General features: G+C 34.0%; 2 protein-coding genes and 1 pseudogene across 2 annotated transcripts; 2 read left to right on the top strand and 1 right to left on the bottom strand.

The window, feature by feature from the left end:
- Positions 1-23,098: 23,098 nt before the first annotated feature.
- On the bottom strand, positions 23,099-32,959 carry LOC124927522 (probable protein arginine N-methyltransferase 6). The gene is made up of 13 exons (XM_047467952.1): positions 32,543-32,959; positions 32,200-32,265; positions 31,972-32,040; positions 30,427-30,462; positions 29,521-29,586; positions 26,280-26,348; positions 26,092-26,169; positions 25,295-25,373; positions 24,989-25,083; positions 24,580-24,664; positions 24,122-24,333; positions 23,487-23,605; positions 23,099-23,377 (listed from the first exon to the last, which is right to left on the bottom strand). The coding sequence occupies exons 1-13, from the start codon at positions 32,780-32,782 to the stop codon at positions 23,335-23,337; spliced, it is 1,257 nt and encodes a 418-aa protein (XP_047323908.1). The 5' UTR covers positions 32,783-32,959; the 3' UTR covers positions 23,099-23,334.
- LOC124927523 lies at positions 27,630-28,382 on the top strand (annotated as a pseudogene).
- Positions 32,960-49,041: 16,082 nt separating the features above from the next.
- Positions 49,042-49,951, top strand: LOC124924497 (protein ALP1-like). The gene is made up of 3 exons (XM_047464528.1): positions 49,042-49,119; positions 49,209-49,440; positions 49,497-49,951. The coding sequence occupies exons 1-3, from the start codon at positions 49,042-49,044 to the stop codon at positions 49,949-49,951; spliced, it is 765 nt and encodes a 254-aa protein (XP_047320484.1).
- Positions 49,952-72,089: the final 22,138 nt, after the last annotated feature.

Raw genomic sequence — 72,089 nt, 5'->3', positions numbered from 1 at the left:
AGACTATACATGTCCTCAAAAACGGCTCCAATGATGAGATGACATAAAGAAGGAAGAGTTGATAGTGATACGTTGAGACATCCGTTGATTCCTTAACTTGGAAGACGTTTGATGAAAATTATACAAATTTTTCTTCAGAATCTCGAAACGTAAGACTGGGTTTATCAAGCGATGGGTTTCAACCATTTGCAAATGGGAAAAAATCATACAGTGTTTGGCCGGTTATTCTCGTTCCTTATAATGTGTCACCCACGACTTGCATGGATTCTAGAAATTTCATTTTATCTATGTTAATTCCGGGTCCAAAGAGTCCGGGAGATGCAATTGACATATTTCTCCAGCCATTGATCGAAGAGTTGCATAAACTGTGGCAAACAGGTGTGAAAACGTTTGATGCACACACCTCGTAATACTTTAACATGCGAGCGACGTTGTTGTGGACCATTAACGACTTTCCCGCCTATGCGAATTTATCAGGCTGGAGTACGAAAGGTAAATTCGCTTACCCTTGTTGTAACAACGACACAGTATCTTTTCGATTGGTTCATGGTTCCAAACAATGTTACTTGGGTCATAGACGCTTCCTTCCACCGAAGCACAAATACAGAAGGGATAAAGAGTCGTTTGATGGTCGAACTGATTATAGAGATCCCCTTAGATTGTTAATGGGGCAAGAAAGTTACGAGCAAGCACGAGACCTAGAAGACATAATTCTTAGTGCGGATCTGAGCAAGAGAACTAAGATATATCATGAAACGCGGGGAGACAATTGGAACAAACTTAGCATTTTCTTCCGTCTGCCTTATTGGAAATCACTATTATTGAGACATAATTTGGATGTGATGCATATTGAGAAAAATATCTGTGATAGCGTGTTGGGAACAATAATGAATGTGAAAGAGAAGACTAAGGATGGTCCTAAAGCCCGTAAAGACTTACAACTCTTAGGCATAAAATCATGGTTACATCCTATAAATGATGAAGGAGTTGTTCATTATCCAAAAGCGCCTTTCACTTTGACATCCGAAAATAAAAAAATGTCTTTGTAACTTCTTGAAAGATCTCAAGTTGCCTGATGGCTTTTGCTCAAATATCGGCGGTTGTGTAAATTTGGAAGAGAAAAAGATTTCGGATTAAAGAGTCATGATTGTCACATTTTATTGGAATATCTTATTCCATTAGCAACTCGTGGATTACTTCCAGATAATGTGTATGATGCGTTAGTAAATTTGTCTCGTTTCTTTTGGTTGTTGTGCTTCAAAGAGTTGATTCAAGAGGACCTCGAACAATTTTACATGGATATTACATTGACACTTTGCAAATTTGAAATGATTTTTCCGCCGTCAATCTTCGACATCATGATGCATCTCCCGGTTCACTTGTCATTTGAGGCTTTGCTTGGAGGACCTATTCAGTATCGATGGATGTATCCGTTTGAACATTATATGGGTACAATGAAAAGATATTTGCGGAATAATAACCACCCCGAAGCCTCTATAAGCGATAGCTATCTTGTTAATGAGAGTATTAGTTTATGTGCCAGGTATATGGAGGAACAAGAGCAAGAAAATGCACAACCTGAAATCTCGGGCATTTCAATATTTGCATCGTTGAAAGACCTATCTAACAGAAAAGTATACAACTTGGATTATATCGATCGAGTGACAGCTCATTCTTACATTTTGAAAAATTGTCCCGAAGCAGAACCTTTTTACATGTAAGATTCGATGTTGCTGTTACTAATTAGCATTAAAGAGTGTGTTATTTAATATTCGATCTATTTGCAGAGATTATAACAACGAGTCCAGTGGAGAAACGTTTACCGCATATTTCAAGCATCGAGTGAGTAAATTATAAACCATATATCCTAACTCTTTTTATTCATTTTAACAACTTCATTTCGGATACATATATAGGTCGCCCATTTAGCAGAAATTAACGACATATCAAGAGACCTCAAGATCTTAGGAGAAGGTCCAAGTATGTACTCGTCTATGTATGTTTGGTGTAAAGTAAACGGATACAAATTCTGTATAGAAAAACACGACAAAGGTTTGACCACTCAAAATAGTGGGGTGGTTGTTGAGGGGTACAACGGGTCTGAAACTATGTCATACTACAGAGTTTTAACGGATATAATCGAAGTACAATACTATTCTCACAAACGAGTTGTTTTATTCAAGTGTAAGTGGTTTGATACACACTCGGGGGAACTAGGAGTGAAAGTGGATAAATATGGCTTCGTAAGTGTAAATGTAAACCGAATTTTGAAAACCCAAAGTCAAGACCCGTATATATTGGCGAGTCAAGCAAAACAAGTATTTTACGCCCCTAATATGTCAGCCCGACCCGGTTGGAAGATTGTGACAAAAATAAAACCGCGGTTTACAAACATATAGTTCAGATTAATTAATTAGATAGATTTATGTTTTTATCTTTATATTCATTCTTATTACTACTTTATTTCAATTATTCACTCATTTTCATTAATGGTGTGAATTAAGAATGTCTGAAGGTCCTAAAACAACTTGGAAGAGTATGAGGAAGACACCCAATAAATTGGATAAAAGCTACCAAAACCTACTTGCCCAATCCGAGTCCTTAAAGCTCCGAGGATCGTCTTCTAGAGACCAACCACCTATTGTTGTGGTCCCGATAGCTACTGCGCCTCCCCCAACAGACGAGGATGTTGAGGCTAGTGAGCTCCAAGAGTTTATAAAGAGCACATTTGCTGATATGGTGGATAGCGATGAGGCTGAAGACGAGGGTCTCGAGGAGCATATCGAGGAGGAGGATGGCGAGGAGGAGCACGGTTCCACTCCCGACCCATCATCGACAGGTAACTCGTTTACAAATTATTTAGTGTTTCAATTGATTGACATATCTAATTATGATTTTGATAATTTTGAAGAATCTTCTGCCCGCAAGAGATGGGGGAAGAACAAGAATATTGCGCTGTCTAAGAGGGTAGTAGGGACAAGGATTCTTCTTACGTTTAGAGAGAAGGATGGGAGGCCAGACGGTACAGACGTGGGAAGAACACTGTGGTCTAGACATGTGGGGTCGATTATCTGGGACCCCACAGCCGTCTCACACCGTCTTCTAAAGTGGAAGGCTTTAAGTGCAGACCAATTGGATTCACTGTGGACTGCTATCAAGGTAATACTTATTACTTGATTATACATTACGTCATTAAATAATTATTTTTAACATTTGGATGTTATTTTTTTCAGGATCCGTTCGAAGCCACTAATGGTGATATTGAGTCTTTTCGAAAGACCGGATTGGGACACGCCAATAAGATATGGGATAGATGGCGGTCGAATTTGAACAAGACATATATCCGCGTCCACAAAGGAGACGAGGCGGCGGTATTGGCTAATCCTCCACCAGACTACGATCGAGATGATTGGGAGTTTGTGTGTCGCAACCATTTCTTCACAGAAACATTTAAGGTACGGTTTCATAATTCAAATAAAAGTTGATATTAATTAATCTAACTTCATTTTTTATTTCAAATACAGAGAAACAGTAGTACAAATATGAAAAACAGGAAGAAGCTGAAATTCCCGCATCGAACGGGAAGTAGACCGTTTGCACAAATTGAAGACGAGTTGGTAAGTACATTATTTGTAATAACTTAATCTAAAGATTGTTATTAATTATATAAATCATTTATTTCAACAGGCGATTGAAATGGGACGGGCACCGTCTGTAATTGAAGTATTCAAGAGGACCCGTACCCCAAAACCGACAAAAGAAAACCCAACACCCGTCCCGGACGAACACGTGCAAGAGAAAATTGTAAGTGAATTGAATATGCCTAGTTTTTTATTATAGAAATGATATTTTATTTAAATTGTGCAGGTTGAGATGGAGGAGGTTGTTAGTAACGAACCGGGAATATCGGATTTTGAATTGACGGAGAGGGTGTTCGGACAACAAAAACACAGGGTAGTGTTCGGAATGGGATCAGGCGTCCAGCCCACACACTTTCGTGAGGATCGTCGAAGTGGAAACAGTTCACAGCGAAACAATGAGCGATTGTTAGAAGATAATCAAATAATGAAGCTCAAGCTGGAGGAACTGGAGAAGAGGGATGAAGAAAGAATGCGCATAATGGAAGAAATGCAAGCGGAAAAGGAAGAAATTGTGACAAGAATGGAGAGGGAGAAGTTAGAGATGAACGCGAGAATGGAGAGAATCGAATTGTATATGAGGCAACAACCACCTCCTCCCCCCACAAGCTAAGGTTGATTCGATTCAAAACATGTTTTCATTAGTAGTTGTGTCAATTTGAATTTATAACAGATTGTTCGGATTATTAGTTTGGTTGCGAATTTTGTAATGATAATGATCATTTAATGTGATCGTTTAATGTATGTGGCATTTCTTTTATCATTGATATATTGGTTTGGCTGAACAGGTTTTGGTTGCGAGCAAAATAATCCACACATTTTTAAAAATTTACGGGAAAAAACCGATAGTAATATTGAAATCTCTCGGTTTTTCTTCTCGGTTTTTCTTCCAATGGAAAAACCGAGAGATATTAGAAAACTCTCGGTTTTCTCCATTTGAAGATAACCGAGAGTTATTAGAAAACTCTCGGTTTTTACACAAAGAGGAAAACCGAGAGTTATATGAAAACTTTCGGTTTTCCTCTTCGTGGAAAAACTGAGAGTTTTCAATATTACTTTCGGTTTTCTCCATTACAAGAAAACTGAGAGTTTTTATTTAACTCTCTGTTTTCTTCAAATGTAGAAACTGAGAGTTATATGAAAGCTTTCGGTTTTTCCACGAAGAGGAAAACCGAAAGTTAAATGAAAACTCTCGGTTTTTCTACAAAGATGAAAACCGAAAGTTTTTCAATTACCTTTCGGTTTTACTCTAGGGTATCTAAACCGAAAACTCTACGATATCTCTCGGTAAATGCCCAATTGTTTTTAACGAAAGAGTCAATACCGAGGGATGACGAGAGTTACCAAAACCTTCGGTAATGTGTCTATACCGAATGTTATAGGGTCAAAATCGAGAGTTTTTACTCTCGGTTTTGACCCCTTTTTCACCAGTGTAGCCGGTTTGACCTACACACTAGAAGACTAGACCGCCAGGTTTGAAAAGTTGACCGCCAAGTCTGAATCACTGAACCTCTGCTCAACCAATCAGATTCAAGGAAATGGAATGTGATCGTTGACACATTTCACCTATAAAAGAAGGAGCTGAAGAGGAGTAAATGCGGTCACAAGTTCTGAGAATTTTCTACAACCTAAGTCAAAAAACTGTGTTTCATCTCTCTAAGATTAAGAGATCAAGTGTGTATTTACAATTTCGGTTAAAATTGTACGGGTGTTATCGAGCAGGAAATAAGTCTCGATCGGATTGTGTTTGTGTATTCTTTAGTGAATATCCTTCTCGCGGTTTCGAGAGGAAGGGGTGACGTAGGAGTTTTATCTCCAAACATCCATAAAAACCTGTCTTGTTATTTACTTTCTGCCGATTCTACATTCTAACCGATCTGTACTAACCTATTCATACCGCTCTAACCGATTCAAAACCATCTAAACCGACTTACTGAGTTGCAAAACCGACCCAGCAAACTCCAAACCTATCTTATTCAAATCCGGTTCTATCCTTCCAGCGTGTGTGCTGCTTCAACCTGAAACAAACCACTTCCGCACTTGAACTCGGTTCAAGGGTTTGTGACAGTTTGTGTAGTATTGAAACCCCGGTGTTAATCTCTAACCGGATTAATCACCACCCTTTTAGGTGAAACGCGCTAACCGGCCAACCCCGGTCCGCCAGTCGCAACCTAGATCCTAACACAAATTGCAATCAAATAGTTCACAGAATCTTTATTAGATAATGTACTAGTGTCAATTTCATCAAAATTGTTCATTCTTCAAATTTTGTAAAAGAGCATAAAAATAATAATAATTAACAAAGAGACCCAAAATATTCAAAAGAGAGACATATGTTATTATTTATGAAAAACATATTCAAGAAACAAACCAATAAACAAGAAAAGGATGTGTTATGATTTGTGTCAAAACTATTCTATTTATAGAAAGAACAATATGGCTATAAAATACAGATTATCAATTGTTATTTGTCCATAGGTAGGTTAAAGTGATTTATGTACTAACTATTTAAATTAGAGTAAATTATTTGGGCCCTCGAACTATCTCGATCGCTCACTTTTGGCCCTCAAATTAATTTTTGAAACAAATCGCCCCTTCAACTTTTATAAAGGTCACCAGTGGCCCTTCCGTCAACTTTTTGGTTAAATCTAACTGTTTAAGTTTAAAATATTATTTTTTTTATATATTATCTTTAATCTTATATTTTATATTTATATATATAATTATTAAATCGCTTATATATAATATTATATATATTATTATTAAATTTTATATAATTATTAAATATTTTATATAATAAATAAATAATATATATTATTTATTTTTATCTATATATATAATTTATATATATTATCTTTACCTAATTTATATATAATATTTTTATAATATATATTTTAAAATATAATTTAAGTGTTAAAAGTATTTGAGTAGTTAGAAGGTTACAATTATTTTTAATAAATTATTTTTAATATATATAAAACAAAGTTTAAAAATAAATTATATGGATTATCCCTAATCATTAATTATATATATATATATATATATATAAATTTATATAATTTATAGAATATATATTTTACAAAATAATTTGAAAGATTAAAAGTAATTGTAACCTTCTAACTACTCAAATACTTTTAACACTTAAATTATTTTTTAAAATATATATTATATAAATATTATATATAAATTAGTTAAAGATAAATATATAAATTATATATATGTATAGATAAAAATAAATTATATATATATATTAGTTATTTATTATATAAAATATTTAATAATTATATAAAATTTAATAATAATATATATATATATATAATATTATATATAAGCGGTTTAATAATTATATATATAAATATAAAATATAAGATTAAAGATAATATATAAAAAATAATAATATTTTAAACTTAAACCGTTATAAAAAGTTGACGGAAGGGCACTGGTGACCTTTATAAAAGTTGAAGGGGCGATTTGTTTCAAAAATTAATTTGAGGGCCAAAAGTGAGCGATCGAGATAGTTCGAGGGCCCAAATAAATTATATGGATTATCCCTAATCATTAATTATATATATATATATATATATATATATATATATAAATTTATATAATTTATTGAATATATATTTTACAAAATAATTTGAAAGATTAAAAGTAATTGTAACCTTCTAACTACTCAAATACTTTTAACACTTAAATTATTTTTTAAAATATATATTATATAAATATTATATATAAATTAGTTAAAGATAAATATATAAATTATATATATGTATAGATAAAAATAAATTGTATATATATTAGTTATTTATTATATAAAAGATTTAATAATTATATAAAATTTAATAATAATATATATATATATAATATTATATATAAGCGATTTAATAATTATATATATAAATATAAAATATAAGATTAAAGATAATATATAAAAAATAATAATATTTTAAACTTAAACCGTTATAAAAAGTTGACGGAAGGGCCACTGGTGACCTTTATAAAAGTTGAAGGGGCGATTTGTTTCAAAAATTAATTTGAGGGCCAAAAGTGAGCGAGATAGTTTGAGGGTCGCCCAGGTAATTTGCCCTTTAAATTATTATGCAATATCAATTATTGTCCAAATTGTAAATTAATATATCTCAAATATAATCATATTATACATAGAGTAAAATGATGTATCTTAAATAAAATTTGGTTATATCACGGATAAAATGATTTATCTATTATTTCAAATATAATTTTGATTATACAAAGGATAACATGATTTATCTCAAATATAACCATTTTATATAAAGGATAAAATGATGTATTTATTATCTAAATATAATCATTGTATAAAGAGGATAAAATGATGTATCTCAAATATAATTTGGTTATATAAAGGATAAAATGATGTTTCTATTATCTCAAATATAATTTTGGTTATACGAAAGATAAAATGATATATCTTAAATATAATTATTTTATACAAATAATAAAATAATGTATCTATTATTTTAAATACAATTTTTGTTATACATAGTATAAAATGATGTATCTCAAATATAATCATTTTATACAAATGATATATCTGAAAGGACCGGTGATACCAATAGAGACAGGGGTCTAACTATTGATGACAACTTCTGAAAAACATTTTTGATAGAAATCATTTTAAGGATTTATATCGCTTACTATTCTTCACAAACCTTTGGAAACTCTTAAAACGATTCAAGTGCGGAAACATTTGTTTGAGTTTGAAGCTAAAAATGAATGAAAGAATGAAGAATAAAATGTAAGAGACACAGAGAGTTGTTTATGGATGTTCGGAGCAAAACACTCTTACGTCACCCCTTCTTCCAACCATCGGAAGGATTCACTATACTTTTCTTTGAATCAAATACAGTTTTAGTGCTAGTTAACTGTTGAACAGAACAGACTCTGTTCAACTTACAGAAGGTTTTAGAATATTACTCAGCTAGACAGGGTTTTGATTCTATTTCTCTTGATATACAAACCCAGTAAGCAAACAAGTGAGCAATTCATAAGATGGATTGTAAGTCCGGCCGCTCATCTGTTGTCCTTGAAAATCTTTAAATAGAGAACAGATACCAACGATCGAATCTTCTGCAATGAAACGTGGCAAACACTCATTGGAAAAACCTCCATAGTACACTGTACAATAGACACTGTGCACAAAGATCGTGGCCATACCAATATGATAGTGCACCGAATATTCTTCTAAGATTATCCTGCAAGGAACAATTAGTGGAAAGAATATTTACTTACGTGGCATTCAATCATTGAATGCAACTGACTGTCGTACTGATCTACATGTATTAGTGGAGCAGGAGTAGCGTACAACCAGTTGATCGTGGGTAGACGGATGCTGACTTCAAGCAACTGCTGAAGCGAGGCATTAAATGTGCTCCATTAGACTACCAAGTCTAATGAAGTTAGACGTCCCCGTCTAATAGACGAATTCATTAGACCACCAAGTCTAATGGAGTTAGACTGCACGTCTAACTACGTTTTACTTCAGACTAGTCTAAAGGAGTTAGACTCCTTGCGTATAACTTTCATCTATTAGACTGCACATCTAACCACGCATCTGTTAGACTGCACGTCTAACTACGTATTTGTTAGACTACACGTCTAACTACGTATCTGTTAGACTACACGTCTAACTACGTATTTGTTAGACTACACGTCTAACCACGTATTTGTTAGACTACACGTCTAACCACGTATCTGTTAGACTACATGTCTAACCACATATTTATTAGACTGCACGTCTAATCACATGTCTGTTAGACTGCACGTCTAACTACGTGTCTGTTAGACTGCACGTCTAACCACGTATCTGTTAGACTGCACGTCTAACTACATGTCTGTTAGACTACACGTCTAACCACGTATCTTTTAGACTACACGTCTAACTACATACTTGTTAGACTGCACGTCTAACCACGTATCTGTTAGACTACACGTCTAACTACGTGTCTGTTAGATTGCACGTCTAATCACGTATCTGTTAGACTACACGTCTAACTACGTGTCTGTTAGACTGCAAGTCTAACCACGTATCTGTTAGATTGCACGTTTAACTACGTGTCTGTTAGACTACATGTCTAACCACGTATATGTTAGGCTACACGTCTAACTACGTGTCTGTTAGACTGCACGTCTAACCACGTATCTGTTAGACTGCACGTCTAACTACATATTTGTTAGACTACACGTCTAACCACGTGTCTGTTAGACTGCACGTCTAACCACGTATCTGTTAAACTACACGTCTAACTACGTGTCTGTTAAACTACACGTCTAACCACGCATTTGTTAGACTACACGTCTCACTACGTATCTGTTAGACTACACGTTTAACCACGTATCTGTAGACTGCACGTCTAACTATGTGTCTGTTAGGCTACACGTCTAACCACGTATCTGTTAGACTGCACGTCTAACTACGTGTCTGTTAGACTGCACGTCTAACCACGTATTTGTTAGAATGCACATCTAACTACATGACTGTTAGACTGCGGATCTAACTAGTCGTACGTCTAATAACCAACATGTCTAATGAACCTAATTAAAGCTAAAGCTAACTTAGTACGTTTTGAAGCACCTGCACAAAAGAATTAGACGGCTTAGTTTCATTCTTATTTATGTTTTACACAAGTTCATCAAAATACCGTTCGTCAAAATAATTTGACCTAATAATTTCCCCCTTTTTGATGATGTTAAAGCTTTGCACAATTAATTATATAAGATAAACATCCATCAAATTAAAGAAAGAGTGATACTTATTTGCAAACTATAGAAATAAGTTCCAAAGACCAATATCCAAAAACCAAGTTCAAAAACCAACAAAAGATAGTTTAGAAGAAGAGAAATGATTGATCTTTCCTTTTCACGATTGGGTAATTGAATCCTACATCGCTCAGAAGGTTTTGAAATGGAGGGAGAGCACGACCACCACGACCACCTCTTCCACCGATTCCACCACCACGGTCACCGCTGCGACCTCCACCTCTTTTGGTTCGTCTGCAACCTCCTTCATCAACTAGTTTTCTCTTGGATCTGGTGTCGGTCGAAACACCTCCTCTACTGCTTCCACCGCCTCTTGAACTTCATTCCCCATTTTTAACATTATCAACGTCAAGGGAAATTAGGTTCTTCTCTTTATTAGCAGCAGTTTCAGCATTAACAACTGCTTGAATTTGTATTGCGAATGAATCAGCTTGTTCCATTCGCTCGACATCGGCTCTATTCATATGATTTGGTGAACTCAACCATCTGACCTTGAATCAAACTTACTCCTGCCATAAGTTCTTGATGAAGTTCAATGGTGAATTCCCTTTCACAATCAAACATTTCGGACTTCCGTTTGAAAAAGTTCTTTTCGAATTTGGAGTAGGTTTTATTGAGGATGTTGATCTCATACGTGTTCCTCTTCATAGTCTTCTCCATTTCTTTATGAGTTTCAAGAAGAGAGAAAAATTCTTTCTTGTTTGATCTTTGACTCTTTTCGATACTCACCATTTTGGATTGCAAGTCCAAAACAGTCTTCTGAAGAGTGCTAATTATTTCTGCCATAGACTTTAATAACTTTGCACATCCAATGAATGTTCCTTCATTTGATGAGACTTCATGAGAGTCGGCGGGAGCGATCTGAATAGGACTAACATGAGTGTGAACCTGCAAGGACTGCTCTGGTTCATCCGCCTCAGAATTATCTTTAGATTTTTCTTCATCTCTTAGAATATCTTTACACACCTTGTGAATCTGATCAGACGGACCGTCGGAGTGAAGAGGAAGGTCAACAACCGTCTCATAGATGTTAACAGCTATAATTTCCTGAGTTGGTCGAGGAATAGCTTCAAAACTTTCAGATGACGTGTGGACCGCTTGGTGGACAGACAACCTTAGGTGAGTGTTCAGGGTATAACAAAACAGAATATCGTGACAGAACCAGGAGAAGTTAAATGGTCAAATCAGACGGTCTTCAATTGACTTTCTCAACAGCTCTTAAAAGTGTCTCTCGCATATGGGTCCAAGAAGGCTATGCGTTGTACCATGAATTTCACTAGTGGTAGATGGAGAATTCTAAAAAGGAGTCAGTCATCGACTAGACTCTTTGTTAACAATAAAAGGAATGAGATGTCTCTAGTTAACACAATATTTATGCATCAAACTAGACTCGTAGCGGTGCAACCAGAGCTTTGTAAGGTTGAAGCTCAAACCTATGAAACAATGGTACGCGCTAGAAAATAGTCTATTTGGATCGACTGGACGAAGGCGGTTCATGTCAGATCTAAATCTTCTAAATTTCAAAAGTTGGAAGCGCGCCTTGGAGTTATGGCTATATCAGAAATTAAGAACGGTAAAAAAGAGCAATTGAAGTTGATTTGATTTAAATAAAGTTATTAGTCGAACCCTTCAGACGTCGACATGGTACCAATGACGTCTTGGTATCTAACCTAATAATACCGTCTTTGGTATATATTCAATTCTCGCAGAAGATATGTTACTCCATGAAAAGAAATTAAAATGCCAACAAACGTATAAGACCTTTAATCGAGTAAGGAATCTAACGACTTATTGATGGTCGACTAGTTAATATTGAACATGTCATTGCGACCAAACGCAACATAAGAACGTTCGTAGATAGAGAGAGTACATAGATTCGATTGTTTGGGATGACAATAGATATGTGGAATCATTATCTTCTTAGTCAGACCTATATGCTCCTGTGAGAATAAACTACATTACGAGATTTTTATTAGTGAATCATACTTAGTTTTGTCATAATCATTATGTTTACAGTGTTTTTATCTTTAGAAAGAGTATGAAGAAAAGAAAGAAAAATAAAAAGAGGCGGACTCACATTTTAGTTGACTACTTACTTATTGAGAGTGACAAAACTTTAGGCCGCGATTATATATATATATTTTTGTTAGAAATTGAGATAGATAAGTAAATATATATATATATATATATATATATATATATATATATATTATAAACAATTTTTAAATATATTTTAGGTTTTAGTTAAATTTAAAATCGATTGTAAATTAATTTATTTTTTAAAATATTTTAAAATATTGAGTAAAATCATATTTAAAATACAAATTTTATATGGATTTTTCTCTTGTTCAGGTACGAAATTTTTTGTTTATATTTTATCAAACCTAAGTCTGTCATCTCGAACTCCTTCTTCATTACCTCCTTGAACTCCTCAATCATTTTTGTGTTGCTTCCGGTGAATATGAGGTCGTCGACATAGAGAGCGACTACCATCATATCATTTTCTGATTTCTTTGTGTACAAGGCATGCTCGTACGGACATTGTTGGTACCCATTTTTCTTGAAATACTCGTCAATTCTCTCATTCCAAGCACGAGGAGCCTGCTTCAGCCCATAGAGGGCTTTTCTCAATCTCAGCACCTTCTTCTCATCACCTCTCTTCATATACCCAAGTGGTTGCTCGACGTACACCTCCTCCTTCAACACTCCATTTAGAAATGCTGATTTCACATCCATCTGTAGAAATGGCCATTGGTTTTGAGCAGCTAACGAGATCAGAAGTCGGATTGACTCCATTCTCATGACAGGAGCAAAAACTTCATCATAATTGATTCCCTCCTTTTGTCTATAGCCCTTCACCACAAGTCGAGCCTTATAACGCTCAACCTCTCCTTCGACATTCATCTTTTTTTGTACACTCATTTTACTCCAATGGGTCGAGTTCCTTCAGGAAGGTCGGTTAGCTCCCAGGTTTTATTGCGTTCAATTGCCCCAATTTCTTCATCCACAGCCGATCTCCATTTCTCGTCTTGTACAGCTTTCTCAAAGTTCAAATCTTCTGAGTCGGCGAGAAGACATACAATGTGAACTTCATTTGCAGTGTCATATATCTCCCGTAGACTTCTCATTCTAGGCTGTAGAGGCTCAGATTCATCTTCTGAAAGCTCGGTGGTTGTTGATATCGGAGGCATAACAGCCTCTGAACTAGTTTCTTCCTCAATCGGGTTACTCCAGTTCCATTTCATTGATTCCTCCACGTGAACATCTCGACTCACCACCAATTTCTTATTAATAGGATCAAACAATTTATATGCCTTAGATTTTTCATCACACCCGATAAATATGTACTTCTTGCTTCGATCTTCTAACTTTGTCCTGTGCTGACTTGGTACTTGCCCATAGGCCACACTACCGAATACCTTGAGATGAAAGACACTCGGCTTTATACCACTCCAAATCTCTTGAGGTGTCTTCTCTCCTAGCTTGGCATCTGGACATCTATTTTGTACATAAACTGCGCACTGCACTGCCTCTGCCCAAAACTGTTTTGGCATATTCTTTCCTTTCAACATAGATCGCACCATATCGAGTATAGTTCGATTCTTTCGTTCTGCTACACCGTTTTGCTGCGGAGAATATGGAGCAGTCAAGAAACGCTTGATTCCATGTTTTTCGCAGTATTTGTTGAACTCGTTAGAAGTGAACTCACCTCCTCTGTCAAATCAGACTTCTTTGATAACTTTGTTTGTTTCTTTCTCCACCATCACTTTAAATTTCTTGAAGTTTTCAAACACTTCTGACTTCTCATTCAGAAAATAAACCTACGTCTTTCTCGAAAAATCATCAATTAAAGAAAGGAAGTATCTTTTACCACTAAATGATTCTGGAGTTATTGGCCCACATAAATCTGTGTGAATCAGTCCGAGTTGCTCTTTTGCTCTGTATTCAGAACTGCTTGGGAAAGAAGTCCTCGCTTGTTTCCCGATCACACATTCTTCACAGAACCTCTTTTCGAATATAATGTTAGACAGTCCAAGCACCATCTCCTTTTTCACCAGCTCGTTCAACCCTCCAAAGTGAAAATGACCGAACCGATAATGCCACTTCATGGCCTCATCCTCTAGATCAAGTTGCATACATTTATCTTGAACTATTTTAAGCTCAAGTTTGTACATACAGTTTTTCTTCATTTCTACCTGGGCAATGAGTCTCCCAAGTTTATCCTTCAGTTGCATTTATCGGTCCTTCATTATAGCGGAGTACCCTTTCTCCATCAACTGTCCCATGCTCAGTATGTTGCTTTTGAGATCAGGTACGTAGTAAACATATCTGATTTCTCCGATTCCCCCATTTTTCTGCTGATACCTGATCGTTCCTCGACCTTCGACGGCTACTTTTAAAGCATCGCCGAAAGAAATGGATCTGGACTCCACCTTTGAGAGTATTTTGAATAAGCTCTCGTCGCCGCACATGTGGTTACTTTCCCCAGTATCCAAGTACCAAAATGAGTTATCAGAACAACTTGGTTTGATCTCAGTTTCTGGAATTTTTGTCACCAGCAACAACCCTTCATCTTCTTTCTCAGCAAAAAAGTTTGTTGGTTCCTCCTTTTTCTTCTCGGATCTACAATCTTTGGAAATATGACCAAGCTTTCCGCAATTGTAACATTTTATCGAGTAACAATCCTTGGCAATATGTCCATTCTTTCCACAGTTATAACACTCAATATTATTATTTGTGTTTGTCCGGCCACCCCGAGCTTGACCTCTGCCATGCCAGTTCTGTTGGCCGACTTGCTCACTTCCTCGTCCATCTCTTCCTCTACCACCTAGGCTTCTTCCTCTTCCTCTGCCTCTGGTACTCTGAGCATAAAGCACCTTCTCTTCTTTTATTGTCGCCTTCTCCTGGAGAGCCTGTTCAAGAGACTCCCCCTTCTTGTTTTTCCTTCTCTGCTCATGCGCTTCCAAGGACCCAGCAAACTCTTCAATGGTGAGCGTTGATAGATCCTTAGATTCCTCTATTGCGCACACAATATTTTCGAAACTATCTGTCAATGACCTCAGAATCTTTTCAACAACTCGGTTTGATGAAAGACTCTCACCATTCCGATTTAGTTTGTTCACCACGGTCTCCACTCGAGTAATGAACTCAGATACGCTTTCAGACTCTTTCATCCTCATGTTTTCCAGATCGCCCCTTAGGGTTTGAAGCCGGACTTGCTTCACCTGTTCGTCTCCTTTGTTTGCTATTTCGAGTGTATCCCATGCCACTTTGGACGATTTTGCGTCAGCTATCTTCTCAAAACCAGATTCGTCGACAGATCGGTATAGTAGATATAGAGCCGCCCCATCTTTAGTTCGAACGACCTTCAACGCGTTCAAATGGGCATTTGAATACCCATCTGTGTTCTCCGGTTCCTCATACCCAGTCTTGACCACATCCCAGTTATCTTGGGAACCGAAAAGGGCCTTCATCTGCACCTTCCAGTTGTCGTAGTTGACGCCTTTTGTCAACTTGGGTAGCGGGATGCCATTGGTTAGACCTGTCATTCCTATCAAGTGTTTAAACTCAACACACACACCTCACAAGGCTCTCGATCGCTCTTGTTTTTCTCTCTCGGCCAGCGCACACCGCGACGTTCTCTTTTGAGACTAATAGGTTTTCTCACGCTCACCTCACACACAAAGCTCTGATACCAATTTGTTGATAACAAGATGCCTAAATATATCTTTCTTATTATCTCAAATAGATTTTTACAACTCTTTATAGGAAAGCATAGACTCTTCATATGCTTGACTCTTCAAATGACAAAACAAAATTATTCTGCATATTAAATAGCTCCCACCCAAATCTCTTGGTTATCCCACTCACCCCTAGTTATTACTCTAGGATTATTAAACATCAAAAAACTAAATACCTTATTAATTAAAGTTTATTCAACAGTAGGCATGATCGTGTGGACCGCTTGGTGGACAGACAACCTTAGGTGAGTGTTCAAGGTATAACAAAACAGAATATCGTGACAGAACCAGGAGAAGTCAAATGGTCAAATCAGACGGTCTTCAATTGACTTTCTCAACAGCTCTTAAAAGTGTCTCTCGCATATGGGTCCAAGGAGGCTATGCGTTGTACCATGAATTTCACTAGTGGTAGATGGAGAATTCTAAAAAGGAGTCAGTCATCGACTAGACTCTTTGTTAACAATAAAAGGAATGAGATGTCTCTAGTTAACACAATATTTATGCATCAAACTAGACTCGTAGCGGTGCAACCAGAGCTTTGTAAGGTTGAAGCTCAAACCTATAAAACAATGGTACGCGCTAGAAAATAGTCTATTTGTATCGACTGGACGAAGGCGGTTCATGTCAGATCTAAATCTTCTAAATTTCAAAAGTTGGAAGCGCGCCTTGGAGTTATGGCTATATCAGAAATTAAGAACGGTAAAAAAGAGCAATTGAAGTTGATTTGATTTAAATAAAGTTATTAGTCGAACCCTTCAGACGTCGACATGGTACCAATGACGTCTTGGTATCTAACCTAATAATACCGTCTTTTGGTATATATTCAATTCTCGCAGAAGATATGTTACTCCATGAAAAGAAATTAAAATGCCAACAAACGTATAAGACCTTTAATCGAGTAAGGAATCTAACGACTTATTGATGGTCGACTAGTTAATATTGAACATGTCATTGCGACCAAACGCAACATAAGAACGTTCGTAGATAGAGAGGGTACATAGATTCGATTGTTTGGGATAACAATAGATATGTGGAATCATTATCTTCTTAGTCAGACCTATATGCTCCGGTGGGAATAAACTACATTACGAGATTTTTATTGGTGAATCATACTTAGTTTTGTCATAATCATTATGTTTACAGTGTTTTTATCTTTTGAAAGAGTATGAAGAAAAGAAAGAAAAATAAAAAGAGGCGGACTCACATTTTAGTTGACTACTTACTTACTGAGAGTGACAAAACTTTAGGCCGCGATTATATATATATATTTTTGTTAGAAATTGAGATAGATAAGTAAATATATATATATATTATAAACAATTTTTAAATATATTTTAGGTTTTAGTTAAATTTAAAATCGATTGTAAATTAATTTATTTTTTAAAATATTTTTAAAAATTGAGTAAAATCATATTTAAAATACAAATTTTTATATGGATTTTTCTCTTGTTCAGGTAAGAAATTTTTTGTTTATATTAAAAATTAATTAAATATTTTTCATTAATTAATTAAGTGTAAAAACAAAATGTCACGTGGAGTTTAAACACACATGTTTTAGGAAAAACATTCGTAAAATAATTCAAATCTTAAAATTAAAAATTTTGATAAGGAGCTAAAAATGTGTAACAATGAGGTGGAAGAGTGATTATTACATAATAACTATACATAATAATATCAATAAAAATATATTCAATCTTCTCAACATCAATAATTTTTCTTTCTCATTTATTTGACAAATATCTTTTTGTTGTACACTTTAATTACACTGGAAATAATTATTTAATATAGTAAATAATGAGTGGATATTTCTAATTAAATATAATACATTAACATATATTTATTCTAATTTGAATTAATTTTATTATTGAAAATTAAATTTTTTTAATATTTTGAGAGAATAAATTATCAAGCACAAAAAAACAAAAATTAAAGTAATAAACTTTCTCTTTCTAGAAAATCTATCTCAAAATCACCATCAATAGAATTAACTTCTGTTTTTATCTTTATTATATTATTGGATTCTTCAATAAAAAAAAATATCTTAATAAATTTACGGTTTTAGAGTTATTTTAAACTTTCTCTATCTAAAAAAATATCTCTCTCAAGAATCATATTGAAAGTCTTTTTTTCTTAGCAATTTAAAATCAACTCTTATTTTTGACCATTTTTTTATTCTTTGGTTCTTTATTTAGAAATTATCTTAAAAAATTTAAGATTTATTGGAGTTTTTCTTACTTTCTCTTTCTAGAAAAAAAAAAGTTTTCTACGAAGAACCATATTTATTGAAAACTATCTAGGATGCACTTAATGTCCCTTAGAAAGAATGATTCTTTGTTAGTAGGCATGATCGTGTGGACTGCTTGGTGGACAGACCACCTTAGGTGAGTGTTCACGGTAAAGCGAAACAAAATGTTGTGAGAGAGCGAGGAGAAGTCAAATGGTCAAATCGGACATCAGTCTTCAATTGACTTTCTCAACAGCTCTTAAAAGCGTCTCTCGCATGTGGGTCCAGGGAGGCTATGCGTTGTACCATGAATTTCACTGGTGGTAGATGGAGAATTCTAAAAAGGGGTCAGTCATCGACTAGACTCTTTGTTAACAATCAAAGGAATGAGATGTCTCTAGTTAACACACAATATATGCATCAAACTAGGCTGGTAGCGGTGCAACCAGATCCTTGTAAGGTTGAAGCTCAGACCTATGAAACAATGGTACGCGCTAGAAATAGTTTATTTGGATCGACTGGACGAAGGTGGTTCATGTCAGATCTAAATCTTCTAAATTTCAAAAGTTGGAGGCGCGCCTTAGAGTTATGGCTATATCAGAAATTAAGAACGGTAGAAAAGAGGAATTGAGGTTGATTTGATTCAATTAAAGTTATTAGTCGGACCCTTCAGACGTCGACGTGGAATCAATGACGTCTTGGGATCTAACCTAATAATACCGTATTTTGGTATATATTCAATTCTCGTAGAAGATATGTTACTCCATGGAAAGAAATTAAAATGCCAATTGATAAACGTATAAGACCTTTAATCGAGTAAGGAATCTGACGACTCATTGATGGTCGACTAGTTAATATTGAACTGTCATTGTGACCAAACGCAACATAAAAACGATCGTAAATAGGGAGGGTACATAAATTCGATTGTTTGGGATGACAATAGATATGTGGATTCATTATCTTCTTAGTCGGACCGATAATGATCTTAGGGGATTTATTGAACTTGATGAGGAAATTTAATTAGCACAGGAGAACGATTGTGTTTGAATTAAGTTGATCCACAAAGTCATTACCCTTAATCTATTTGTGTTGATTACATAAAGTGATGGTGTGGCATGAACATCCTATTGTCGTGTCTCCTTCACTGAGATCCTCTTCATCGTCAACTCCACATATGTTAGAGGTGTTGACTTTGTTTGGACTAACTATAGACTTAGTGATTACATTATTTTACATTGATCGAATCTGGATTGCTAGCCTTGCCAATGTTGAAAGATTAGTTGTTGAAATGACAAATTCGGGAGAATTTAATATGATTGGGAAGGTGGTTGAGTTGGACAAGGTTAAATTAAATGAGTCCATAGTTTTTCGTGAGCCTGAGATGGAACATCTGTCTTCACGCACCATGGGTTGCGATGATGACCCAAATGTCAAAAAATGAATAATATGCAGGTGATGATATATCAAGAGGTGAGTTCATCAACTCCTCATTCTATTTCGGATTTGTTGTCCGTGAAAGAAACGATTGACGAGGTATAAAATAAATTATGGTCTCTTATAGAAGATATAATCCAAGGCAATCCTATTATAATATTTTATCCTCAAATTAATGTCCTTGAATCGCCAGTTTTCATTCATGATGTGTCTGATGAGGAATCAATGATTTTTGATTCAGATTATGATGTCAACAAGAATATCCAAGTAGAATTCTCGACACATATTATGACGATGGACCCATTGAAGGAGGTCCTTGAACTAGAGACTGAAGGGTGGCCCAATGTGCACGAGATTCCACCCCTCCCGTATACTTTCTACCCAAGTCCTTCTTCATCAAAATACTACCAATATTGTTAGTTGAAGAAGCTAAATGATCTACCACATAATTATATTCAAGTAGGAAATCGTGTCTTGAAGCCGATAAATGGTTATTTTGACTAGATTTTATCAATGATTGGAAATATTATTGCTTGAAACGTTTATGGATTAAATGATGTAGTGAAGAGATGTATCATTAAGTTACTAATGGGAACCCTTGGTTGTGGCATTTAATATTTTAGTGAGACTAAAATTTGGAAGATTGAGTAGTGGATCGTTAGAGATTTATGTATTTGGTGATTGTGTGATTGGGATGCTCTTGAGTCTATAGGAATGTCAGATGGAATTCCTGTTATATGGAATGTAGACATGTATGAGAAACTGGATGTTAATTTGGGTATATATTCGGTTAATATTCAATTAAGAAATCGAGAGGATAATCCGATGGGTAATTTCTGCGGTCTATGGACCGGTTCTTTCACAATTTAAAACATAGTTCTTTAATGAGATGAAGATTGTGGCTAGTCTGTAGGACTTATCAATTATTTTTGCATGCGACATGAATGAAGTTAGATTCTCATTTGAAAAAAAACGGGCCATTATGCATAGTAACTTATTGTGCGAGTTTTCTTAGACAATTAAAGAATTTGAATTTATTGATTTGTCTTTAGAAGGTGGTCAATTCACCTTTAGTAGATTTAATGACAATTGGGGTCACGTTTATTCTTGTATCGATAGATTTCTAATTAGTGAATCAATCATTCGAGAGTTTTCTAATATATTTCAAAAGGTCATTCCATAGAGTTATTCAGATCACTGACCGATCTTGATAGAAAGCCAAAAAATGGAGAGAACATGTCGACCATTTAGATTCAAAAATAAATGGTTGATCAAAGAAGACTTTATATCGCGTGTACTATCACGGGGGTGAATCAAACATCGGTTAGTTCTCCATCAAGTAACCTATTTGTGAACTTAAATAATATGCGTAGACTTCTCAAAAGTTGATTCGTGAAAGATCATGATTTATTTTTTGTGCTAAGATCAATGACTTGTGTAATGAAATTAATGACATTGATGGGACGATGAGATTCGTGAACTCTCATCTAAGGAGTTTAGTTCTCAGATTCACATTGTTAGCAAATTTTTTATAACGTTGGGTTCCGCATCTCCTTTGGAGTGCAATCCATGTGGGTTAAGCACATAGCCCGCTAACACACTTAACCATTTAACTAGGCGTTGAACTTGCCTCTTGACATACACCCAAGACCTCAGAGAAATTGGGGATATCCACCTCTTATTGCCTCTAGGGTAGAAGAGGGGATACATTGTTAGAAAGTTACTCGATATGTGTAAGGAAAAAAATTGGGGCACGCTAGAGAAGTAGAGCTACATTGGTCTGGTTGGTTCACCAAAATATTTAATTATCTAGCGGGGTGTAGCATTTGCAGGGGAATTTATTCTATTTGGAAAAAAATTCGTGAGCAGTCTAGATTCATTGTGGGGGATGATTCTTCAATTAAGTTTTGGGATGACATTTGTTATAGTGTCAAAATTCTAGCTACGACGTATCATGAGCTTGCTTCCATTGTTATATGTAGAAATATCACAGTTAATGACATGTTTGTTCCTCAGTCTAGTGGTTTTGCTATCCGAATTAGATATAAAATAAGATTAAACATTATGGAGACTTCGTCGTATAATAGAGTTTACTTTTGTTAGGATGCAATCAAGTGTCCCAGTTTAGACAAGACATTATCCGTTGGAAAAATATGGATAGTTTTCATGTGGACATTGCTAAAAGTTGTTCGTTAAGATGATTATATATAATTTTTGTTGAGAAAAACTTTGAGAATCAAATATTTCATCCAAAATCTCATTCTTTTGATGAAACGTTATTCACGATGGAATTATTACGGATAATATGTGCATAAAATAATAATGTATTGTGGCTAGCCGTATGTGTTACGAAGAGGTTCAATCAACAATTTACTTACTTTTGCATTGACAATTAATAACTAGTATTTGAAGTCTTTTGTAGACTATTATTTCATTGGGTGATGTCCAAGTCTTTAAGTGCTTGAAAGTTTGAATTGATGCGCTAATATGACATATCACATATTTGAGTTACCAAAAATAATTATTATATCCTCAAAATCATTAATTTTCAAATAATCAGGTTTCTTAATAACCCCATTCCGAACACCCTTGAGAAAGCTTTGTACCTGTACCTTTTATTTGTTTTAAATTTTCTAACATTTAAAAAATTATATATTATATGTATATAATTTGTTAGAAGAATAATAGAAGAGAAAAGGAGAGAGTGAATAATTAGACATTATATCGGTCAAAAAAAGTGTGAGAAGAGATAAAATTGTTTTTATTTTTTTTTTCAATCAAATTGTTGCTGCTCTTTCCCTCTCTCTCTTGTTCCTATTTTCAAAATTTCCCTCCTTATAATTTCTAAATCGATTACATTTAAATTAATAAAATAATTTAGTTTATTTTCAAATAAAAAATTGATGGTAAAAATGATTAATTGAAAACTTGATTAAGATTTTAGTCAATTTATTATTTATTTTCTAGACCATTATCAATTTTGACAATACTATAATTCAAAATAATAGTACGAAATCCTGAGCAGAAAAATCTGAAGTTAACAATTTTCATTTATTTTAAATCTTTCTAGCATTTTCTATAAGCATTACATAAGATTTATAGCTTTTTTATCTCATTTTTTTTTTCTCATTAACTAAAATCACAACCAAATTATATACTAAACATTAGGGATGCATGTTTGAATAATCTTTTCACAATAAATAACAGTTAGCATGTCCTTTCCAAAATCTGCATTCAACCATTGGACAACTTAATCGCTAATTCAATGAAGTAACAGTTTTGGATTAAAAAAAAAATAAACTGCTCAGGTCAAATAAACCTACACCTTTACAACAAAGATGACAACAATCCAACATAAATCTCAACCCAAGAAAATTTATCAAAGCAAGGAAGAATCGCTAAAGTATGTTGATTAATCTGTCTCAGGTATAAACCTACTGAAAAAAGAGAGCAGATAATAATCGATGATCATACTACTCGGAAAGAAGGCTTGGCAGAATCATCATCTCATGACCGATTCTTTGACAAATTTGTTATCACCAGATCTGCAATAAGTTCATCAGCCCCCAAATTAAAGATCATATTGTTTGATTGCATTTTCCCTCACAAAATAGAGATAATAATGGCCATATAGATAGAGATTGTGTTACTCACTCGTATTCCAGATGAATATTCATGAATCTAGCATTTTCTTTGCTTTGTGACAACCTTACAGATCCTTCAATCACTTGGTCTTGTTCCACATCTAATGGTTCAAAAAAGTACACCACTGTCTGCAGAAAACAAGTTTACAAATATTTATCCACACACATGAACGAAATACTAAAATTCCAATGATTCTATTCAACCTTTTTTTATTGCAAGACATTCTATAGTAAACCAGTAAATAAGCAACTCTCAAGGATTTAGCAATTTTGAAAAAATACTTTTGTTTGATATAAACCCTTCAATTATATATAAACTGTTTTGATATGAAAACAATTTTTAGTCGGGATATTTTCCTTTCAAACTCTTAGCCACACAGGGCTATTTTCGTGGACTTGACTCTTATTTTTTTCTCTACACCTATTTAACGTATAAATGGTTTAGTCAACAAATATGGTCCTGCGCTAAAAAGATGTTATCAGAATAGTTTTATAGTTTAAGGGAAAATTTCTAAATTGACGAATAAATTTTACTCTTTTTTATTCATAAACTAGTAATTGGATTCATGAGATGTGTTTGACTGAAATTCTTCATGAATTAATTATACATAATTAGTTTGTTTGAAAATGCATAAGAGCAAATACCTGTTGCCAATGAGTTGGAGGATCTTCAGGTGCAGTGGATAATACAAGTGCTTCATTAGGATTTGACCGCCTCTTCCCTGTTGGAGTAGTAACGTTATTCGGTTGACCATTTGATGTATTATCAGCAAAAGATGAATCATTATCGGTTTCGGTTTCATTTTCAGGATGACTAAACTCCACGTCAAACCAGAATCCAAATCCATGGAATGGAGCTGAAAAGGAAAACAAAAAGAAGTTAAAAAAATAAAAAAGTTTCATATTGGTGAGATCACTAACGGATTCATTAAACAACTATAATGTTCTGTATCAGGATTAGGATTCAGATCCATATGAGAAATAACCAGTAAATTTTTAAATATGTCTCTTATAAAATGTAGTTTCAAACATAATCTCATCCAGATACTTTTCTGGATCCAAAATATTTGTTTCAAGGTGTTTTCACTTGAGTGACATCTTACCTCGCATCATTGATGTAAATTTAAAACTTGTAGAAATTGATTCTAGTTCCTCTCTTGTAACTGTGTAGCAGTCAACATGCTTCACCTGTTAATCATAAGAAGAAAAAGACATGTTTACCAAGATTACCAACCAATATTAAGCAAATTAAGTTTAAATTGCATGCTTCATTGACAGTTTCTCAGACATATCCAGATAAAGATCTCACAATACTCTTTAGGACATCTAACTTTCCCTTCCATCCTAAGACAGCTTTCAAATTATTGGGGACAATAAATAAACAAGCAGATTTGACATATTGAAGTACATATAAAAATTGTAGCCAAAACTAATCCTGAAATCAAATAAAACAATTTCAAGTTACAGTTCATTCTCCTAAGCTTGTTCAATTTGGAAGAACTGGAGTTTTACCACGTGTGGCCAAGTTAAAACATTTTCAGCAAATATTGTCTCCACTGATGGCTCTTCAAAAGCACATTGCTTTGCTAATGGCAAAATAGCAGACACTGCAACAAGAAAATTACATAAATCAATTTATAGATACAATTGGTTCATTCGGGTTGAGCAATAAGGATATAGGAAAGTTTAGAACATAGTAAAAGATACAATTTCTGTTAAAACATAAGAACATTAAATTAATAGTTCTAGAAATCCACAAAGCTCATTTATTCATCAAAAGAAATATTATAGAGAATTTAATTCAATATTTGCACTCACTGTCAATCCCATAGACATTGCGCCAAAAATCGATACTTGCAGCATACCTGTCGGGATGAGTGACAGGTGCCATATACAACTGCACGAGTAAGAAAAGTCAAGAGTGTTGAAGAGAGTTTAAATGCCAACTCCTATGAGTAATTGTGGTAAACCAATCCTATAAAATCTAATTTACAAGTAAACCAGTTCGACAAATCCTCCAGTTACTAGTAAATTACAAAAGAAATGATAAAAAAGTGTTTGGAAGAGTAAGAAGAATCATTGAGCAGATATGGAAAGTTATTGTGAACTTTTGAAACCTTCAAAATCAAAGTAGAAGGTGGAAGAAGCAAGTAACGGAACAATGAGGCTAACTAGCTTATGTGCAAGAGTTAGGTACTCATTGCCTCTACTTAATCCTAGGTCTTGTTTGATGTGAATCATTTGGAACTATCCAATCAACAATCTACTCATTAACCACATCATACAAAACCAAAATATTAAAATATCCTCTATTTTTAAATATATACATTTATTTTAACCAAATAACTTGATTTTCTATAACCTACATTACACAAGATTATTTGGAAATAACCACTTGATGGGAAATATTTGGGACACTGACTTATGTATTGTACACCTTTGTCTTTTACTTCTTTCGCTTTTAAATTTTAAGCTTCAGCCTTTCCCAATAAAACAAAGACAGCGATGTTGCTAATCGTAAACAATTGGCCTCCCTAACAGAAAAAGGACTTGGAGCATGTAAATGCACCAGAGAGGTCAATCAAACCAGAAGAGATATAATAGGAGTTGAATACCGTGGCATAAGAAGGAAGTATCAAACCACCAGGTTTCAGCCAGCGGTCTCTGGCTGTAATAACGCTCCCAAGCATACTCTGGGAAGGCAAGCCACAACAGACACAATCGCTTACAAGAATAGTATTACAAAAGGCACATGGTAATAAATACTTCAGAAAACAAAATAGAAATATATTTAATTTATTACCTCATACAGAAGCATATACCCCATCCATTCTGAAACTATAACATCAACTTCTTCATTAATTTCAACATCCTGTCAACATCAGAGCAGATTATACTTACTAACCTAGAAAAACACTACATAATATGTGTTTGTCCCATAAAACATTTTGTATAGCTTGTATGCCCTGATAACAGAAGATAGAGGCTAGGGCTATGTTGCACGGATAGGATACAGGTATCATATCAAATACGATACGGCGATACGACAAATTTTGAAAATATAGTATACGATAAGTTTAGGATACACAAATTATTAAAATTTATAAAAATATTATATATATAATATTTTATAAATTGAATATTATATAGGATACATTTAGGTTTAAATTTGACTTTGAACCTAACCTGATTTAAAGAGTTAGTTAACCATAATATTATTAGTAAGGAGTAAGGACGGTTAGTTAAACATACATCTATCAGTATCTAAAGGACTGTTAATATATTTCAGCAAAACAAAATTGGGCATATTCGAATGAATTAACTTTTTTTTTCAGATTAACGTAACTCTATTATCATGAGGGCTAGTGCAGCTGTTTCATGGGTGAATTGGGGAAGAAAGGGAATGAAGTCTAATATTAGGTCAAAATATGTCCCTAAAATAATTATTTATTTTCATTTTGATACTAAAATTTTTATTTTTGAAAATTCACCCAAAACGTATCCAAACCGTATCGGATTGGTCAACCCTAAGAAAAGTCAACGATACTTATTTTTCCGTATCCGATACCCGTTTTGCCGTATCGTATCCGATACTTCGGAAAAAGAAATTGAAGTATCGATGCTACATAGGGCTACGATGATTTTCTTTTATTCCTGGAGGAGGCTAGTGTAATATACCACCACCATTACCGGGAAATTTGATCAAATGACCCTAAAAGTAACCCTCCTCTCAAAACTAACCCTGAAAAAATGGTTTTTCAAATATAACATTTTTTTAAAATTTTTGACCATTTTACCCTTACTATATTTTTTTTAATTCCAGTAACCTTCCCTTTTCCCCCCATTTTTTCTTCTTTTTTTCCCTCTTCTCCCCGGAACCGACCATTGCTCTCCCTTCACTCTCTTCCCCGGTTTCCTCCCCGACGATTGGCAAGCCAAGCAACGACGGACGATCGCCAAGCAACGACGTACGCCGGACGATCGCCAAGCAACGACGTACGCCTCCCCGCAACCATTCACCGCTTGCATATTCTGGTGAGTTTTATTTTTTTCCCCGCTCCATTTGCATGCTGTGTATAATATGTTTTAGGGTTTTAGGTTTTTAAGGTTTTAGGTGAATGTTTTTCTGGTTTTTAGGGATCAAATTTCCCTTCCTAACCGTAAATACAGAAAGAGAAAGAAGACCGAAGAAGCAAACTTGGAAAATGGGAGTGGAGAAGCAGATTTTGAAAGCTGGAAACGGTCCCAAGCCTGTCGTCGGCCAAACCGTCACCATTCACTGCATTAGATTTGGTTATTTCTTTACCTTTCTCTATATTTCGTTCGATATCTAATCTCTGTACTGCATATTTGCTCTAACTCCCACCGTCTTCCTTTGCATGCAAGCAAAATTGGAGATCTTACTAAAAAGTTTTGGAGGTACGCTTACGAATCTATTGAACTTCAATTTTGATTTCTCCTTTTATCGATCCACCCCTTTATCTTATTTTTACTCTTTTTTGTTTGTTTTTTTGTTTAGCACAAAGGACCCTGGACAGGAGCCTTTCACTTTCAAGATCGGCCTGGCCTAGGTTCTGTTATTAAAGGTTATAATACTCTACAATCTCAATTCATTCGTTTGGTTCTGTGCTTAATATTGCAATTGATATGTTTCAATAATGTTATATACATGGAATGGAAGTTATCAACAGTCAATTACTATTATAGTTTGTTTAATATTAAATGGATGTTAAAAAATCTGAACTTCCCCTCTGAAACTAGAGCTAAAGAAAATCTCTCTCTGTTTGTATCAGGATGGGATGAAGGTGTTTTGGGAATGCAATTGGGAGAGGTTGCTCGTTTGCAGGTAATTTTTGGACCATATATTGCTTTGTTGTACCGTGTTCTATGAATTTTCATTGAATTGTAAGTTTGAATAACAAAGCAAAATGCAAGATCAAGAACTGCAGTTTAGGAAGTCAGTATCGATTAAAGTTCAGTTGTTATCCAGGAATGGGATCTAGAATTTTAGAATGACCATTATCTCTCAAGGTTAAGGCATGAAATGGAAGAACAGTTGGAGGGCCTATTGAGTAATAAGGTTGAGATATCGTATATGCACAGAGAATCAAATGCATTAAAGGAGAAACTTGATTTTAACTTTTTAGTACATGAGTGATGGATAAATGTGGATTATGAGATTATATTATGTTTATATAGTTATTGACATCGATCATGTTGATTGTAATAACAGTGGCTAGTAAAAAGCATTTTGCGTGGGAAAAAAAAAATTAAGAAGGGCGTGGGGCGCAAAAATCATTTTGCGTGGAAAAAAAAGTAAAATTTGAGAAGGGCGTTGGGCGCAAAAAAAAGGAAAAAAATAAATTTAAGGGTAAAATGGTCCAAATTTATTTAAAATAGTTATTTTTGCAAAAAGTTATTATTGAGGTTAGTTTTGAGAATACCCTCTTTTGAGGGTCATTTGATCAAATTTCCTCCATTACCCAACTTCAATCAAGGTATTCTTAATAGGAATCGAACATGAGACCCCCTCAATCTCTTAGTTCAACACTCTTACCAATTAAGCTATGCAGGGTGGGGTAGTTATGGTGAATTTTAACCAAATTTTGGGGCATTTAAATATGGTTCTCTGGTGTTTGGATTTGGCTGAGAGAAATTGAACGACTAGATCAATGAGAACGTTGATAAACGTATGCATTCCATGTGCAATATATAAGGAGTTTAAGAATTCTTTTTAACATTGTTAGCCAAAAAGATAACTAAGTGGAGAATTTGAGCTATTGAGTTCACAACCAACAACAAAACGAGTGGGCAAAAGACCTTTTCGAGCAAGTTAAAAGGAAGTAGATTCTAAATTTTGACAAAGAAAATATCATATATATCAATATGGACTAGCAATAATAGTAGAAGCATCAATTTTGATTTTAGCTTCCAAATAAGGCCAAAGAGAGCACACAGTACAAATAGCAACAATTTATTGGCATACTTCGAAAGATACCTTTTATATTTAAAGAACATCCAATAGCATGTTATGAGAAGCATACCTCGACACGCCCATGCAAAACAATAACTGTTTCAGATAAGTTATTGGCCTTCACAACTTCATGTGCCTGGTAAGGAAGAGTAATTTCAAGATGTGTCACAGGCTCAATTCAAAATCAATATGAATTACAAACAAGATTTAACTGCTAAGTTGCTTCTATTGAAATATAGGATAAAAGTTCATTTGTTTCCTGAACTTGCAAAAAATTCTAGTTTTGTTTCCTCATTTTTTGTCGGGATTGTTTTGCTTTCTCTACTTTTAAAAAGTGGCTCAAATTATTTGCCGTCATCGTTTCTTGAAATTATTACAATTAATTAATACAATTAACAATTATTAATATGAATTATTCAATTTTTTGAAAATGGAATTTGAATTATTCAAAGTTCTTAATCATTTCTACACAAATTTTGCAGCTGTTTAATCTCAATCGTTTACAAATGTTTGTATTTTCTTTCTAAAGCGAATGCATATGACATTAACGGAATTAACCAAAAATTGACGACGCAAAGAAACTTGGGCAATTTTTTAAAGTTCAGTAAGCAAATCTTGATCGTCGCAAGTTGAAGAAGCAAACGAGCTTTTGATGCAAGCTTAGGAAGAAAAATTAACTTTTTTTCCTTAATAAATGCATAGTTGGTTCAAACATGGTTGCTAAAAAACACTAAGATGCCACAGTACCTGCAACTGCAAGTATTAATTGATTTGCATGTTTTGATTTTAACATGATATATAAAGATGCAATTGTAGATTTTAAAAAGTGTCATCAATTTTTACAGGATCTACTAGATTCTGCCATCAGTAAAGGGAGGATTGACATTTATAGAATTCATTGAGCCTGAGAAATACTATAGAATTAACATAACAGAATACAAGATGATTTTGTCAATAAAAATGAATGATACAATACCTGCACCGCAATGCCACTAGCATCCACTGCATAGACCTGTACAGGTGGAATTGTACAATACAATATCAGTACCTATATAGTGCGATTGTAGAATAAAAAAACTAATCGTCCCTCTTCAGAGAAGAAAGGAAATTGGCGAAGGTCCTCTAATCTGCTTAAGGTTTTTTTTTTATCTAAAGAGAAAAAAAACACAATACGCTGACGCAGAGAGAATTTATATCAATGAGGTAGGTGAACAGAATACAGGAGGAAGAGGTTGTTAACTTTTTCAGGAAAAATAAAGAGTAAGAGTTTGTTTGAGCCTTTGAGGTAGGGGGTGTTTGATAGAATCTGATTATTTGGAAAGAACGAAAAACAAATGGTGAAAAAGTGACTTATTTGGGGTTAAATGAGTCAAATATCCTTTGTATTTATAAGATGTTATAAAAAATATAAAGGGTATTTTAATATTTTAGTCGATGATTTGAATGATTTGATCGTTGATAGTTTGGATTAAATCCAATCAATCCTTCACCAAACAAGACCTAAGAGTACAATCTGTACATTTTTGGCAGTAAAACCAGCAACAAACAGAAAAAGCAATATTGCAGATAAATTACTGATGCACCTAAAATCATAAACAAATATCAGATTGATCTGCATAAGATTTCAATATGAAAACCTAGAAGAGCTCTAAAAACCCCCCAAATGGGATCAAGACAAGGACAAAGATTTCACATTTCAGAACCATTTTCCTCAACAACCATTTTTTGCTCCAAAAAGCTTGTAATTCTGCTATGGGAATCAGATATCTTACCCAACCAAAATATGACATTTAATCCTTTCAGTAATGCGCCCAAGTCAGCTAAATTTTGTTACTTCGATATTTGACAAGGGTAGTAAGTTATATTTATTTATGTGGCTGCTGGAGGCACCTTTGACATAGATTGAATTTAGAAGTAAAATTGCTAGAGTCAGAATGGTGAGCCATATAAACAAATGACCATCGGAGTAAGAATGTTAAGGCGGATGTGCAGTGAATACAAGAAAGAAAAACTTTTCTCTTTTTTTGGTTAAACAGAGGCTGCCTGTTCTTCAGTTGATTAGAGTAACAACTTCCAATTTCAAACACGGAGCCTACTGGGAACAATTTTGTTTATAACTGTGGATCTAGATTGAGAACTGATTGAGAAACCGCCAATTATATTTTGAATATGTGATATAATAAATTCAGATACACCTTATTTCCAAATATGATCCCATCTATATTTGAGTGAGAAATCTGACAAAAAAATTGGGTTTCCAAATGAAGTTAGAGAACAGAAGTCCAAAAAAGAGATCAAGCCAACAGTTCAACATTGTTTATTACTTCATCAATTTCTCAACCTTCTCGAGTTTCAAGAATAGAAGCTAAAGATCTAATTGTAGTACGCTCACCATGATTACTTAGTTCTTTCTCCTAGTCATCCTATACTAGTTTCCATTTAAGAAAATCCTCTGTAATCAACTATTAATTTCTATCCACAAAAACAATACATCCAGTAATATGAAAATAAGAGATCTTACTCGTTTGGCTCCAGCTTGGGCACAGAAAATAGAAAGGATGCCCGTTCCACAGCCAACATCAACCACAACCTGAAAGATATAGCGAATAAATGCATTAGAGAACTTGCATAAACAAGAGAGCTTCTAGCATTGATGAACAATGGGATCTTTCAGGGAAATAGACAGTAACCCTTTACAATTGAGAACATGTCATAAAAATCAAAGGTCAGTAGATGATGGTAATCTCACTTTTCCAGCTAAGTACTTCTGATTCTGCATAATGGCTTTCCTATATGTTTCCGTTCGTATCTGGTCCTGCATCGTCCAAAAGGATACATTTTAGCAAAGAAAATGCAAAGGCTCAAAACAATCAAGCGGTCTGAAGAAAAGTTTCAATAAGGGTATCATTTAAACAACTCGTACATACAGGTTACTTGATTTTTGTTAGATTCGGACGCAAAATCCTATACTAAACCCTAGACGAACCATTCTTGCAGCAATCAAAAAACGAAAGTTCATGAAAAACAAAACGCAGACCAACACAGATAACTACTAACTGGATATGGGGAATGAACCGAAACTATAAACAGACCTTTATCATCTCTTCGTGGATACCAACGTGAGAGTAAGAATGGAAGTAGGCCTTATCGAAGTCCGTACATGGAGGAGGAGGAGCTTCTATCCCTGAATGTGGCGGCGCGGCAGAAACCGTAGCCGGCCCGTCTCCCCACTCACGCGACCTGGCGCGACGATTACATCGTCGGAGTTTCGGTGTGGGACCCATTTGCTGGTGATGGTTGCCGTTGTTGTAATCCTGGTTAGGTGGAATCATTGTTATGCAGCGTTAGCAATTGAAGGCACAATGCACTTGTCCGTTCGCTCAGAGAGGCGAGCTGAGAGAGTACTGGCTCTGGCTTTATCAACGTATCAAGCGGGAGGCGCGAGCGGAAGACAGACAAGACTGAGAGAGAGAGAAAGAAACTGTATATCCAAAAACAAAGAAATCTCCTTTCTTCCTGTTTCTTGTTTTTGTTAAAAAAAAAATTACTACAAGGTTTAGTTGTTAGGCATTTAGGGTATGAAACCCTAAGTTATTGGGAATTATTTTTTGAGGAAAATATATAAGTAAAAGTGAAAGATATTTTAATTAATTATTTAAATAATATAATTAATGAAAGGAAGGAAGGATACAAAAATGATACATTATTTATAAATTATTAAAATATCTCTCACTCCATATAACAACAACAAATCAAATACAAAATCCTAACAAATTCTAACCTCTAGTTAAGTCATGGGAATAGTTTAAACTAAATAAGTTTGACCAATTGTGAATTACTATTTATCTCAAAAAAATTCTAAACAAAATATTGAAATAATATAATTGAGATTAACACCTAATGTTGTGTTTGATAATATTTTTCATTTGATTTGACAGTTTTCTAAGTTTGATTTAGATATAGAGTTGGAGATGTTTTTCTATTGGCAAAATAATTCCTTATTCTTCCTGAAATACATTTCCTATTTCAAATTCAAGGATTTCTATTTCTAATCTTTATCAGTTTTCTTGTCAGATTGTCTTCCATCGTTGCCCTTCCTCCAGATCTCATTTTCTCCCAAATTTAGACAACGCTGAAGACTTGTTCGATTTGTTCTTCAACCCTAGCCGCCGAATCCACCAAATCGTCGAACCCTAGCGTTGTTGCGAGGTATTATTGATAGTTCTTTCTATCTCAAAGAAATTGTTCGTCCAAATTGTCTTCCATTGTTGCCCCTCCTTCAGACCTCATTTTCTCCCAAGTTTAGACAACGCTGAAGACTTGTTCGACTTGTTCTTCAACCCTAGCCGCAGAATCCACCAAATCGTCAAACCCTAGCGTTGCTACGAGGTATTATTGATAGCTCTTTCTATATCAAAGAAATTGCAATTGATTTTTTACTCCAGACTTTTTGGTTGCAAGCATGAATTAGTTAGACGTAATTGAGATGGAAGTTGACGAAACTAATGAAACTGTTCTGTTAAAACAACACTAGGGAAAATACATAGTAACTGTAGACACTCATTTTTCACACCAAATTTTATAGTTTATGCTTTTCATAAATCTGAGTCTATAAAATTTTCTCGAATTCATTCACGGACTCATTGCACGATTTATATTAAAGACGATTATTTTTTAAAACAATTGAGTTTTTGAAAATAATTGATTTTGGATTCTTAATAAAGTTAAGGTAGTAATTTGTCTATGTTACAACACTTAGAGAAGTTATTATACTTAAAATATTCAAGGTTTTATTTAATTAATTACTTGGGTATTTATAAAAAATAAAAATTAAAAAAATTATTTACAAAATATATATTAGCATTTTTTTATAAAATTTCGTTAGGTATATTTTGTTTTCTTTTAATTAGATTAGTTAGATTAGATTTTGCAGATTAAGTTAGTTAGTATTTTATTATAATTATAATTGTTCCTTCAAAATAGGAATAATTAATAATAATACAATTGCTTTTTTTAATTGTTTGTTTTAATTTTATTTCTTTTGTAGGATAAAGGGAAATTGGTCAATCCAAGATCCACATGCAAGATCGAATCAGATTTGTGAATAGAGATAGGAAGATCCAAATCAAAGGCAAATCAACCCGAAGTAAGGCCAAGGAAAGGATCCAATTGACGGATCCGACCGGTCACCCGACTAATGGACCGACCCATGCCCAAGATTCGACCCATGAAATCAAATGTTAAAAGAGTTAGGTGAAGGCAACGGTCATCTTCTTGATGGTGACAACCACAAATCTTGAAATGACGATTCTATCATGTGCGGTCAAAAGAAAATAAAAAAAAGTTGCTGAAAAAGATGAGGAAGTGGCAAGAGAGAAAGTTTCAACGTGTGTGTAGAAGAAAAGATTGAAGACTTGGTTATTTTTTAATTATAAAATTAAAATGACTAACTATTACATCATTATTAAATAAAGATTAAATCCCATTGGATTGAAAACTTGATTTAGTGACATGTCAAGTGGAGATTGCTCCATTATTTTAAACATTTGTAAATGTTTAAAATAGTTTTCTTTCCAACGGTCAAGTTTGTTAAATGGGCCTTTGGGCCCTAAGGTTTCATAGCTTTGCCTATAAATACCCCTCTTAACACCCTAACAAAGGACTTGACCTTCAACCTTCACCTTCCTCTCTCTTCTCTCTCTAGGATGCCTATTTGAAAATTCTAAGCAAACACTACTCTTGTTAAGTTGGTCACAAGATTTGCTTAGGAAATCTTAGATTTGCTTATTGACTTTTTTATATTTTTTTTTATTTTTTTTTATTATTATTTTTATTATTTTCATTATTTTCATTATTTTTTTTATTTAAATAAAAAACCCCAAAATAGTAAAATTTTAGAACTTTAAATAATTCAATAAAGTTTCTTAAAAATTAATCTAGACTTAGGCCAATTAATTTTTGATTAATAACTTGCCTAGTTTTGATTTTTAGGATAACTTTATGTGTGAATTATTTGCTCTCGTTTTCTTTTATCTTTGCTTATTTTTTTATCCCATGCAAACCCATTAAATGTTTTAAATGGAAAATCCTAAAATGTAAAGCGTAAGAATGTTTTAAAGAAAGGTCAAAACTAATTAGTAGAGACCTTAGGGGCGTTGTGGGATATAGCGTCTAAAAAACCCTTTCCCACACGTAACCAAACGTCGAACTCACATCTCTTAAATTCCTAATTTTTGAAATTAGGTGGCGACTCTCTAGTCGTGAGGTTAATTAATATTGAAAAAAGTTAAAAAAAGGCCTATGACATACTTCCCATTAAAAAACTTCCAATCTCTCCCAGATTCGACGGGAAGGTAAGATATGGAGTTGTCTATAAAGCCTCGTTTTTAAAACTTAAATTTTTCAACATTAAAATTAATTTCCCTCACGTTTTCAGAAAATAAAATTTTTAAAGAGTGTCCCAGAATTTTCAAACTAGTCGATCAAAATATTTAAAAAAAAAATCGATCACAGTTTTCTGGCGACTCTGCTTGGGACATTCGACGTTTGACTTGAAAGTAATTTTGGCCAAGTATTTAAACTTTCTTACGCTTTAATTCATACTCCATGTTCACATTAATTGATTATTTGCATGAGACTTGGAGCTCCAATGTGAAGGTGTGTGGGTATACATCGTTGGATGAAGCTCACACATCTATATTTTATGTGCTAAGGGTAGTCAATGTGAATGACACCCTCAACCCTATGCCTTGAAGGCTTTTGTGTGATTTGAGAGTTGAGAAAAACAATAGGAAAAAACCCGAATTAACCCTCTCTTCTTTTCAAATATCCCCTACTATTGAAAATGAGGGATTTTGAAATAGAGGTGAGGGGGATGTCCAATTGAGAGCTCCCCTTACATCGAGAGATCCCTTTTGGGATAGTATCCTTGTCGGTGGAACAACTCTCTCTTAAGCCATTTCCAACTTTAGAACAAAAATCCAAAAAGCCAATTCTACCAAGCCGTTGCCTCGTCTCGTCCTGTCGAGCAACAAAGCCACGTCACGAAGCCCTTTACTTGACTACTATATATGATAAATACATGTATGCATATAGATATTTCTAGGCGCTCAGTTTATCCATTCAAAGTTTTAAAATGTCATGAAACATGTGAACAATTTCGAAAATTTGAGGCTAAACTTAATAGTTTTAAAGGAGTAAAATCGAGGAAACCTAGAAAAGCTAAAAAAAGAATCTAATGTAACTAGTTTTCTTTCTTTGTGTCTTTACTACTCAGATTTTAAGCGCAAGATCTAATCAAGAAAGACGCGTGAGACACAAAGACGATCAAGAGAGACGCATAAGGCGCAAAGAAGATCAAGAAAGACGAAAAGACTTGAAGATTCAAAGACTTAGACTAGATTTTTTATGCTTGAAATGTAAATCTCTTTATGAAGATACATGAGCGACATTGTAACGAAAGGATGAGGGGTGCTTGCTTTCTTTTCTTATTTTATTTTATGACTTGAGTTTGTGATTTTATTCATGACACTTAGGATTTTAATAAAATAACTCATTCTTATTTTAATCATCCTTTTCTACATGTTATACATTGTGAATGGGTAAATTGAGCGTCTATTGTGTGTTAGGGATTATGTGCATACGAGCAACGCATTGCTTGTTTTACTTGATAAAGTGGTTCAAACTGACTTTGTTCTCTTGAACACAACATACTCATATTCATCATAATTTTCAATGACTAACCCTCCAAAAAGGTTCAATGAGTCAGTTCATCTAAAGCTTGAAGACCTCACAACAGAAGTCGAAATTTATGTGACAATCGAACCCCTAAATCCGAAAAGCTTGCGAGAAGAAAGAGAAAGGGTAAGCAGGGAATTCCTGGACGGTTGGAAAGATGCAGAAAGGTCTATTCAAAATAAGAGCCATGCAAGCACGTCAAACTCAAGGACAAAATGCTCATCAAGAGAACTCATTTCTCCTAAACAAAGTCAACAATCATCACAAACAAGGAGTGCCACTACTGCTCCACCTCGTAGAAAATTTGACGGTTTGATGATGTCATTATTGAAGGCCTTAAGGAACTTGTTGCAGAAGAAACAATTGCAATAAACCTTAACACAAAAGAAGACCCTCAGATTGTTTTAATCGGAAAAAGTTTAAATGATTTAGAACGTGAAAATCTGACTAAACTTTTAAAATCAAACAAAGATGTTTTTGCATGGTCCTATAAAGATATGCCAGACATTGATCCAGAAATCATCCAACACCGCATACCACTTTATGAAGACGTAAAACCGGTGAAGCAGAAGCTCCGAAGAATGAAAGCAGACATCGTGGACAAGATCAAAGAGGAAGTTCAGAAACAGCTCGACGCAGGATTCCTTGAAGTGGTAGATTACCCGGAGTGGATCACCAATTAGTCTTAGTCGCAAAGAAAGATGGAAAAATCCGAGTATGTGTAGACTATCGAGATCTCAACAAAGCAAGCCCTAAAGATAGTTTCTCACTACCACACATCGACTTGCTAGTGTATCATGCAGCAAGCAATCAACTCCTATCATTCATGGATGGATTCTCAGGCTACAACCAAGTACTGATGGCTCCCGAAGACAAAGAGAAGACAACGTTCATCACATAAGTCGAAACATTTTGTTATCGAGTCATGCCTTTCGGACTGAAGAACGCAGGAGCAACGTATCAACGAGATTCCACAATGATTTTTCACGATATGATCCACAAGGAGGTAGAAGTCTATGTCAATGATATGATTGTCAAATCAAAAGATCGAGAAAGGCACATCCAAAATCTTGACAAATTCTTACAACGCATCAGGAAGTTCCAACCTAGGCTCAACCCAAAGAAGTGCACATTTGGAGTGACAGCAGGAAAGATATTAGGCTTCTTAATCACGCAAAGAGGAATTGAGGTTGATCCGAGCAAGATAGAAGTGATCACGGCAATGCCACCTCCACGAAGCGAGAAAGAAGTGCGAGGCTTTCTAGGAAAGATCCAGTATATAAGTCGATTTATAAACAAATTGACTATGACATGTGATCCTTTGTTTAAACTTTTAAGGAAAAATGAAAGATTCGTTTGGGATGACACTTGTCAGAACGCATTCGAGAAGATAAAGGGATACCTCAAGAATCCTCCCATTCTGATGCCGCCAAGACTGGGCATACCGCTAATCCTATACTTAACAGTCACGGAAAACGCAATGGGTAGTCTACTAGCCCAAGAAAACGAGGAAAAGATGGAAGTCGCAGTCTACTACATAAGCAAGCGCATGACAGGCTACGAACGTAATTACTCGCCAGTAGAAAATGTGTGTTGGGCCCTAGCTTGGGTTACTAAGAGGCTAAGGCATTACATGCAAGCCCACATAGTCAAGTTAGTATCATGACTCGATCCAATTCGTTATTTATTCCAGAAAATGCTTTTGTCTTCGAGGTTAGCTAAGTGGATGATGATGATATCAGAGTACGACATCGTGTACACAATTCAGAAATCTATTAAGGGGAGCGTTGTAGCAGATTTTCTCGCAGACCAACCAATCGAAGTTGAAGACGAAGAGGAGTTAGCATTCCCAGACGACGAAGTGATGACTATTAACCCTACAACCTGGAAGCTATTATTCGATGGAGCTTCAGGAAAACAAGGTTATGGCATCGGAATACTACTCATCGATCCTATGGGAACATACAACCCAATCTCAGTCAAGCTCGAATATCAAGTGACGAACAATGAGGCAGAGTATGAAGCGTGCATCTCTGACTTGAAGATTGCTCATGAAAAAGGAGCGAGACGTCTAGAAGTAGTAGGAGACTCAAACTTAGTTATTTCACAAGCTAATGGTGAATGACAAGTCAAAGGAGACAACCTCAAACCCTACCATCAACACTTATCGACTCTAATAGAAAAGTTTGAACATGTAACATTCACACATGCTCCGAGAAGTCAAAATCAATTCGCAGACGCTTTGGCCACGTTAGCAGCCATGACGCAAATCCCGGAAGGAATCAAAATGAAGCCTTTGAAGATTCGTTAGAAACAGAAACGAGACTTTGAGAAGAGGATGATTGCCAACACCGAAGTGGCCCCCAAACCTTGGTTCGAACCTCTATAGAAGTACGTTGAGCATGGAGAGTATCCTTCACACTTCCAAAAGAAAGAGAGGAGAGCTCTACTCCAATACGCAACCAACTATGTGCTACTCGCAGGAAAGCTATATCGACGCTCCTTTGACGGTCAGAACATGTTATGCATTGACCAACCTCAAGCATCACAGATCATGGAGGAAGTACATGCAGGAACATGTGGCCCACACATGAACGGATCAACACTCGCTATGAAGATCCTTTGCTTTGGCTATTACTGGCAGAACATGGAACAAGAATGTGTAGAATATGTTAAGAAGTGTAATCAATGTCAAGTTTACGCGAACTTGAAGCACACCCCAGCATCTCTACTTTACAACATGACTTCACCATGGCCATTCTCGACATGGGGAATAGATATCATCGGGAAAATTTATCCTCACGCTTCAAACGGACACGAATTCATCCTGGTAGCTATCGATTATGTCACAAAGTGGGTCGAAGCTCAATCATACAAGGTTCTCAAGTCATCACATGTTGCCAAGTTCATACGAAACAACATCATTGCACGTTATGGAGTTCCCCATGCTTTGATCTCAGACAATGGTGGACACTTCCGGGGAGAAGTACTCAAAGTACTAGATGAATACATGATTGAACACCACAAATCCTCACTTTATCGTCCTCAAACGAACGACGCAGTAGAGGCAGCGAACAAGAACATCATCAATATCATCAAGAAGATGACTCAGACATACAAGGATTGGCACGAGAAGCTTCCATACGCCTTATGGGGATATAGAACAACCATTCGAACATCAACGGGAGAAACGTCATTTGCATTGGTCTACGGAATGGATGCAGTGCAACCTATCGAAATCGAAGTTCCTACTTTAAGAGTTTTACTCGAGACACAAGTAGTGGAGGAAGATTGGTGTAAGTCACGGTACAATCAGCTAGCCCTTATGGAAGGCAAAAGGTTAAACGCATTATGTCATACGCAATCATACCAAAGAAGAATGACCAGAGCTTTCAACAAGAAGGTGAAACCTAGGAACATTCAAGAAGACGATTTAGTTCTAAAGAAGAACTTACGGATACTAGACCCTAGAGGGAAATTCCAAACACCATGGGAAGGACCCTACCTCGTCAAGAAGGTCTTTTTAGGTGGCGCCACGAGATTGACCACCTTGGACGAAGAAGAACTCTCAGCACCCTTCAATGTCGACATGCTCAAAAGATACTTCATCTAAAGCATGCGTGTTGAATCCCATACACCAAAGTTCATAACTCATAAGTTGTGAACTACGTAAGACTTGATCTCTCTCGAGAGTACGTAGGCAACCCATCCAGGATGCGGTCACCACTATCAATTATCGAAAGAAGTTGATAGACATTTCATTTCACATAACATGCATTCATTTCTCATTACATACATCAAAGTTCATAACTTCACAAGTTGTGAACTACGTGAGACCTGATCTCTCTCGAGAGTACGTAGGAAACCCATCTAGGGTGCGGTCACCACTGTCAATTATCGAAAGAAGTTGATAGACATTTCATTTCACAACACATCGCATACATTCATTGCATATACATTAAAAAGGGAGTTAATCACACTCTGAGTTGACTCCTAAACCAAAAACTCCTAGTCAATACTAGGGGCATTTTTATTAAAATAAAAATGACTATAAGATCCTCACAGAGTCCCACTTGAGAAAATATAACGCCCAAAGCTAAAGTATTTTTCTCTTCGACTTATGATCTCAAAAGATTTTCAAAACATTCACACATACACAAACATTTTTCATAAGGATGTGCATGGAACTACGTTGGACCTGGATTCCCTTAACTATGGGATACGTAGGCAGCTTGTATGAGCCCGGTCCTAAACATTTTCAAAAATCAAACCCAATATCGACACTAGGGGCATTTTACGAAAATGAAATGATTGAAAGATCCTCACATAGTTAGCTTAAATGAGTAAATATAACGCCTAACACATGGCTAAAGCACTTTATTCTCTAGCAGCTTAGGATCTTAAATGATTTTCAGCTTAAGTCAATTGTCACTCCAACAGATACTTAAGGAAATTTCCCTAGCTTAAGTCAATTGCTACTCCAGCAGAAACTTAAGAAAATTCCTCAACGAGATGCGGAATCACGATCTATCCGTGATACAATTTCGGAACTACGTTCAGACCGAATTTCTCCTTTTATGATAATACGTAGGCAACTTTTCACAAGTACGGTCTCAAATCCCCAGCAAGCCAAATCTTGAGCTAGGACAAAATACATCCCCAAAGAGTTAAAGCCAACGAGAAATTGGGATCACAAATCTATCCAAAACAATCAAACCTCTTGTGTCGAAACTAGGGGCATTTGTGGAAGATAAAAACAATATAGACCCCTAAATTTTTCTAGTGCCAAGCGAACTGATGAGCAAGTGCAAGAAATAAGTAGGGATGCGGGAAAATACGTTTCTCCCCAATGGATGTCTCTTGACGAACTAATGTAACTTGTGGAATCCGAGTAAAGCGCTTCGTAAACGGATCTATCTCGAGCCTAGACAAAAGCTTAAACTACTGGTGTTTAAGAGGGAGATCATAAAAAGATGAATGCCCAAACTTGGAACCATGTCATCAACAAAGGCGATGTCTTGTCTCAATTGGAGGTCAAGTGCCAAAGATCTAAGACCTCAAGAAAAGTAAAATCAATTAAACAAAGACTGTGTTGGTTGAGATATGAAATACAATACTGTTGTTCATTTAGATTCTATCTAATTGCTAAGCAAGAACAAAGTGTTTGAATCTATCAGATACACCCCGGTCATAAAGAAAAGAGGCTGAATAAAATAGAAAAATACTCGTAGAGGTTGAGATATTGAAATCACCATTTGTTGTTCATCTAGACTCTTGTCTAAATTGCCAATGCAAGAACAAGAATGTACCGATTCTATTAAATATACCCTGAGTATAAAAAGAGCCCAAGGCCATAGAATCTTAAGCACACTGACCTCCGAATTTGAGAAACGAGACTCAACCTCATGACGCATGGTTGAAAGATTAAGCATTCGAGCGAACAAATCCCTCAAAAAACTCAGGGCAAAACGTCTCGGCGAAAGACAAGTTCCTAAAAGTGATAGCATGAATCTCGAAGAACATCGATTACATGTGGTTTCCTCTCGACGCACTCTAAGGAAGAAAGTATGGAACCGATTCTTGAAAGTATTTCAAGACCGTTGAAGAAGACGCTAGTGCTTTGAAAATTAAGGAAGTATAACTTCGAACTTAATCACTAATCAGAATTGTGATTAAAAAGTATTTCGCTAAACTGACCAGCGATACTCAAATCCATATAATCACTAAGCAGAATTGTGATTAAAAAGTGTTTCGCTAAACTGACCAGCGGCACTTAAATCTATATAATCACTAAGCAGAATTGTGATTAAAAAGTATTTCGCTAAACTGACCAGCGATACTCAAATCCATATAATCACTAAGCAGAATTGTGATTAAAAAGTGTTTCGCTAAACTGACCAGTGGCACTTAAATCTATATAATCACTAAACAGAATTGTGATTAAATAGTATTTCGCTAAACTGACCAGCGATACTCAAACCTATAATAATCACTAAGCAGAATTGTGATTAAAAAGTGTTTCACTAAACTGACCAGCGGCACTTAAATCTATATAATCACTAAGCAGAATTGTGATTAAATAGTATTCGCTAAACTGACCAGCGATACTTAAATTTATATAATCACTAAGAAGAATTGTGATTAAATAGTATTTCGCTAAATTGACCAGCGATACTTAGATTCTATATAATCACTAAGCAGAATTGTAATTAAAAAGTGTTTCGCTAAACTGACCAGCGGCACTTAAATCTATATAATCACTAAGCAGAATTGTGATTAAATAGTATTCGCTAAACTGACCAGCGATACTTAAATCTATATAATCACTAAGCAGAATTGTGATTAAATAGTATTTCGCTAAATTGACCAGCGATACTTAGAATCTATATAATCACTAAGCAGAATTGTGATTAAAAAGTTTTTCGCTAAACTGACCAGCGGCACTTAAATCTATATAATCACTAAGCAGAATTGTGATTAAATAGTATTCGCTAAACTGACCAGCGATACTTAAATCTATATAATCACTAAGCAGAATTGTGATTAAATAGTATTTCGCTAAATTGACCAGCGATACTTAAATTCATAATAATCACTAAGTAGAATTGTAATTAAAAAGTATTTCGCTAAACTGACCAGCGATACTTAAATCTATATAATCACTAAGCAGAATTGTGATTAAATAGTATTTCGCTAAACTGACCAGCGATACTTAAATCTATAATAATCACTAAGTAGAGTTGTGATTATATAGTATTTCGCTAAACTGACCAGCGATACTTAAACCTATAATAATCACTAAGCAGAGTTGTGATTAGAATAATCATTAAGATTTTTTCGCTCCATGTGAAAAGCGAGACAAACTTAATCACTAAACAGAGTTGTGATTAAAATGACTATTAAATTGCTCAATGAAAAGAGTAATAAATAATAAACACAATCAGCAAACTAAGTCAAGATGTGTACTCATGTACAATCCAAAGACTAGGCGAGGTGTGTAGAAATATTGTCGAAACCACCAGGCTCGATCTACACGATCGATAAACCAGGAGCGATGCATATTCTAAACAAAGGTGAATCGTCAACGAGTGGATGATAAACCGACTTTGAAGAATGAAAGGTAAATTACACGGGTCTCCCGAGAGACTCGTCAGGTTTGTTCTCTTTTCATTCAAAGGATCTGAAATAAACTATAAGTTGGGTGTTTTCAAAACGCAGTGCCTATTTTCAAGCTTGGACATGCATTTTTCTAAAACCGAGTGTTTTCTACAAATTTTGTCCAAGAGGGGCATTCTGTAGACACTCATTTTTCACACCAAATTTTATAGTTTATGCTTTTCATAAATCTGAGTCTATAAAATTTTCTCGAATTCATTCACGGACTCATTGCACGATTTATATTAAAGACGATTATTTTTTAAAACAATTGAGTTTTTGAAAATAATTGATTTTGGATTCTTAATAAAGTTAAGGTAGTAATTTGTCTATGTTACAACACTTAGAGAAGTTATTATACTTAAAATATTCAAGGTTTTATTTAATTAATTACTTGGGTATTTATAAAAAATAAAAATTAAAAAAATTATTTACAAAATATATATTAGCGTTTTTTATAAAATTTCGTTAGGTATATTTTGTTTTCTTTTAATTAGATTAGTTTGTTAGATTAGTTAGATTAGATTTTGCAGATTAAGTTAGTTAGTATTTTATTATAATTATAATTGTTCCTTAGAAATAGGAATAATTAATAATAATACAATTGCTTTTTTTAATTGTTTGTTTTAATTTTATTTCTTTTGTAGGATAAAGGGAAATTGGTCAATCCAAGATCCACATGCAAGATTCGGATCATATTTGTGAATAGAGATAGGAAGATCCAAATCAAAGGCAAATCAACCCGAAGTAAGGCCAAGGAAAGGATCCAATTGACGGATCCGACCGGTCACCCGACTAATGGACCGACCCATGCCCAAGATTCGACCCATGAAATCAAATGTTAAAAGAGTTAGGTGAAGGCAACGGTCATCTTCTTGATAGTGACAACCACAAATCTTGAAATGACGATTCTATCATGTGCGGTCAAAAGAAAATAAAAAAAGTTGCTAAAAAAGAGGAGGAAGTGGCAAGAGAGAAAGTTTCAACGTGTGTAGAAGAAAAGATTGAAGACTTGGTTATTTTTTAATTATAAAATTAAAATGACTAAGTATTACATCATTATTAAATAAAGATTAAATCCCATTGGATTGAAAACTTGATTTAGTGACATGTCAAGTGGAGATTGCTCCATTATTTTAAACATTTATAAATGTTTAAAATAGTTTTCTTTCCAACGGTCAAGTTTGTTAAATGGGCCTTTGGGCCCTAGGGTTTCATAGCTTTGCCTATAAATACCCCTCTTAACACCCTAGCAAAGGACTTGAACTTCAACTCTCGACCTTCAACCTTCACCTTCCTCTCTTCTCTCTCTAGGATGCCTATTTGAAAATCCTAAGCAAACACCACTCTTGTTAAGTTGGTCACAAGATTTGTTTAGGAAATCTTAGATTAAATACCACCCTTAACATCAAAAGAGAGAGCAGCCCCATTGTAAGCTCTTTTGTCTTTTTTTTTTTTTTCTTTTTGAATTTGAATCTTTTTTTGCTTTTTTTTTTTTTTTAATTTCATATATTATTTCTTTAGGTTTTCTATTTTGATAGGTGTTTAGGATTTTTACTTTTCTTGTTGTAAAAATGTAATCTAAAAAAAAACTTAATGTATATAAAGGTCATTGACCTAAAATTTCTTTAAAACCAAAACCGGCCCTTAAATTGGCTATTTCAAAAATAAAAATATAAAACTTAAAGCCAAAACAAAGAAGCAATCTTCTTTTATTATTATTTTTTTTTTATAATTGTTAGGATTAGGTTTTTGTATGTATATAGGTGTTTATATATTTTAAAACCTTGCTGGATTTATTTATTTTTTGTTGCAATTCGGGATCCATTTGGATCACCAAGTGTTAGTTAGTAGGATTAGGTCAAAACGGCACAATGAACCATATTTGTGTGTCATCCGGTCAAGGAGCCTTTCCACATGAAAAGATCTGATGCTTTCCCGACGTTTCCAGCACTTCAGGATGCATTTGTGCACATAAAGACCGAAGATTTTTGCACCCAAGGATGGAGGACATAACTGCATTTATTTATTTATTTATTTTCAGTTTTCTTTAGTCTTAGGTTTGTTTTGTTTGACATTTTGTATTTTGCTTAGTTAATAGTTTGTGTCTTGCTTGATCCTAGGTTAGAAAAAAAATTAAAATTAAATCCTAACTAAAATTGAATTTAGCCCAAACTTAGACTTAGAATTTTCTTTAGACATAGTACTTTTATTTATTTATTTTTTTTATTTTTTATTATTATTATTATTTTTATTATTTTCATTATTTTCATTATTTTTTTTATTTAAATAAAAAACCCCAAAATAGTAAAATTTTAGACCTTTAAATAATTCACTAAAGTTTCTTAAAAATTAATCTAGACTTAGGCCAATTAATTTTTGATTAATAACTTGCCTAGTTTTGATTTTTAGGATAACTTTATGTGTGAATTATTTGCTCTCGTTTTCTTTTATCTTTGCTTATTTTTTTATCCCATGCAAACCCATTAAATGTTTAAAATGGAAAATCTTAAAATGTAAAGCGTAAGAATGTTTTAAAGAAAGGCCAAAATTAATTAGTAGAGACCTTAGGGGCGTTGTGGGATATAGCGTCTAAAAAACCATTTCCCACACGTAACCAAACGCCGAACTCACATCTCTTAAATTCCTAATTTTTGAAATTAGGTGGCGACTCTCTAGTCGTGAGGTTAATTAATATTGAAAAAAGTTAAAAAAGGCTTATGACATACTTCCCATTAAAAAACTCCCAATCTCTCCCAGATTCGACGGGAAGGTAAGATATGGAGTTGTTTATAAAGCCTCGTTTTTAAAACTTAAATTTTTTAACATTAAAATTAATTCCCCTCACGTTTTCAAAAAATAAATTTTTTAAAGAGTGTCCCAGAATTTTCAAACTAGTCGATCAAAATATTTTTTAAAAAAATCGATCACAGTAACGTAGCATTTTTTGGCGATCAAATAAATGTATTTTTTAATTAAAATTTTACTCGGTAATTACATAAAAATACTAACAAACACAATTACAAAATACTAACAAGCACAATTACTAAATTATTCTTGTTAATGAGTCGGTACAAAAGAAGACAAAATTTCTTCATTATGTTGACTATACCAATCAATCAATTCAAGAAAATTACCTTTATTTGATGAACTACTTGACTCATCATGTCCTCGAAAAGATAATCCTTGCCTCAATAGAAAGCGTGTTACATCAAACATTATCGTTAAACGGGTGCGATAATTTATTCTATATCACGACCATGTGTACGTAAAACGTTTCTCATGTTATGTCTTTGATCTTGAAATGATTCAAATTGTTTTATAGCTTCATTATGACAACTATTTGAAATTCCCATATGTCGATTGAATCTTTCTAATGCCCTTTTCCAATTTTTGTACCCATCTCCTATAAATGTATCATCTACATTTTCTTTATTTAAAGGCTTAAAAAGATAACACTAAAAACAAAATGATGCATCTTTTGATATGCTATATTCTAACCATGTATATTTGATCAGTAACATTAGACTCATTAGTAGGCTCATTAATTGATTGAGAAGGCTCAGATTGGTCATGTAATGTAGAAGTACAAATTCGTTTATAGAACATCTCCATTATTCTATATTCTACCTAAAATAAATAACAAAAATTAAATATGTGTCATAACCTAGCCCCTAAATAAAATCTAACAAATACATTTATTTGTTATAATAGTTTAAAACTAATTTAAAATTAAGAAATATAAAATAATATTTTACCTTTATATTTATATAAATGATTATTTTACCCTTATATTTATATAAATTATTATTTTAATCTTTATTTTATAAGTAATTTGTATTATTAATTAATTATATTAAAATTAATAATATATATATATATATAATTAAAATATAAATGTAGTTTTTAAATAAATTACAATCTTATAATTTTCATTATTTTATATATAATTCTTTATATTTTAAATTATATAAATAAATCTTATATATATATATATAATATAAATGTAATTTTTAAATAAATTACAATCTTATATGATTTTCATTATTTCATATATAATTCTTTATATTTTAAATTAAATAAATTACAATCTTATATAATTTTCATTATTTTATATATAATTCTTTATATTTTAAATTATATAAATAAATCTTATTTATATATTAACTAAAATTTATGTATTATCATAAATATTGTATCTTAGAAAATATTTTGGTATAAAATAAAACATTAACAATAATTACTTTAATAAAATTATATTTGAAATTAGAATCCTATAACTATGAATTAGTTTAATAATAATTACTTTAATAAAATTATAATTGAAATTAGAATCCTATAATTATGAATTAGTTTTTTTTATTAATTTTTATAAAAGAAAGTGTTAGTTTATTATAAATATTTATATATTAGAAAATAATGTTTGTATAAAATAAAAAAAAAATATTATTTTATAAAAAGAAGTGTGAAGTTATTATAAAGAAAATGTGAGAGGCACGGCTCCCAAGGCCCCTTTAGGTCCGCCACTGTTTGAGGTTAAAGAAGGTTGCGAAATACAAAGCACATGTTGATTGATGAACAAGTTGCAATGTTTCTACACATTCTAGCCCATCATGTCAAAAATCGGGTGATAAAGTTTAGATTTCGACGATCAGGTGAAACAATTAATATGCATTTTCGAGGTGTTTTAAATTATATTATGCTGCACAAAGATTTGTTGAAGATACCAGAACCAATCCCCATTGACTCCACAGATGAAAGATGGAAATGGGTTAAGGTATAATTAGAAGGTTTTAGTCTTACATTATCTTTATACAATCAATAGTTATATAAACCTAATTTGATTTTTTGTGTGTGATCTGATAGAATCGTTTAGGAGCCATAGATGGGACATACATAAATGTTAGGGTATCCTCAACAGACAAACCTAGATACAGGAACAGAAAGGGGGAGATTGCTCAAAATATTTTAGCAGCATGCTCACCGGATGAGCAATTTATTTATGTTCTGGCTGGTTGGGAAGGATCTGCGGCTGATAGTAGAGTTTTGCGTGATGCAATTTCGAGACCAAATGGGCTAAAGGTTTCTATAGGTAATTAATTTTTTTGTGATTGCAATTACATTATTTAAAATGATGAATTATTAAACTTTTAGGTCAGTATTATCTTTTTGATGCTGGATACACTAATGGTGAGGGGTTTCTTGCACCATATAGAGGACAAAGAAATCATTTGAATGATTGGAGGGATGGACATCGGCCTACTACTGCCGAAGAATATTTCAATATGAAGCATTCATCGGCTAGAAACGTGATAGAGATGTGCTTTGGTCAGCTTAAAGCTCGATGGGCTATTCTTAGAAGTCCTTCTTTCTATCCTATTGGAATCCAAACACAAATAGTGTTGGCTTGTTTTTTGTTACATAATCATATAAAGAAAACCATGCTGGTTGATCCGTTGGGAGATGACATTCATTCGAGCGGAAGTCAACCCAATGTAGAGTTTTCTAAAAGCATAACCGAGATTGAAACATCTGATGTATGGACCTCCTTTCGAGAACACCTAGCGCATAGCATGTATAGTGAGTGGGAAAGTTCACACTGTGGATAATATTTGAACTGGAAAAGCAGAAGCCTTTCTAGAAGAGGTTCTGTTTCTAGAGTCCTTTTGGGCTATTGTGATTCTCAATTCTACTTGTAAATCTCCAATTCTTGTTGATATTCTCGGAGTAACCATAGTGTAGTGAAGTTAAGAATTCTCATAAACCCTAAACATCTACAACATTCAGCTGAGAAAAAGTTAAGTATGGAGAACCACAGCTGAGTTGAGCGAATAATTACCGTGGAGAGGAACGACCTTCTTGAGCTAAGCGAAGGGAACACACTGTGAATCTGGCACAATATTTTGGGCGGAATATGTTTACTAAGACTAGAACAAGGTGGAGTGATAAAGTAAAAGGAGGGTATTTTGGTAATCTAACATCAAGTCCAAGTCCAGTTTTTATATGTACCAAACACTGGAAAATTATTACTAGTTTATTTCTGATTTCTTACCAAAAATAATATTATAATTAAAATACCAAATCTACTAATTTCTAATCTAAATCAAATTCTGATAAAAATTCTAACTTGACAACTCTATATACCAAACACAACATAAAAGTTTGTGTAAACTGAGGTTAAAAGGTAATATTTTTGCACGACTACAAAGTCGTCAAGTTGGTAAGATTTTGCTTTTTTAGAAATTTTGTATGAAGGTAATCGATTTTTATGTGATAAAAAATTAACGTTTAAAAGCAAGAATTTATAGACGACACCATAACTTACCATCTAGTAGAATCTCAGAGAGATTATGATATTTAATGGTAAGTCGTCATAGGTCTATTTATAGTTTTTTTCGAATTTTATCAACCTCACAACTACAAAGTTGCCACCTAATTTTTCAAAACTAGGAAAATATTTTAGGCAAATGCACGACATAAATAGATATTCAATCGAGTTATGCACTTGGTTACGTGTGGAAAAGAGTTCACACGTTATGTCTCACAACGCCCATTAAGTCTTTATTAATTCAATTTTGGCCTTATAAAATATAGTTCACGCTTTGTTTTTTTATGTTTTTTCATTATTATTTACCCTACGACTAAGGGTTATTTTTGTCCACCTTTGATGTGAATTTTATGTGTTTTGTACAACAAAAATAAAGGAAAGTAAATGTGTAAAAATGAAGAACAGTCATAGAGCCTATAAAATAATTCTTCACATAAAATTATCCTAAAGTTAAAGAGACTAAGAGGTTAGAGATCCCATGTTTAAGATTATTCTAAGTCAATTAATTTTTAAAATTTTAAGTGAATCTTTATTTTAAATATTTAGAGTCCAAGCAAACTTATGGAGGAATGCTATCTTTTTGATTTTTCAAAATTTTCATGTTTTTGATTTTTTGGAGCTTTTATATTTTTGTAGTTTTTATTTTAATCTTGGAGTTGTTGATGTTGTGTTTTAGATTTTAGTCTACCTGGAATTAATTAAACCACAAACTTACATCATGAAAAAACCAAAAAATAATAGAAAACTAAAAAGAAACATAATACTAAACAAATAAACCGAAAATACCAAGGGATCATGAGAAAATTGGTCGTGGTCATGTGTCTCAGTCGAAGCTTGAACTAGGTGCAATTCCTCGATCGTGGCCTTATCTCTTGGTTGAAAGACAAACAGCAGCAAGCAATGGCATATGGATATCGACCAGATATAGTAACTAGGGATGTTCATCAGTTTGGTTTTCGGATTATTCGAGTTTCTCGGTTCGGTTTATTCGAATTTTAATTTTTTTAGACAATTCGAAAACCGATTCGAAATCAAATTTGATATTCGGTTCGAATTCCGAATAATTCGAATTCAAATTGAATTCGTTTTTTTTTTAATTTTTGGAATAAATGAGAACTAGCATAACTCAAAATTGCACCAGCTAGAATTGAACCCGAGTCTGTACCGTGGTAGGGTACTATTCTACCATTAGACCACTAGTGTTTTTGTTTCCTTTTCTTTTATTATTAAAACTTGAATTCAAAATATTCTAATTTGATTATTTTGAACTTTTTCTTAATCTAAGTTTGGAAGAATAAATAATAAAAAATGAATTCGGTTTTCAGTTTGGTTTTCGAGTTCAAACCCAAACTCGAAAACCAATTCAAAAACCGTATTTGAATTCGAATTGGTTTGAAATTTGATTTGAAAACTGAAAATGAAATTCGAATTCGATCAGATATTCGGTTTAGACCAAATATTGAACACCCCTAGTGGAAACGGGTGAGAAACATCCATCTTCTATATCACAAGTGTTGGTAGTAGTAAGACATCGACTCATCTTCTCGATTAGGCGTAAGCAACAACAAAGAAACTTATTTCCTCGTTTGAATCAGCATAGTAACATCGAGTTTTTAATCTTCTCGGTCAGGTGCAAAACAACAATAGATAGAGTTCATCCCTCGGTCGGAAATGTCGACAAAGGAGATCATCAGGTAGGATATTCGATCGGGTGTAGGGTAGTGAGACAACAATATAGACTCTCGGTCGGAAGCGTCTACAAAAGGAACGAACATCAAAGTAGTGGAATGATTTCTCTATCGGGCGTTGAACATTAGTTGGGAACATTAGAAACGTCATGGAGATATCTTCAAAGCGCTTTTTGAAGTGCTGAAAGCGTCGCTGAAGTACTGAAGTTTTGGACTATGCATTCGATGAGAAAACCTAGCATTTTTCATACTATTAAATGTTCACTTCTTTGGATTGAGTCGAAACTCGAACTTTCTACTGTGTTGTAGAAATTTGTCGAGGTTTTGGATGTGGCCCTCTTGATCTCTTAATTTAACGATCATGTCAATTATGTAGACTTTTACTTCTTTGTGGATCATGTCGTGTAGAATCTTTATGGTTGCTTTCTGGTACGTCGCTCCGACATTCTTTAGCCCTAAAGGCATGACTCGATAGCATAACGTTCTGACTTTCGTGATCAACGTCGTATTCTCCTTATCTTATGGAGCCATTAGAACCTGGTTATATCCCGAGAATCCATCCATGAATGAAAGTAGTTGATGTCCCGTGGCATGATCAACCAACATGTCGATGTGTGGTAGTGGAAATATGTCTTTAAGACTTACTTTGTTGAGATCTCAATAATTGACACACATTTGAATCTTTCCATCCTTATTTGCAATAAGGACCACATTGGAGACCCATTCTATATAGTCTACAACTTCAAGAAATCTTGCGTCGAGTTGTTTCTGGACCTTTTCTTTAACGATTTTGATAATTTCGACTATCATTCTTTGGAGCTTTTGCTTTGTAGGTTTAGTGTCTTTGTACAACGGGATGTGATGCTAAATGATTTGAGGATCGATTCCAGGCATGTCCTTGTGGACCGGGAAAACACGTCTTTGTTCATTTTAAAAGTTTAGTTATATCATCTCGTTCTCAATTGTTTAAATTTTTTCCAATTAAAATTATTTTTGGATCTTCTTCTATGTTAAGATTAATTTCAATTATTTCATCTACAGTTGACAAATTATCATCATCTTGTTTTTCTAAGTAGTGTTTCATATTGTAAGTATTTTTGACTCAAACGTTTCTTTAGAGGGTGTATAGTCACAAGTTATCTATTCCTTATTAAAACATTATTCGAAACATCAAATGAAATATTGTTCTCAGAATTAAGTCAGCATGTGAGTAGATCTTTTCGGTTAGAGTTTTAGAAATTGTCTCATTTATGTCTAAATTATTTTTAGCGTATATTAACGTGCTCTTAACGCCTAACAATTGTTTCATCAAATAGGGATTGTCTTCGTCGTTGTTAGTGGCGTCTTCGAAATCTGAATCCATGTGGATTAATTCTTCTGTCCAGAATGGCACAGAAGGTCTTGTTTGTACACCGACTTTAGTACTGTCTCTTTATTTAGGTCATCGTTCATGAAAGATTTTGTGCATTCTCTCGAGCAGGTTTTTCCAATCGTCAGGTTCCCCCAAATCATAAAAGAAAAATGATTTTGAGACTAGATGGATAAAGGTTTAAGGAACTTGAAGTAGATAAGATTTTCCCCTCTTTTATGAATTGCCCATTCAGTATAGACTAGATTGGAATATAAGTGTCGATTATTTTACCTCTTATTTCTTCATTGATCCTAAATGGCTCGTAACTCATACAACGACAATTTAGGTTCCCAATCATCTACACTAACCTGGGATACATATAGCATGAAGACTTAAACCAAAACACAGAATATTGTTTATCTCTTTCATCATAGAAAGAGTCGGAGCAGAAAAGTAGTCGAATATTAGTATCTTGTACGGATCGTTACCTTGTCTTGATATTGTATCTATGACCAAATCCTTAAGCTAAACTTCTTGTGAAGTGGTGTTTGTCGTGCTTGTACAAACTGTAACATATGTCTTGCCATTCACAATGATCATCCTTCCTTCTAAAACGAAATGAACTTTCTGGGGAAGCATCGATGTAATTGCTTTAATCTAGTGTAACCACGGTCTTCCTAGAATAATATTGTAGGATGACATAATGTCGATCACTATGAACTCAACTTCGGATGAAACCCCAACTATTTATACCATCGTTTTGAAACTTCCCATGATTTTCTTCTTTGTAATGTAGAAGCAATGAATGCATAGATCTATGGAATAACTTCTCTTTGGACACTCCGATCTTTTCCAATGTTCTTCATGGATAAATATTTAAGGCTGACCCATTGTCGACTAAGGCTATTGGAACAGATTTACCTTCTATACTCACTGAAATTTATAAGGCTTTAGAGTGATTTGCGCCGAATGAAGGCAAATATGAATCATCGAAGACTATTTTATATTTTATTATTACTCCATAAACCATACTCACTAACTGCTATAGAGACATGTTAATCATATTGCTTTCTTAAGATAATTCATTTAAAATAGCTTGATAATGTTTGATTGAATACATGAGTAGTGCTCAGATGGACACATTTGCGTCCATCTTCTTTAACTAAGTTAATAGAGTATCTCCGACCTTATGTGCCCGCGGTACCTAATCTTCTTTGTTCTTACCCTTGTCAACTTCTGTTTTCTTCTCGAGAGACATCATTTTCATGAAGGTGGGTTGGTCGTATGTTCCTTTCCGAGTCGCATAGATCTTTGTCTGCTTGCCTTTTTTAGATTCTTTTACAATATCTTTGTTCATATTCCAAAATCATTTGAATCTTTAACAACTTTGGCCTTTATGCCTTGAGATCACCAATCGCTTACGAATTATGTGCTAGCCTAGACTGGTTTTATTTCCCACAAATCATTGATGACATCTATACTATCTTGAATCAACTAAGTTTTCCACCAATTATCTGGGTTGAATTTTTCAAAGTTGCCTAAATCAAAAGTGGTGATCATCCAACCATCATTCTCAATCAATTTAGACACATCTATAACCTTGTTCATCACTTCATTTATCTCGATTAGGTTGACATCATGCGCTAGTAGAGGACGACTTTGACTTGTGGTGCTAGAATGACGTTGATATCTATAAGATCTTGAATTTTATGTTTGAGAGCGAAGCAAAAATTGGTGGAGTGCCCCTTTGCTTGATGATACTATCACCATTCGTTTACGAACTTTCCCTTTACTTCTCTTCTAGGTTATGGCGTTAACACTTGGATTAGTTTTCTCGGTAACAACATCTTTAAGGTCTTTATCATTGATATCACCAGGTCATCAAACTTTCTGCAATGTTTAAAAAAAGTGGCGTTCCTTAATGGTGGTGGTTGAATATTCTTAGGAGGAAGAGGTTGTCTTGGTGGGCATACTAGCCCTATGTTCTTGTCCTCCTTGATATTAGCGACGTGTCTAACCTCTTGCTTCTTCTTTGGATGGCAATATCTAGGAGCAGCATAGTACGATTTCTTACCTTCTTTTTCTTCTTTTCTAAGGACATCATCATATCCTTCCCCTACACTAGTATGATCCTCAAAATAACGATACTTGGGTCCTAACAACTTCTTTATGTATTGTACATTCACAATGTCGCACAACTTATCAATTTGAGATTGCTCACAAGGTAGCTCATCTATTTATAAGGCAACTTCCTTTCATCTATTTGAATAGCTCTCTAAGGTTTCGTTTGGGCCTTGTCGGATCTAATGTAACTTCCTCTATGTCTTGTCGACTTTCATAAACATAGCGAATTAACTAATGAATACATTCACCAGTCTGATATTTAATAATATTCTGACGCGTGTGCCATTTTAGGGTAATATCTGCAAAGTACCTAGGAACTAAGTCATGTTGACCTCATCGAGCTTATATGGCATGATGTTAGTGATACTCATTCATGAAGGTCAAGGGTTCCTTCTTTCCAGCGTACTTGGGGATGTTAGGATCGGGATAAATGATAGAGATGGGTCTTACCACTAGTAAAAAAAGGCTTAATAATGAGCATTATCACCGATTGGTTTAAATACCAATCGTATTAACAAGATGATAGCGATTGGTTTGAACCAATCACTATCATCCCATTAAAAAATCGTTGAATGAAGGCGCCAGATTTTAGCCGCTTTATTTAGTCATAGTAGCAATTGCTTTTAAAACCAATCGCCATATCAACCTGTAGACATCTTTTCTCTTAAACCCTAGGAATGAAATTATCTTACACTAGGAATGAATGCTCTCTCTTTTATCTCTTTCCTCTCTCACGAGAGAACCGGAGAGAACGAGGGCCTTCTTAGAAACGCAGATAAGTTCTTCAGGGCCTGAGTAAGTTCTTGTGGTGAGGTGACGGAGTAGCGAATCGTTGGGGATCTGTACAAATTCTTAGAGAAAAATTTGGAATTGAGAATTTGAGGCCTAAAGAGCTTCGTGCTGCTGAGTTGTAGAGAAGCTTCCATTGTTGATGACTTGAATAAGCTGCGATGGAAGGAGAGCGTCCCAAGTTAGCTGAAGGATTTTATGAGATTGAAGCCGTAAGAAAGAAAAGGGTTCGTATATTTCTTTCTATCTATCCTCTCCCTCTTTCTCCTTCCTTATATGCTTCTTTTATTCCTATATTGGCAAAATGATGTTCTTTTCGATTATTCCTTGTTCTGAATGTTGTTGTGAATAAAGGGCGAAGCTCAATATCTCATTAAATGGTGCGTGCCCTAACTAATATTATGAGTTATTTATCAAATTCATATCCGTGTACATGACTTTCCTTTGAAGGCGTGGCTAGCCAAAGACAGCCAACACTTGGGAACCATTCGACAATCTCCTCCATGTTTAGATATCATTGATGCCTTTGAAGACAGGTTTCCATTCATTGATTTCATTATCTCTAATGATAGTTTATTCTAAATCATAATACTTATTGTTTTTGTTTTCAAATGGGGGCCAATATATATCTTAAATGTATATTGAGATATTGCATTTCCTCTGTTTGAAGCTTGTGATCAGGAAAACATAAATCTACAAGCAACGGATTTTCCCAACTACAGCTAATTATAATAATGTATCTGATGTCAATGTTAGAGTTACTGAAGAGCCAGTTCCTATGGGTAGGTACATTCTATTGACACTATTGCAAGGGAAAAGCAAGTTGCATCTCTACTGCAGCCCTTCAACTTGAGCCAGGATGGGTGGTTAGCTTAGCTAGTGTTATTTCTTACTTATAAGACTTGACTAGCTTGTTTCTGTCACAATTAAACCAATTCTTTAATGAAATGTAAGGTACTTGATGCATGTGCTGCACTAGGGAATAAAACAATATACCTTGCTGCGATAATGAAAGGAAAGGGGAAAATTATAGCTTGTGAATGTAACAAGGAAAGAGTTGAGCTGTTAAGGAACACCGTTGCATTGGCTGGTGCCACAAGTATCCTTTCTGAAGTTATTCCTACGTATTTTATTCACTTGTCGTTTGCTTAATAGATGCATGTGTAAAACTATATTAACTTCACATTTGTTTAGATAACCTCTTAAAAGGTTAATAGATGTGGATGTTATGCACACAGATTTCTTAAGCTTAAATCCAGATGATCATGTACATGCAAAGGTATCTGATCTGCCATTAATGATAGCCTAAGTTTTTAAAAAACATCTTAAACAATCATGTGAAATTTATGCAATATAAATGGCTGACCTGGAAATGACTTTTGTTATGAGATTTATTCACTTTTTTATTAGAGCTCTGCACAAAATTTAGTGAGGCCAAATATTCTCAAGGTATTCAATTAAAATAATTCTGCAGCCCATTTAGGAAAAAGTGTAGGGCCAATAGATACAGTTTTACATATTTGGCTCACATTTTTAATGTTTTAAAGTCCATGCAAAATTGAGATTGATAATGTAGAATTTGCCTTGTAATGGAATTATCTGTCGTTATAGACTTCATGAAGCAACTTGAGTTCAGTTAAATTGACTAGTTAGTGCTCTCATGGGCAACTTGTTTGCTATTCAGCGAAGAAAATTGCCTATTTCCTTATTCACTCCCACTTGAAAGTAACCGATAAACATCAAGACATGATTCATCTTTTGATTGAATGCTTACTTTTGAGCTTTTAGTTGGACATAAATCCCTTATTGATAACTTGAAAATCTAGAAAGTTGTTGGTTACTTATTGTTGGTTACTTATTGTGAGATTTTTCTAATTCAATTATTTATAGATCTCATTTAAAATGGACACCCTTTTTTTTCTCTCAAATGAATATTCTGATATGCACATGATGTGTATTTATCCTGAAATCCATGTTGATTTACATTTATATATACATTTTTGTGTAGATCTACGCTATTCTAGTTGATCGTTCATGTTCTGGATCGGTGACTACTAATGTGAGAATGGACCATCTACTACCATCATATAATTCATGTGACACTTTAGCTTCTTGTAATGAACTTATTAAGAAAACTGTCAATTATTTTGAGAAACATTTACAAGATCTAGTATACAAGTGTAGCTAGGTGAGAAACAATCAAAGAATATGTGTTCTCCTTTTACAAAATTCTTAATTAGATTACAACTTGTAACAATACAAGTTGTGACAAGACTCGCGCATGTATAAATCACTAACTTTTTTTTTAATAAAAAAAATGGTCTATAGCGATTGGTTAAATTACCAATCGCCACAGCCTTAATAAACATCACCGACCTGTCACTAAACCAGTCGTCATAGCCTTAGTGAGCACCAATGATTGGTTATTACACCAATCACCATAGGCCTATAGCGATTGGTCATCTACCAATTGCCATTGCCAATTAAGGCAACAACGGGAACACTTTTGTCGATTGAGAGCGATTGGTATATGACCAATCGATATAGGCCTATAACGATTGATTTTGAGGTTAATAACGATTGATATACCAATTTTTATAAGGTCTTTTTTTACTAGTGTACTATGTTGAACGCTTACACACTTTAGTTGATATTAACTCTGTTAGAATTTAGTATTCGTTTCTATTCTTCGCAAGTCGTCACAAACTCTTGAACAGAGTTCAAGTGCGAAAATGTTTGTTTTGACTTAAAACATCAGGTGAAAAGGATGGAAAGAAAGGAATACACGAGACAAAGTTTGTTTATGGATGTTCTGAAAAAAACTCTCCTACGTCACCCCTTCTTCTCGACCTCGAGAAGGATATTCACTAGATGATTTGGTTTAAATACAAAACTTGTACAAACCCAGTCGAACAACCAGGACTTAGTTACTGCCTGTTTTCGAACTCCTAGCACACTCACTCTATTGAACATAAACAAAATTTTGTCAACTTACAATGCTGACCAATTCACACAGAATACGCAGTATGTAATAGAATCTTAACACTCTAGAAAAATTGAAGGCTTTCAAGACTTTTAGATCTTGAGAGAGTAGTTAGAACAATTGGTATTTTTGCTTGTAAAACTGACGATGGAGTTGATAGAGCTTGTTTAACACTTGTAAAGTAAATTGTCCTTTGTCTTCTTAAGTAGGCAAGCTGCAACGAGCAAAATTTGCTTCACCAACGGATATATCTGCTTTAGAGGACACCAGTTCTAATTTGATTAGTTGAGTTCCAGAAGGGTACATCAGAGAAGATCGTCTTTTGATTTTATCTGTACTTTTATGATAGTGAGCTAAGAATTCATTAATGGAGCCTGATGTACTAGGAACGTTCATTGCAGGGGATTTGAATAATTTTGGTATATGATAGTCTTCTTTAGGTCTGTCTCCACTGCTGTATCAGAATGTCCATCCTAAATTGAAGGCTTTCAGGACTTTTAGATCTTGAGAGAGTAGTTAGAACAATTGGTATTTTTGCTTGTAAAACTGACGATGGAGTTGATAGAGCTTGTTTAACACTTGTAAAGTAAATTGTCCTTTGTCTTCTTAATTAGGCAAGCTGCAACGAGCAAAATTTGCTTCACCAACGGATATATCTGCTTTAGAGGACACCAGTTCTAATTTGATTAGTTGAGTTCCAGAAGGGTACATCAGAGAAGATCGTCTTTTGATTTTATCTGTAATTTTATGATAGTGAGCTAAGAATTCATTAATGGAGCCTGATGTACTAGGAACGTTCATTGCAGGGGATTTGAATAATTTTGGTATATGACAGTCTTCTTTAGGTCTGTCTCCGCTGCTGTATCAGAATGTCCATCCTAAATTGGTGACTTTGCCAGACTGCCCATCACGAAATGCATTTAATACCGAAGCGACGTGAACATGCACATAATACTAGACGCAAAAACTACCGCATACGCCATTGCAAACTATGTGGAAATTTCGGTATTTACCTAGTTTCCTTAAAATAATAAAACTCCAATTATTATTTGCACTTGGTGAGATTCGAACCATAACCACCTGTATGACAAACGAGAGTATTTACCATTGTACTAGAACACCTTATTGTTATCTTTAATTATATTAATATATTTTATATGACGTAGTAAATATATATATAATTTAACTTATATATATAATTGTACTTAGTTTTATCCATTCATTATCAAAAACATTTCATAAATTATAATCTAACATGGGGGATTTGGAAATTTCATTCCATGGGAAATGGTGACGTTTTGGGCTACCTTCAAATTGTGCCTTCACGTCTTTACGACTCTATGTGCACTACTAATAGTTGATTCATTTAACTTCTTCAAAAATTTTGGCTTGTACTTCCTTCATCTGGTTTATCTCCTTGATATGATCATAACAATTCTCTATTCCCAAGCCAACTTGTCCATCAACAAAACCAAAAAGTTTTATCTTAGGTCATCCTATTTCTTTTGCTTTTCTATTGACTTATCTAACTTCAATGTCATGTTCTACTACTATCAATTTTACTTTTTCTGAGCTGGTTATTCCAGGCCAACTAAATATCTTCTTCTTCTTTACCTTTTTCATCTGAATCAACTCAATCTTCATCTTCTATAGTTTCGTCGTTAGTAGTTCAGTTAGGTTGGAATATCAGATTGAGGTTAAAGATAGATGAATGATGTGGTTGTTGACCAGAAGGGGGGACCATCGATTTAAATCAAATCATGAAATTAGTAATCCTTTCCTCAAGGGCATTAAGATCGACCTTGCTAGCCATCACTCCAGTTTTGATGGTTGTGAATATAACTAGCCTTCGACTAGGAGTAGGATTGCGCTCTTCAGAATCAAACATTACCTTAGAAAAATGGCCTAACACTAGATCACATTCAGTTCCTATTGTGAATGTTAGTTATACGTTCAAGAGAGAGAGATAAGTTCGAGATCTTTTGAAAAGAAAATAAGTAGTGCGCTACTCGTATGCATGTATATCCTATAGTCGAGAACATAGACACTCATTATCCATTCGTAAAAGAAATGGCATGTGAATAAAAAATCAAACTCACAATCACAAACCATACACCCCTCATCCTTACATTACATAAATCGCTCACGTGTTCAAGATAACAGAAAAAAGAAATTACATAAAAGGAAAATATAGAAAACAGAAGTTTAATCTAAGTCTTCTTGTCTTGGCATTTTCCTTCACTTGGCTAGTACTTCGACGTCCACAATAGGGTCTTTTGCATTTGAAGAGATATTGAGTTTGCTCGTAGAATTCTATTTTTCGAGATGAGTCTAGTAGAGCTTGTATCAGATTGGCCCATTAGTGGTTGATGGTGTTCCTTGTAAGGGATTGATTTTCTTGAGTTGGAACTATCTGAAGTGAGGAGAAGTGAAGTAGGACATTGTTTGCTCTAGTCCACAAAGCACGACAACAGGTTGCTCGTTCATCGAATATATCATCTAGTCTATCTTGTACAAGGGCATTAGATTCCTAATAGGTTTGTTGTGTTCGATTGTTACTCGAATTTTGATTGCTTCAAGAAGTGTCCTTTGAACATCTGAACTGAAAAGTGTGGTAGTAGGGACTGAGGAAAGAGCTCCAATTTTCTCAAGAATCCACATCCAGAAAACCATAGGCAAATCTCTCCTAGAGATTCGATCTAAAAAAGGCTTGTTAAAGCACATGATCATTTCTATTAGAACCAATCTCGAGATGTCATATTGTCCTCCTCACAATGTATGAGTGACCTCAAAAACTTTTGAAGAAGGTTGGTCATCGATGAGAGCTAACAAGTAGTATGCAATGAGGATTGTCATCGCCATTAAGTGGACATTTGGAATGTTTGGGATGTCTTCGTTGTTGTAATTTATTAGACGTATGTTGCAGAAAATAAGATCCTATCTTAACATCTATTCAGGATGTTCATGCATTTAGCTATTAAAAGCATTATCGAAAAGGTGAGACCTTTAATGCATGAATTCAGTATATTTTGTAGTATAAAGGATGAGAGCCCCACGTATTGCTCCTCTAGTTAGTCCATACGAGCTCGTCAAGATTCAGTTGACTTTGACTACTAGGACGAAAGAACAACAGAAGCAATCTAATTGCTTATGGGAAAAGAATGAGGTTTTCGATTACCGCTTCTCTCTCTCCCAGATCCCTATTTAAGCTATTAAATTAGAGAGTCGAGGCAAGAGAAAATCAAAAGTCCATCTTTTGGCATTCTGTTTTTGAATTAATATTCATGATAAATATTTTATTTCATAAATAAAATATTATTTCTATCATGTTTCCATAATCAACTTACCATGATTAATTATTTTATTTCATAAATAAAATATTATTTTATTTCATAAATAAAATATTATTTCTAATTATTAATAATATCTAATATATTATTCATAATTAGATTTCATTCTCATTAATCTATTCTGCCAACTCTAAGTGTGTGACCTCATAGGACCCAATTATAATAGTTATGGGTTTAACCCCATTAATATTAGTTGTGTTCTAGTAAAGCACTACGACTCCTAACATAATCGGATTAAATTATTACCGTTAATTGTCCTATCTAGGTTTAGTCCTTGCACCTTAAATTAAAAACATATTTTCTTCAATCTCCCACTTGTCCTTAAACAAGTGAGCAATATAAGATACCTTTGTCTCTTAATGTCTTATTTGATGATATGGTGACATTTATATCCTTTATCAAATATGTTTCTTGAACTTTGAGTTCAATTTGTCAATAAAACAGATGATTCAAGTAATCTATCCGAGCATGACCATGCGTTTTCAGTTTTTACCCTTCAAGTGGCCGAGACACCAATCCTTTCCAATGTATCATGTTATACATGAAGTAGGAGGATTTCTCCAGTCTTGTATGACTATCGCTCCCACTCAATTTTTTGCAATCCCAACAACTGTTTTTATAACTCCCTTTTACGGAAGTGCTTAACAGTGTCAAAGAAATACCAATTATCAAGAGAGACCATAACATACTCATGTTTGAGGAATCTACTAAACATGGTTTTACTTAAAATTCTACAAATTTGAAGATTCTTAAGCCGATCAGTCTTATATGTATCCTCCATACACATATATGTAAATGACTAGACATCTTCATGTCTCTATAGCCCATGAAACATGGCACTATTAGTCAACTTACAATATAGTTACATATAAAATCATCTATGTCCATTTGATGATTTCGAACTATAGACTTTTAATAATTCAAAACTTCATTTCGCTTAATGAGGTTTCATTTATCAGAACACTTAAGGTGATCTCATTTGTTAATAATGAATTATTTGGACATATTATTCAATATTGATTAGAACAATATAAGTAAGAATTAAATATCATATATCATAAAATTATTAAGTCAAACATAGAACTAGTGTCAAACACTTATAAAAGATCAATTAGTACAAAAGAAAGATCAAAGCCATTCTCCAATGTGCTTCACACTCTTAGCCCTAGTGTGACTTTCATTCTTAGGTCTAGACATAGATTTAGTCAATGGATCTGTAATATTGTTATCAGTATGCACTTTACACATCCTAATATCACCCATATTGATGATGTGACAAATAAGGTGATATTTCCTCATAATGTGTTTGGATTTAGAGCTCGAACTCGGTTCCTTTGCCTGGGCTATGGTACCATTATTGTCACAATAGATGTCAGTAGGCCTTGAAATGCTATGAATAATACCGAGTTCATTAAGGAACTTCCTTATCCAAACGGTCTCCTTTGCTGCTTCACTAGCAACAATGTACTCAGCTTCTGTTGTAGCAATGTACTTAGTTTCTGTTGTAGAATCTGTTACTAAATGCTGCTTAGAGCTCTTCCAGCTCACAGCTCCTCCATTAAGGATAGAGACATAACCCGATTGTGACTCAAAGCCATCCCGGTCAGTCTGAAAGCTCGTATCTGTATAGCCTTGCACAATTAATTTCTCATCTCCCCCATATACTAAGAAATCACCCTTGGTTCTTCTTAAGTACATTAGGATATTCTTAGCTGCACTCTAATGTACTTCTCTAGGATTTGATTGGTATCTTCTACACATGCTCAAAGCATATGCAACATCTGGACGTGTACATATCATGACATACATGATAGATCCTATAGCAGAAGCATATGGAATCTTGGTCATTTTCTCAAGCTCAGTAGGTGTATTAGGACATTGCATCTTGCTAAGATATACACCATGTTGAATGGGTAAAAACCCCTTCTTAGAATCTTGCATCTTGAATCTTTCAAGAATCTTATCAATATAAGTTTTTTTGACTTAATCCAAGTAGCCTTTTAGATCTATCTCTATAGATCTTGATTCCAAGTATGTACTTGGCATTTCCTAAGTCTTTCATTGAGAAACATTTCTTCATCCATTCTTTAACGAACTCTAGTATCAGAATGTCATTCCCAATAAGTAGTATGTCATCCACATACAGGACTAAGAATGCTACTTTACTCCCACTGAACTTCTTGTAAACTGAAGGTTATTCTTAACATCTAATGAATTCAAATTCTTTGATCTTCTCATCAAATCGAAAGTTACAACTCCTGGATGATTGCTTAAGTCCATAAATAGACTTCTTAAGCTTGTATATTTTCTCAGCATGTTTTGGATCTTCAAAACCTTCAGGTTGTGTCATGTACACATCCTCTTCTAAAAAATCATTTAGAAAAGCTGTTTTGACATCCATTTGCCATATCTCATAGTCATAATATGTAGAAATAACTATGATTATTCTAATGGATCTAATCATAACAACTGGTGAAAATGTCTCATCATAGTCAACACCATGAATTTGTCTAAAACCTTTGGTAACTAATCTTGCCTTGTAAATAGATACATTTCCATTTTTGTCATTTTTAAGTTTGAAAATCCATTTTCTTCCTATGGGTTTAACCCCATCTGGAAAATCTATCAAGTCCCATACTTGATTTTCAAACATCGAATCCATTTCGAACCTCATGGCTTCAAGCTATTTATTGGAGTTTGGACCCATCAATGCTTGATTATAGGTAGAATACTCGTTATGTTCTAACATAAGAACATCAAGACTTATATTTAAGATAAAATCATTGTAACGTCTTGGCATAACCTTTGACCTTTCCGATCTACGATTGGGTTAAACTTGTTCAACAACTGAATCCGAAATATGATCCACAACAATTTGCAGATCCTCTTGTACTGGTTCTTGGATGATCTAAGGCCCTAGGCCATCAAAAGTAATCATATAATCATCGATATTATCAGAATCATCTTGTTGTTGAGTTTGTTGTTGTTCATCATCCTGAACTATTTCAAGATGAATATGTCTCCCACTTGACTTGTTGGAAAGAAACTCTCTTTCCAAAAAGACATTATCCCTTGCAACAAAAACCTTTTGATCATTTGGATTGTAGAAGTAATATCCCAAACTCCTTTTTGGATATTCTATAAAGAAACATTTATTTGATTTTGGGGCAATTTTATGTTTTTGTAAACGTTTAACATAAGCTTCGCATCCCCATATTTTCAAAAAAGATAGCTTTGGAACTTTTCCAGTCCATATATCATATGGAGTTTTGTCTACAGTTTTTGATGGAGTCATGTTTAGTGTTAGTACAACGGTAGTGAGGGCATATCCCAGAAGGATAACAAAAGATAAACAAAACTCATCATTGATCGAACCATGTCTAACAAAGTCATGTTTCTCTTTTCAGACACACCATTAAGCTGTGGTGTTCCTGGGGTTGACAACTGTGTTACAATACCACAGTTTTTCAAATGATGATCAAATTCGTGGCTCAAATACTCACCACCACGATCAGATCGAAGTGCTTTTATTTTCTTGTCACATTGAGTCTCTACTTCATTTTGAAATTCTTTAAATTTTTCAAAGGACTCCGATTTATGTGACATGAGGTAAACATATCCATATATACTCATGTCATCAATAAATATGATGAAGTATCTATAGCCACCTCTAGATTCTATGTTCATTGGTCTACATACATTAGTATGTATTATGCCCAGTAGTTTATTAGCCCTTTCAAACTTTCCTTTGAAAGGTGACCTTGTCATTTTACCCATTAGACACGATTCACATGCAACAATGGATTCATAATTCATGTCTTTAAGAAGTCCATCTTTATGGAGCTTCTTCATGCGATTAACACCGATGTGACCCAATCGACAATGCGATAGGTAGGCTTCACTCAAATTGTTTAACTTTCGTCATTAGTTATTTATGTTATATAATTCTGATTTGAGATAAAAAAATGAAGATCCCATTACTCATTTAAGCAGTCGCGTAGAAAATATTATTCTTAAAAACAGAAAAACTCCCATTTTTAATGCTAAATTCAAAACCATTATAATGTAATACACTAACCGAAATAAGGTTCTTAGTAATGAAAGGAACATAATAACAATTATTCAATTCAAATACTAAACCAGAAGGTAAAGATAGACTATAAACTCCTACGGAAAACGCAACAACACTTTCTCCATTTCCAACATGTAGGTCTATCTCCCCTTTCTTCACCTGTCTTATATTTCTTAGTCCCTCTACATTTGAAATAATGTGAACACCACATGCAATATTAAATACCCAAGTGGGACCTTCATTTAATGTGAGAACATTGGTTTTCATAATTTCAATAACATAAATACCTGAAGCGGAACTCACAGTCTCATTCTTCTTTTCTTCCAGGTACTTGGGACAGTTTCTTTTCTAGTGTCCCTTGGCTTTGCAGAAAAAACAATCATGATCAGAGGCTACTCTTAACTTCCCACCACCATTGGGTATGACAACTTGTTTGTCTTTCCCTTGTTTATTATTCCTTTTCTTGGCCACCTTCTTAAAACCCCTCCCATTGTTGATATTAAGAAATTCCTTCCTTTTGTCATTAATCATATTGCCTTCAGCATTTTTAAGCAAGTTATGGAGCTCATTCAAATCATGCTTTAGACCATTCATATGGTATTGCGTTCTAAATGGTGCAAAACCATCATGTAAGGATCTAAGAACAATATCAGTGGCCAACTCTTGGTCATATGGGGTCCCCAAATTTTCCATCCTCTTGAATAGTCTAGTAAGACTAATTACATGAGGACTGCCATGTTTTCCCTTTACAAGATTTCTATCAAGTATAGCTTTGTGAGTCTCATATAGTTCTATCATTGCCTGATTTTGAAACAATGTTTTCAGTTCACTTATTATGATATAGGCATCAAATTCAAAAACCACTTTTGCAATTCAGGTTCCACTACGGCAAGCATTAAGCAAGTGACAGGAAATGCTTCGTTTTTCAACTGAATTGTGTTTTTCTTCTCTTCATCAGATGAGGTTTCTGTCACCATCGGGATAGGGGTTGCAAGGGCATCCTCATGTCCCTCAGACCTGAGAATGATTCTCAGATTCTTTTCCCACAAGGAAGTTCGTTCTATTGAGCTTGTTTTTCTCAACAATTGAGCGTAGAGAGAACTTAAAATTATCGTTTGCCATTATCTACATTATGTGATAGATATGCAAATTTGATAAAGAGAAAAAAATTATAAATATCTATGATTAAACAATTTAATATATACAATTGCGCATTTTATTCAAGTTATAATTGTTTCTTATGAATAAAATGATTCCAAGATCCCATCACATACAAGCCCAACGTAGTTTTGCACTACCTTAGGACTTGTGTGTTTAAGATAAGTAATAATTTACTAATTATAAACATTCCTTTATAATTCTTGGTTGATAATTCACATCCAATGTTAGAATCATCTCCATGCCTCAAGATCCAAAAATTTATATTGGTCTCTTGTTGGGTAGAACCGTATCAAGGGTTATGAATCCTCGTATAAATTCACCCTCATGAGTATAAGGTTGAGGAAGTACACCATCGCTTTTGCGAAACTCATTCAACCAAAAAACCATAAACTACATGGGTTATGACACGGAAAGGCATTGCCCAAATATTCTTTAGAAACTAATGTTTTGTTGTCTTTTATTAAAAAAAAAAATTCATGGATCTCCATCCTTGAACTTAAAGTTCATACATTGAATTAAAATTATATACTATAATCTAATTATAAAATAAATTGTAAAACAATTGCGAAAAAAATGTATAAAATAAATCATATTTATTTTAATCTTTAATATTTCTTAACTCTTAAAAAATAGTAACATAAATCACATTTATTTTAATCTTTAATATTTCTTAACTCTTAAAAAATAGTAACATAAATCATATTTATTTTATTCAAATATTTATATTATCTAATCTTAAAATATTTATTTTAAATTTACGTTTGTTCATGTAAAATTTTCTAGCAAACTAGAAGACTAACAAGATCTTCAAAAAATTATTGTATAAAAATTAACGATTAATTTATTCAATCGGTTTATGCTAAAACCTTGCTCTGATACCATTATTGAAATTCATTAGATGTATGCTGCGGAAATTAAGATCCTATCTTAACATCTATTCAGGATGTTCATGCATTTAGCGATTAAAAGCATTATCGAAAATGTGATACCTTTGATGCGTGAATTCGGTATATCTTGTAGTATAAAGGATGAGAGCCCCACGTGTTGCTCCTCTAGTTGGTCCACACGAGCTCGTCAAGATTTAGTTGACTTCGACTGCTAAGACGAAAGAACAACAAAAGAAATCTAATTGTTTATGGGAAAAGAATGAGGTTTTCGATTACCGATTCTCTCTCTCCCAGATCCCTATTTAAGCTGTTAAATTAGAGAGTCGGTACAAGAGAAAACCAAAAGACCATCTTTTGGCATTCTTCCGTTTTGGAATTAATATTCATGATAAATATTTTATTTCATAAATAAAATATTATTTCTATCATGTTTCCATAATCAATTTACCATAATTAATTATTTTATTTCATAAATAAAATATTATTTTATTTCATAAATAAAATATTATTTTTTTCATTTTTCCATAATCAATTTACCCTGATTAATTATTTTATTTCATAAATCAAATATTATTTCTAATTATTAATAATATCTAATATATTATTTATAATTAGATTTCATTCTCATTAATCTATTCTGCCAACTCTAAGTGTGTGACCTCATAGGACCCAATTATAATAGCTATGGGTTTAACTCCATTAATCGTAGTTGGCTTCTAGCAAAGCACTGCGACTCCTAACATAATTGGATTAAATTATTAGCGTTAATTGTCCTATCTAGGTTTAGTCATTGCACATTAAATTAAAGGACACATTTCCTTCATTTGTCTCTGACCACGAGGTTGTGAAATTTATGAAAGTCAATGTGGTTACGTTTGAGTATCATATATGTATCATACTTGACGTAGATAAATTCTTCTTTCATAACTTTAAGAGATCGAATCTAATACTAGCTTTAGAACTAGAAGGGGATGGGATCTAAACATCATTATCGCTCAGAATTTTTCGACTATTGGAAATATTTGTTTGTCACCTATGTGAACGTCCTAGTGACAAGAGTCCACCTCCTACGCATTTCCAACTTGAGGTCATGATAAGGACGTTCTTTTTAGAGTCATAGTATGTTGTTCAGGAAATATGTATTACACTATAGAATTTTCCTTCGAATTTCTTCTCCCATTGACTCACTCATATAACATTGACATGGTAATATGAGTATTAAAGACATGAAAAAATAAGAACTAGGTAAATTAGACACTTCTTTTTCTTGATTATATGTTTTCTTGATTTTTTTATCTTTTTTAAAAGTTTCAATTTTAGACTTAGTGTTTTGACATTTTCTATTCTCTAGAAAATTTTATTTTAGACTTGGTCTTTTGAGTTTTTCTCTTTTCTATTTTAGACTTAGTCTTTTGACTTTTTTTTTTAGAAATTTTTATTTTAGACTTCGTATTTTGATTTTTTCTCTTTTCTAGAAATTTATAGTTTAGACTTAATCTTTTGACTTTTATCTTTTCTAGAATTTTCTAATTTAGACAAAGTCTTTTAACTTTTTATTTTTTCTAAAATTTTCTTTAACAACTAGAATGTTATTCCTCATAGTATGTTATGATATTCATTCTAGAATGTTATTCCTCTTTTTTTATTTGAATGGATAAAACGAGCACCTAGATATAACTATATGCATACACGTATTTACATATAAATAGTAGTCATATAAGAATAAAAGTTTTATAACGTGATTTTGTTGCTCGATAGGATGAGACGAGACAACGACTTGGTGGAAATGATATTTTGGATTTTTGTTCAAAAGTGTGAAAGAGCTTAAGAAAGAGTTGTTCTACCAATAAGGGAAGTCTTTCGACCGTCGATGTAAGAGGGACTCTCAATTGAACATACCTCCAACCGAAATCCGAAATCCCTCATTTTCAAGAGTAGGTGATGTTCGAAAGCAAGAGAGTGTTAATTCAGATATTTACTAGTGTATTCTCATCGAAATATTTCACACAGTCTCCAAGGCTAGGTTGAGGGTGTCATCCATATTGACTTCATTAGGTGTATAGGCTTCATTCAACGATGTATACTTGTACTACCTCCACATCTGAGCTCCAATCTCATGCAATTATAAACAAGTAAAGCGTATTTTTTGGAAGAACATTAAAAGGTAAATATATTTAAAAATTGGCGAAAATCGATTTTCAAGTTAAGCGTCGAATGTTTCTAGTAGAGTCGCCTGAAAATTGTGCACGACTAGAAAGTCGCCAAGTTTGTGGGATTTTTAGATTAATTTTGTGAGGGGCATCAATTTTTACATGATAAAAAATGAACGTTTAAAAGCGAGATTTTATAAACGACTCAATAACTTACCATCCCATAGAATTTGGAAGAGATTATGTTATTTAATAGGATGTCGTGTTGGGTTAAGATTTTTAATGTTTAAACTGGTTTTGTTAATTTAGTTTAAATAATTAAAAATGGAGAAATTGTTGGGTTAAGATTTTTAATTGATTTAAAATAACTTAACAATTTTGATTTGATGATTGATGAAATGGTTTTTGATAATAAATGGATAAAACTAAGTTCAATAATTGTTAGTCATATCAAATATATAAATATATATTTAAATATGAACATAGTCTGTGGTGTAGTGGTAAATACACTTGTCTGTGACCTAGGTTCAAATCTCACCAGATGCATAATTAATAATTAGAGTTTTGTTAATTTGCAGGCACAGCTCAAAGTCAACGCACAGAGTTAAGACGTGCAGTCTAACCAGTGGAGTTAGACGTGGGTGGGGTCTACTGTTAGATGGGGCATCTAAGTAGATGGACGGCCAAGATGATCAAATGGGGGCGTCTAAGTAGATGGACGACCAAGATGATCAGATGGGGGCGTCTAAGCAGATGGACAACCAAGATGAGGTGTCTAAGCAGATGAACGTCTAAGATGATCAGTTGATCAAATGGACGACTAAGATGATTAGATGGGCATTTGAAGGCAGATGCTCTTCCAGA

Source organism: Impatiens glandulifera, chromosome 2 (assembly GCF_907164915.1).
Source record: "Impatiens glandulifera chromosome 2, dImpGla2.1, whole genome shotgun sequence".
Taxonomy (NCBI): Eukaryota; Viridiplantae; Streptophyta; class Magnoliopsida; order Ericales; family Balsaminaceae; genus Impatiens; species Impatiens glandulifera.
Note: the sequence above shows the minus strand (reverse complement) of the source record. Positions and strands in the feature narration are given on the sequence as shown.

Excerpts from the sequence above, each read along its gene's own strand:
- LOC124927522 (XM_047467952.1), bottom strand. The coding sequence starts at position 32,782 with ATGATTCCACCTAACCAGGATTACAACAACGGCAACCATCACCAGCAA. Across the intron at positions 30,463-31,971 it reads CCCAAGCTGGAGCCAAACGA|GTCTATGCAGTGGATGCTAG; the intron begins GTAAGATCTCTT and ends CCACCTGTACAG. Across the intron at positions 29,587-30,426 it reads CTAGTGGCATTGCGGTGCAG|GCACATGAAGTTGTGAAGGC; the intron begins GTATTGTATCAT and ends CTTCCTTACCAG.
- LOC124924497 (XM_047464528.1), top strand. The coding sequence starts at position 49,042 with ATGCTGCACAAAGATTTGTTGAAGATACCAGAACCAATCCCCATTGAC. Across the intron at positions 49,120-49,208 it reads AAAGATGGAAATGGGTTAAG|AATCGTTTAGGAGCCATAGA; the intron begins GTATAATTAGAA and ends GTGATCTGATAG. Across the intron at positions 49,441-49,496 it reads AAAGGTTTCTATAGGTAATT|GTCAGTATTATCTTTTTGAT; the intron begins AATTTTTTTGTG and ends TTAAACTTTTAG.